The sequence below is a fragment of the Lolium rigidum genome, chromosome 7 (genome assembly GCF_022539505.1).
Source record: "Lolium rigidum isolate FL_2022 chromosome 7, APGP_CSIRO_Lrig_0.1, whole genome shotgun sequence".
NCBI classification, from domain to species: Eukaryota; Viridiplantae; Streptophyta; class Magnoliopsida; order Poales; family Poaceae; genus Lolium; species Lolium rigidum.
The window spans coordinates 77,577,600-77,649,688 of record NC_061514.1 but is presented as its reverse complement, the minus strand read 5'-3'; the positions used below and the strand labels follow the sequence as shown (position 1 = coordinate 77,649,688).

At 44.0% G+C, this 72,089-nt stretch overlaps 2 protein-coding genes, 2 long non-coding RNA genes and 1 pseudogene across 6 annotated transcripts; 3 read left to right on the top strand and 2 right to left on the bottom strand.

Annotated features, from left to right (window-relative positions):
• Positions 1-16,754: 16,754 nt before the first annotated feature.
• On the top strand, positions 16,755-19,487 carry LOC124678216 (protein disulfide isomerase pTAC5, chloroplastic-like). Its single transcript, XM_047214134.1, has 6 exons — positions 16,755-17,330; positions 17,643-17,738; positions 17,840-17,929; positions 18,377-18,602; positions 19,010-19,047; positions 19,152-19,487. Exons 1-6 carry the CDS (start codon positions 16,770-16,772, stop codon positions 19,251-19,253), a joined length of 1,113 nt encoding a protein of 370 aa, XP_047070090.1. The 5' UTR covers positions 16,755-16,769; the 3' UTR covers positions 19,254-19,487.
• Positions 19,488-21,520: 2,033 nt separating this feature from the next.
• LOC124670711 lies at positions 21,521-25,270 on the bottom strand (annotated as a pseudogene).
• A 25,321-nt stretch (positions 25,271-50,591) lies between these two features.
• LOC124677788 lies at positions 50,592-57,537 on the top strand. Its single transcript, XR_006994229.1, has 3 exons — positions 50,592-50,603; positions 51,113-51,204; positions 57,271-57,537. It is a non-coding gene; the product is annotated as an uncharacterized LOC124677788 (long non-coding RNA).
• On the bottom strand, positions 51,424-56,828 carry LOC124677787 (disease resistance protein RPS2-like). Of its 2 annotated transcripts, XM_047213747.1 has the most exons (3): positions 56,758-56,828; positions 55,802-56,661; positions 51,424-53,917 (listed from the first exon to the last, which is right to left on the bottom strand). In XM_047213747.1, the coding sequence occupies exons 2-3, from the start codon at positions 56,432-56,434 to the stop codon at positions 51,701-51,703; spliced, it is 2,850 nt and encodes a 949-aa protein (XP_047069703.1). In that variant the 5' UTR covers positions 56,435-56,661; positions 56,758-56,828; the 3' UTR covers positions 51,424-51,700. The 2 variants fall into 2 exon arrangements, with proteins under 2 accessions (XP_047069703.1, XP_047069701.1); XM_047213745.1 differs by having other exon boundaries at positions 55,802-56,768.
• Positions 57,538-63,104: 5,567 nt separating the features above from the next.
• Positions 63,105-65,350, top strand: LOC124677756. Of its 2 annotated transcripts, XR_006994221.1 has the most exons (6): positions 63,105-63,222; positions 64,083-64,153; positions 64,241-64,323; positions 64,556-64,624; positions 64,707-64,780; positions 64,860-65,350. It is a non-coding gene; the product is annotated as an uncharacterized LOC124677756 (long non-coding RNA). The 2 variants fall into 2 exon arrangements; XR_006994220.1 differs by lacking the exon at positions 63,105-63,222 and having other exon boundaries at positions 63,460-64,153; positions 64,860-65,349.
• The last annotated feature ends 6,739 nt before the right edge of the window (positions 65,351-72,089 follow it).

The window sequence follows — 72,089 nt, the reverse complement described above, 5'->3', positions numbered from 1 at the left end:
CAAAAGCCGATGCAAAATAATTTCCATGCTTTTAGCAACTTGCAACAGTTATCGACTTCTCATGCATCGGCAACCCTAGAAGTTCATATGCTGATTAACAACATGATGAGTTAAGTTAATCAATATGAAACACCCAATGTTAGAAATTTTAGTAGCATGCAAGGTATTGTTTCATCGTTTTATTCATCGGTAGATTGTTCACAATATATGGTTTTACCTTTATACATGCCGATGGATAGGGAAATTGGACATGCTACTACTAGGTATTTGGCCAATTAGGGCATGCCTAATGCACTGCCCTAGAGGTGCTGCTTCACACCTTTAGTTAGGTTTGGGTGGTCCAAAGTAGGTTCGGATGAGGAGGCAGCCTCCTCTTGAAGAAGTGGGATCTTCAGTCCTAAAAGCATGCTTTTTAGAGAAACAAAAAGATACATAGTGTCATATTTGTGGGGTCTCTTCTCTCTTTTTACTAAAGTTGTAGCTTCCATTGGAAAGATAAAATTCACCATGTTGCTTCTTACAACTTTTTTACATGGAGCAGCTAGTTGTGTATGCCACCATTGCTCATGCCCTTACCCTGAATCATCATATGCTGCACCTTATGTTACTAACTTTTCAGCACCATATGCAACTAGATATATCCACAATTCGGCTCCACACCTCCACAATGGTTATAGACGAATAAGTGGAAATTCAATAGAACCTCAGGTGCCTTCATCTAGTGCTGCAGCGTATGGAACCAATTGTTATAGGGGAAAACTTGCAGCTGAGTTCAAGAAGCTTAATGGTCTTCACCAAGAACTAGAAGACAATCCATGTGATCTTGCAACAATACATGCTGATGAATCATACAAGAAGAAACGTGAAGAAGAGCATCAAGCATGCTATATCAGGTTTTGTCCTTCACAACTACATAGTTCCGGCAACACTTTATTGCCGAAAGAGAAAAAAACCATCAGAGGGAAACGATGTCTAGCTGAGGTTAACACCGATAAGGTCATTACATTTGATGATTTATCGGAGGAACAACATCAAGGCTATGAAGTACTAAAAAATAAGCGCAAGAAGGCGTTTTATGCACTTGAAAAGAATCTTAAGGAGGAGCATGAAGTGTACGAGAAAAAACTTGAAGATGAAGATCTACAGGTGCTCCATGCAAAGATTAAGAAGAATCCTCAGGATAATGTTACTCTGGTTGAAGAAACCAAATCCACTCCTCCACGCAGCAATCAAGTTGAACCCTCTGAAACATCAAAGCAAGAAAAAGAACCTATGCATAGTAATAAGATCAATGAAGAAAATAGAGATGGTTCTGCTAGTATGGTTATTTCGGTTATTGAAAAGGCCGAATCAAAAAGTACATATGCTCAATCCATTGAATCAAAAGATGCAAGCTTCGTTGAGCAAGAGCATGGTGAATGTGAAACAGCCATGCTTGATTTTTCTGTATATAAGGGAACTTACATGCTTCCCTATGAATTTCGTGCCAAAGAAACCAATGATCATAAAAAGCATCAAAATATAGCCAAATGATGTTCGATTGATAAAGAGCATCAAAGTGAGGAGGCACGAGATCTAGAAGAACAAGAATAGATGGCGTTGGAGAATCATCCAAATGTGGGGAAATATATTGTTTAGGTTATGCAACCATCATACTCGCCCAACATATTCAAAGAGGTATATCCAGCAAATAATTTACTTATTTTCTAGTTTGGTCAAAACTATATTGTTGATGCATCTATTAGCAAGATTTTCATAAGGAACTTTGAAAGACCAATTGTGAAAGGTAATTTATTTGTTAGCAATAAAGTTTGTACACATCATATCGGTCAACATGTTGTACCATTTAGAAAGACCGATAGTGAAAAATTATTACGGCCAAGCCTTTCCACATTGTTTCATTTAAATTCTGTATCTACTTGGGCAGCTTTTCTTACTTCATACTTGGCATACATTTGGTCTCAAGTGAGACATGTGTGTTATAACTATTTTGGTTTCATAAATTTAAGGCCAAGGTTAGTGTCTTGGGAGAAAGCCGATGATAGTATAACAACGTTTTAGAAACGCATCGGCAAAAGAGTTTGAAAAAAGATACATAGCTGAATGGGGTGGTGTAAAATCTGAACCATTCGGTTGCTTTCCAAAACCGTTCTCACATCAAGATCGGCTGGAAGATAAAAGGTGTACTTTCAGTTTGAGCATGTGTGATCATATCTTTGATGTATTGATGAAGAGTGATTATATTAAAATTCTTGATCACAATGTTGAGCCACTATTACAAGGACAAATCTATTGTAAGCTGCATGATTCGTTTGAGCACCGTACTCAGAATTGCATCATGTTCCATCAAATAGTACAATCGGCCTCTAATAAAGGATGGTTGAAATTTGTTGAATCGCAAACATATGGCCAATCTATTTTGATTGGTCTTGATGGCAAAAACTTATTGCATCGGTTACCTCTAGTCGATTCATATGATGATGAGAAGGTACGTACTAAAGATAATGGGATCACACTTTCAATTAAAGAAATCATTCAAGAGAATATTGAAGACATTCTTGAAGCTGGGTGTTCCATTGAAGCTACACCAAGGACATCAAGCAACGGGGGGCAACAACAAAATTCAAAGGTTTGATGGATGCAAAACGAAACAGGACAAAGGCCATGATAAGCACAAGGATAAGAAAAGTGAAGTCACTTTTGCAGAGTTATTGAAGAAATACAAGGAGAGTGAAGCAAAAAGTGCTTACCGGCCTAGTATTGCAAAGTCATCAAGATCACCCCCAAGGTGAAAGTCTGAAGACCGGGATTGGCAAATGGAGAAGTTCAATGCAGTAGCTTCGTATCCTCCCTTTGGACCAGCAATGCCAATGTCATGAATACCTCCTTATGTTGATTGTTATCCATATCCATCATGGGATAGGTATGACCCAAAGGCACATTATCCGTCTTACTATAGATTATCTAACCCAAATTATGCAGCTCTAAGAAGATCATCATTTGATCGACAATCACATGTCAAAGACTGTTTCAATAAAAAGGAATCGGTTAGAAGCTCAAGGAAGAAGAAGAAGGTGGTCAAGTAAGTTTATCAAGTGAAAAAAGGATAACCGTAAGCATGATGTTTCAGATTCGATCTCAAATAATAAAGAGCCGCTCAATTTGATCATGGCTACTGAAGGCAAAGAGATGAAGCAAGTAATTGTTGAAGCTCGATGTGCCAAATCTGAACAAGTAAAGTTGAAAGTGCTCAAGGCCAAGGAAGAAACGCCACCGTGCAAAACTAAATTAGAGCGGGGATGCCTGCTCGGCTTAACAAGTTGGTGATATCTACGCACACTTCTATTCTTGTAGACAGTGTTGTGCCTCCAAGTGCAGAGGTTTGTAGAACAGCAGCAAGTTTCCCTTAAGTGGATCACCCAAGGTTTATCGAACTCAGGGAGGTAGAGGTCAAAGATATCCCTCTCAAGCAACCCTGCAATTACGATACGAGAAGTCTCTTGTGTCCCCAACACACGCAATACACTTGTCAGTTGTATAGGTGCACTAGTTCGGCGAAGAGATAGTGAAATAAAAGTAATATGGATGATTATGAGTAGTAATTACAATCTGAAATAAAAATGGCAGCAGGCAAACATATAGCAGAGCTGGTTGTAAACTGTGTTTCAATGCTTGGAAACAAGGCCTAGGGATCATACTTTCACTAGTGGACACTCTCAGCAATGATACCATAATTGAATACATAGATATTATCACTTCACTATACTACTTGAATCACTCTCCGGTTTGATAATAAACACAAATTCATTGCGTAGGTCTGCTAAGCATTCGTTAAAGTTCACATTCCCAATCTATGGACACCCCACGCTATCACTTTGACAAAGATGGTACTAACTAGTCACCACAATTCATAAGTATTTCTATAAATTAAGCATAAGAAACAAACATGGTGTGCACACTGTCACCTTCACACCTTTGGACAAGGTGTCCATGGAGATCACATAATAAAACCACTTGAGTAGCACAATAGCTGAAGCATAACATCTACTTATTCAACTAGATTACAAAGCTCATGATCACATAATGATCATACATGGAGACATAGATAGACCACTGATGTCTACGGGTGCTTCTATTCTTGTAGACAATGTTGGGCCTCCAAGAGCAGAGGTTTGTAGAACAGCAGCAAGTTTCCCTTAAGTGGATCACCCAAGGTTTATCGAACTCGGGGAGGAAGAGGTCAAAGATATCCCTCTCAAGCAACCCTGCAATCACGATACAAGAAGTCTCTTGTGTCCCCAACACACCTAATACACTTGTCGGATGTATAGGTGCACTAGTTCGAGCGAAGAGATAGTGAAATACAAGTAGTATGGATGTATATGAGTGGTAATAGTAATCTGAATAAATTATGGCAGCGAGTAAACATGCAACGAACAATAAATAAACGGAGTTTCAGTGTTTGGAAACAAGGCCTAGGGATCATACTTTCACTAGTGGACACTCTCAACATTGATCACATAATAAAACCACTCTACACTCTCTTGTTGGATGATGAACACCACTAATTGCGTAGGGCTACAAGAGCACCTCAATGCCGGAGTTAACAAGCTCCACAACATTCGATGTTCATATTTAAATAACCTTAGAGTGCATGATAGATCATTGCAATTACACCAAGTACTAACATAGCATGCACACTTGTCACCATCACACTATGAAGGAGGAATAGATCACATCAATACTATCATAGCAATAATTAACTTCATAATCTACAAGAGATTACAATCATAACCTACGCCAAGTACTACATGATGCACACACTGTCACCATTACACCATGGAGGAGGAATAGATTACTTTAATAACATCACTAGAGTAACACATCGATCAATTGTGATACAAAACTCATATGAATCTCAATCATGTAAGGCAGCTCATGAGATCATTGTATTGAAGTACATAGGAGAGAGATTAACCACATAGATACCGGTACAGCCCTTAGCCTCGATGGAGAACTACTCTCCCAATGGGAGACAGCAGCGATGATGAAGATGGCGGTGGTGTCGATGGAGATGCCTTCCGGGGGCACTTCCCCGTCCCGGCGGCGTGCCGAAATAGAGACTCCTGTCCCCCAGATCTTGGCTTCGCGATAGCGGCGGCTCTGGAAGGTTTCTCGTACCGTGGCTTTTTTCGTCTCGAAGATTTAGGTCAGGGACCTTTAAATAGGCGAAGAGGCGGAGTCGGAAGGCTGATGGGGCCACCACACAGTAGGGGGCGCGGCTCAGGCCCTGGCCGCGCCGCCCTATCATCTGGGCCCACCAGGGCTCCCCTCTGGTGGCTCTCGGGTGTTCTGGAAGCTTCGTGGAAAAAAAGGATGCTGGGCGTTGATTTCGTCCGATTCCGAGAATATTTCCTTACTAGGATTTCTGAAACCAAAAATAGCGGAAAACGAGGAACTGGCCCTTCGGCATCTCGTCAATAGGTTAGTTCGGGAAAATGCATAAATATGACATATAATGTGTATAAAACATGTGAGTATCATCATAAAAGTAGCATGGAACATAAGAAATTATAGATACGTTTGAGACGTATCAAGCATCCCCAAGCTTAGTTCCTGCTCGCCCTCGAGTAGGTAAACGATAACAAGGATAATTTATGAAGTGACATGTTATCATAATCTTGATCATACTATTGTAAAGCATATGAGATGAATGCAGCGATTCAAAGCAATGGTAAAGACAATGAGTAAACAAATGAACCATATAACAAAGACTTTTCATGAATAGTACTTTCAAGACAAACATCAATAAGACTTGCATAAGAGTTAACTCGTAAAGCAATACATTCATAGTAAAGGCATTGAAGCAACACAAAGGAAGATATAAGTTTCAGCGGTTGCTTTCAACTTCAACATATATATCTCATGGATAATTGTCAACACAAAGCAATATAACAAGTGCAATAGGTAAACATGTAAGAATCAATGCACACAGTTGACACAAGTGTTTGCTTCTAAGATAGAAAGAATAGGTAAACTGACTCAACAATAAAGTAAAAGAATGGCCCTTCGCAGAGGGAAACAGGGATCAAATCATGTGCTAGAGCTTTTTAAGTTTTGAAATCATATAGAGAGCATACAAATAAAATTTTGAGAGGTGTTTGTTATTGTCAACAAATGGTAATGGGTACTCTAACTACCTTATCAACCAGACTTTCAAGAGCGGCTCCCATGAAGGACGTTATCTCTACCAGCAAGGTAGATCATCCCTCTTCTCTTTTGTTAACACATGTATTTTAGTTTCATTATTTATGGATGACACTCCTCCCAACCTTTTGCTTACACAAGCCATGGCTAACCGAATCCTCGGGTGCCTTCCAACATTCACATACCATGAAGGAGTGTCTATTTGCAAAATTAAGTTGCTTACTGATGAATCAGGGCAAAACATGTGAAGAGAATTATTAATGAAAGTTAATTAATTGAGTCTGGGAATCCCATTGCCAGCTCTTTTTGCAAAATTATTGGATAAGCGGATGAAGCCACTAGTCCATTGTGAAAGTCTGTCAAAAGTAAATGACAAGATCGAAAGATAAAACACCACATACTTCCTCATGAGCTATAAAACATTGACACAAATAAGAGATAATAGCTTTTGAATTATTTAAAGGTAGCACATGAAGTATTTGCTTGGAATGGCAGAGAAATACCATGTGGTAGGTAGGTATGGTGGACACAAATGGCATAGTTTTTGGCTCAAGGATTTGGATGCACGAGAAGAATTCCTCTCAATACAAGGCTAGGCTAGCAAGGTTGTTTGAAGCAAACTCAAGTATAAAACGGTGCAGCAAGACTCACATATGAACATATTGTAACTATTATAAGACTTTACATCGTCTTCCTTGTTGTTCAAACACCTTAACCATAAAATATCTAGACTCTAGAGAAACTGATCATGCAAACCAAATTTTAACAAGCTCTATGTAGTTCTTCATTAATGGGTATAAGGTACATGATGCAAGAGCTTAAACATGATCTATATGAGCACAACAATTGCCAAGTATCAAATTATTCAAGACATTATACCAATTACCACATGCGGCATTTTCCGTTTCCAACCATATAGCCATGAATGAAATAGTTCAACTTTCGCAATGAACATTAAAGATAAAGCTAAGAACATATTTGTTCATACGAAACAGCGGAGAGTGTCTCTCTCCCACACAAGCATAATGGATCATATTTTATTCAAACAAAAACGAGAACAAAAACATACAGACGCTCCAAGTAAAGCACATAAGATGTGACTGAATAAAAATATAGTTTCAAGAGAAATGACCTGATAAATTATCGATGAAGAAGGGGATGCCTTGGGCATCCCCAAGATTAGATGCTTGAGTCTTCTTGAAATATGCAGGGATGATCCACGGGGGCATCCCCAAGCTTAGACTCTTCACTCTTCTTGATCATAGTATATCATCCTCCTCTCTTGACCCTTGAAAACTTCCTCCACACCAAACTCGAAACAAACTCATTAGAGGGTTAGTGCATAATCAAAAATTTCACATGTTCAGAGGTGACACAATCATTTTTAACACTTCTGGACATTGCACAAAGCTACTGAAAGTTAATGGAACAAAGAAATCTATCCAACACAGCAAAAGAGGCAATGCGAAATAAAAGGCAGAATCTGTCAAAACAGAACAGTCCGTAAAGACGAATTTTAAAGAGGCACCAGACTTGCTCAAATGAAAATTCCCAAATTGTATGAAAGTTGCATACATATCTGAGGATCACGCACGTAAATTGGCAGATTTTTCTGAGTTACCTACAGAGAGGTAGATCGAAATTCGTGACAGCAAGAAATCTGTTTCTGCGCAGTAATCCAAATCTAGTATTGACTTTACTATCAAAGACTTTACTTGGCACAACAATGCAATAAAATAAAGATAAGGAGAGGTTGCTACAGTAGTAACAACTTCCAAGACTCAAATATAAAACAAAATTGTTGTAGTAAAAAAAAGGCATGGGTTATCTCCCAAGAAGTGCTTTCTTTATAGCCATTAAGATGGGCTCAGCAGTTTTAATGATGCACTCGCAAGAAATAAGAGTTGAAGCAAAAGAGAGCATCAAGAAGCAAATTCAAAACAAATTTAAGCCTAACATGCTTCCTATGCATAGAAATCTTGTAAATAAATAAATTCATGAAGCATGATGCAACAAGCATAGAAAGATAAAACAAGTGTAACTTCAAAAATTTCAGCATATAGAGAGGTATTTTTGTAACATGAAAACTTCTACAACCATATTTTCCTCTCTCATAATAATATTCAGTAGCATCATGAGCAAACTCAACAATATAACTATCACATAAAACATTCTTATCATGAGTCTCATGCATAAAATTATTACTACTCCCAACATAAGCATAATCAGTTTTATTAGTTGTAGTGGGAGCAAATTCAACAAAGTAGCTATCATTATTATTCTCATCATCAAATATAGGAGGCATATTGTAATCATAATTAGATTTATCCTCCATAGTAGGTGGCAACAAAAGACCACTATCATTATAATCATCATATATGGAAGGCATATCATAATCAACATAAACTTTCTCCTCGATACCCGGAGGGCTAAAGAGATCATTTTCATCAAAACCGACCTCCCCAAGCTTAGAATTTTCCATATCATTAGCAACAATGGTGTTCAAAGCGTTCATACTAATATCATTGCTACTAGCATGCAAATAAGGTTCCATAGGTTTTTAATTTTCGCATTAAACCATTCATGTCTTTACTCAGGAAATAGTACAAAAAGCTCACAGATGTTTTCCATTATGCCTAACTAGTGTAAACAAGAAACAAAAAGATGCAATTGCAGGATCTAAAGGAAATAGCTTCGAGCACACACACAACGGCGCCAGAAAAGTACTTTACCTGGGACCGGAGTATGAGTGCCTTTTACCTTTCCTCCCCGGCAACGGCGCCGGAAAAGTGCTTGATGTCTACGGGTGCTTCTATTCTTGTAGACAAGTGTTGGGCCTCCAAGAGCGAGAGGTTTGTAGAACAGCGAGCAAGTTTCCCTTAAGTGGATCACCCAAGGTTTATCGAACTCGGGGAGGAAGAGGTCAAAGATATGCCTCTCAAGCAACCCCGCAATCACGATACAAGAAGTCTCTTGTGTCCCCAACACACCTAATACACTTGTCGGATGTATAGGTGCACTAGTTCGGCGAAGAGATAGTGAAATACAAGTAGTATGGATGTATATGAGTGGTAATAGCAATCTGAATAAATTATGGCAGCGAGTAAACATGCAACGAACAGTAAATAAACGGAGTTTCAGTGTTTGGAAACAAGGCCTAGGGATCATACTTTCACTAGTGGACACTCTCAACATTGATCACATAATAAAACCACTCTACACTCTCTTGTTGGATGATGAACACCACTAATTGCGTAGGGCTACAAGAGCACCTCAATGCCGGAGTTAACAAGCTCCACAACATTCGATGTTCATATTTAAATAACCTTAGAGTGCATGATAGATCATTGCAATTATACCAAGTACTAACATAGCATGCACACTGTCACCAACACACTATGAAGGAGGAATAGATCACATCAATACTATCATAGCAAGAATTAACTTCATAATCTACAAGAGATTACAATCATAACCTACGCCAAGTACTACATGATGCACACACTGTCACCATTACACCATGGAGGAGGAATAGAGTACTTTAATAACATCACTAGAGTAACACATAGATGAATTGTGATACAAAACTCATATGAATCTCAATCATGTAAGGCAGCTCACGAGATCATTGTATTGAAGTACATAGGAGAGAGATTAACCACATAGCTACCGGTACAGCCCTTAGCCTCGATGGAGAACTACTCCCTCCTCATGGGAGACAGCAGCGATGATGAAGATGGTGGTGGTGTCGATGGAGATGCCTTCCGGGGCACTTCCCGTCCCGGCGGCGTGCCGGAACGGAGACTCCTGTCCCCCGGATCTTGGCTTCGCGATGGCGGCGGCTCTGGAAGGTTTCTCGTACCGTGGCTTTTTTCGTCTCGAAGATTTAGGTCAGGGACCTTTAAATTGGCGAAGAGGCGGAGTCGGAAGGCTGACGGGGCCACCACACAGTAGGGGGGTGCGGCCCAGGCCCTGGCCGCGCCGCCCTATCATCTGGGCCCACCAGGGCTCCCCTCTGGTGGCTCTCGGGTGTTCTGGAAGCTTCGTGGAAAAATAGGATGCTGGGTGTTGATTTCGTCCGATTCCGAGAATATTTCCTTACTAGGATTTACGAAACCAAAAACAGCAGAAAACGACAAATGGCCCTTCGGCATCTCGTCAATAGGTTAGTTCCGGAAAACGCATAAATATGACATATAATGTGTATAAAACATGTGAGTATCATCATAAAAGTAGCATGGAACATAAGAAATTATAGATACGTTTGAGACGTATCAACCACATAGCTACCGGTAAAGCCCTCAGCCTCGGGTGATAACTACTCACTCCTCATCATGAGAGTCAGCAATGGCGATGGAGATGGCGGTGGAGTCGATGGAGATGGCTCCGAGGGCAATTCCCCGTCCCGGCAGGGTGCCGGAACATAGACTTCTGTCCCCCGAATCTTGTCTGTGACAGCGGTGGAGCTACGGAACTTTTCATGGATGGAGGCCGATATGATTGATTTAGGGTTCTTGCATCGGTATGCTTCTTATAGGCGAAAGGGCGAGGTCGGTGGAGGCCAGGGGGCCCACACCACCCCTAGGCAAGGGCCAAGGCCAGGCCGCGGCTAAGTGTGGTCTGGCCACCCTGCGCCACTTCTTCGACCCCCCTATGGGCTCTGTCTTCGTTACGGATAAATATTGACTTCGGATTTTGTTTCGTCCAATTCCGAGAATATTTCCTGTACAACTTTCTGAAATACAAAATAACAGAAAACATGAAACTAACACTGTGGCATCTTGTCAATATGTTAGTTCCGGAAAATGTATAAAAGTGCAACAAAATGTAAGCAAAACATATATAAATTGGTGTAAAACAAGTATGGAGCATAAAAAATTATAGATACGTTTACAATGTATCAGTTGGCAAGAGAGAAAACTGAAACAGCTTAATGCCGAGAAGCTGAAAAGGAAGAACATATCATGGGTCCCTAAGGAAGAACCTCAAGGAAAGGAGGACGTGCAAGTTCTTGTTGCAAGAATAGCAACAAGGATGAAGGAAGAAAAGATCGAGGCTGGCAAACGGTCAAGCAATAATTTTTTATCATATAATAAGAGGTTTCGGGTCAGCACATCATACATATTATTCAGCTATGCCATTTATGCCTAGAGTAGAGGCCAACACACAAGCAAAGCATCACACTTAGAGTAGCCTAGGCAGCGCCTCCAAAAAGGGGACGACGTGTCGTGCCGCCGCTGCCTAATCCGGTAAACCAGACTTAGGGTTTCCCCTGGCAGAGGGGAAGAAACAATCGGCCATTTACCACGCCTCCAAAGAGGAAGTGGCACCCGCAGGCGTCACCGCAGTCAGCACCAGAGGACTCCAAGCAGGGATTTTCACCCCGGCCGTTTCCCTGGCAAGATAGAGAAGAGCAAGTTATATGTTGCAAACTTGGACCACCGCGGTAGAATGAGAAGCGCCAGTGAATAAGATTGTTGAGCACCACTGCAGCGGCCACCGCTCGCCTGAACCGAGACCGTGATGGTCAGATCGGGACAAGAAGGCACACCGCCGCTGCCGGAGCAACAGCTCCATCCACCACCGGCACTTGAGGACGGCCACCATGACGACCCGCACATCGGACACAGAGCAGCGCCCAAGGCGTGACCACACGCATCCATGGAGGAGACGCAGCCACAGCCCAGACCGAGCTTGCCTCGGCCCAGATCTGGCCCGTGCAGGCCGGCCGCTGCTGCACTGCACCGCATGCTCGCACTTTGGACCCGTAGCTACCAGCCCTCACAGCAACGTCACCTCGCCAGCTCGACGTCCACCGCCTTCGCACACAGCCGCCCACCGACGCCTCTTCGCTCGCAGACGCGCCGCAGGAGTGTGCCCCAACGCCCTCCGCCTTTGACGGTCGGGCACCGCCACCACCGCCGGCGTCGGCGGCGACTGGTGGGGTGCTGGTGGGGGAGGTGGTTCGGCTAGGGTTTGGGAGGCCTCCGGAATCGCCCGAGCGAGGCGACCCGGAAGGGTCTTTTTCCGGAGCAATGGGAAACTATCTCCTCATGATAAACTTTGACTAGAAATAAAACAAGCATGCCATATTTTTTCACAGTGACACACTTTCGGGGATATTTTAAACTTTCAATTATCTTTCCATCTGTACACCAATTCAGGATCATGAATCAATAAACCAAATTACAAATTTCAGTGCAAAATACGAAATCTAATCGTGAACACGCAGGCAAAAGGATGCAAGGGAAACCCATCGTTCGAATTAAAAACAGGGAGAGCATAGTGTAGGAAGGTTTTAACACCTAGAGGTGAGAATATTTTGTGCAAAGTATCTGATCTTATAAGTCCAATAACGGGGCAATGGGACGAGCAACTTGTCATGGATACTTTTTCGGCTAATGAGGCTCGATTGATCTTGAATATGCATTTAAGAGAATGAGCTGTTGATTTTCTGGCATGGCATTATGACCTGAGAGGAATACATTCAGTAAGGAGTGCTTATATAAGTTGCAGATGGAGCTACAGATGAATGCTTCAGGGACTAGCCACTTGAACCAAAAGTCGAACTGATGGAAAGGCTAGGCAAGAGAAGACAAGTCAACACGTGTAGAGAGGCAAAGAGAAAGTGCCGGGACCAGGCAAGAGAAGACAAGTCAACACGTGTAGAGAGGCAAAGAGGCAGTGCCGGGACCACACGCCACACGGCAAGAGGCTGCGGGGGAATTTAGAATAAATTGTGAAAGTCAGGATTTGAACTCGAGACCTAGGGCTCTGATACCATGTTAAGCTTCATGCACTAGCCACTTGAACCAAAAAGTCCGAACTGATGGAAAGGACTAGGCAATCTACTTTATACACGTCAACACCCCCTCTCACGTGTGACGGGAAGACGAAAAGACAAGTCAACACATGTAGAGAGGCAAAGAGGCAGCGCCGGGACCACACGCCACACGGCAAGAGGCTGCGAGAAGGGGGAGATAATTTTTAGAATAAATTGGGAAAGCCATGATTTGAACTCGAGACCTGTTTGATACCATATTAAACTTCATGCACTAGCCACTTGAACCAAAAATCCGAACTGATGGAAAGGCCTAGGCAATCTACTTTATACACGTCAACACAAATAAAATAAAGCACTTCTGGTGGAGGTGTGCACATAATTCTCTAGCTACAAGAGAATCTAATCAGACGTGGTGTTCAAATTGAAGATCCTAAGTGCCTCTTTTGCAACCGTTCGTACGAGGACGATTTGTCAGATGTAGAGAAGTTAAACCGATGTGGCGTGATTTGGGTTATGAAAAAAATATTAGGCTGAAGATAGAAAGTGTGGGGAGCATAGAGGAAGCAATGGATGAGATTTGGAAGCTGTCTAATGAGCAAAAAATGCAGAGTGTTACAATATGGTGGCTATGGTGGAGGGAACGAAATAGAGTAAGAGAAGGAGAAATGCCCTTGGAGATTGTTCACCGAGTGAAATATATATCAGTTGAATTTGTTAGCCGTTGTAGGAAAGAAACATATATTGCTAAACTTGAAGGAAAATGGCATCCTCCACCTGATGGTGTAATAAAATTTAGGAAAATTTAACGTGGATGGGGCTTTTGTGGAGGGCCAAGCACAAGACGGATGGGGAGTGGTAGCAAGGGCATCAGATGGTGTTGTTGTTGCGACTAGAGCAGGGTGTTCTGCGGCAATTCATAATGCGTTTACAGCTGAATTGAGAAGAATGGAAGAAGCTTTTAACTTTGCGGCTGAGTTGGGTGTGATCAGGGAAATCTTTAAAACGGATGCGCAGCTCCTAGCGATGGCACTATCCAGCAGAAAGGCAGACTTTTCCCAATTTTGCTGGTACGAATCTGCAGAAAGGGATCCAGCCAACACTTGACCGAGCCGTTCCTGGCATTACTTGTACGTTTGTATCACTTCCTGATGACTGGTTCAATGAGGGAAGAAACACTAAAACTTAGACAGTAATTAAAACTGTCCATGATGCAATCAGGTCAGGTTATTTTCCGTGCGCTATAGCGTTGCATGCATTGTTACATCGTAGCCAGTGAACACGTGGGATATGCGACGTGTAGACGGTTCAGCAACCAACGATAGAGAGAGCAGTTAACATCCAACTAGATTACGAGAGGGCCGAGTCGCCGCACCTACGTTGCGTAGGTGCTTGCTATAACGAAGGTAGGATCGTGAGATTTTGTCCACGCATGTTACTTCAGCGGCCCGGCGCCGGTAGTACATTACTGACACCGATCCGACGTGTGTTGTTTTTTCGGATAATCGCATTATGTACTCGTGTTCTACCAAAGGAAGATGCTTAGATGCATGCATTTACACAGGTCCGCACGGCATGCGGCAAATATTCAGCAGCAAAAGTAAGCCAAGCTATGTCAATGTTCCATTTTAATTTGCACCTCGAGTAAGATAAGTGAAACCAAATGAATCTTAATCAGCAAACAGGGGCTATATAGTAGTACTAGCAGTAGTAGTGTAATTAGTGTGACTTTGAATGTGCAACTAGGACTTCATTCAAATAAATTCATTTTAATATGTAAAGGGATCACTAGCTAGATAGTTGTGCTCCCGGGTGAAAACCATCTTAGGCTAGCCATAGTGCTAGTATCATAGCTAGTATCATGCATATTGGTCTCACAAAAATGCTGATGTGGCAGCTAATTAAGGATGAGAGAGGAGATTAGAGTAACATAGATAGATATTGTATCATAGCGCATGTCACGAGAAAACTTAATGTCAAACAAATCTTGTGCACAAATTTGCATTGAGATTCTAGAAAGCAATAAATATAGCATGACTATGATACTACTTCATGATACTAACCACTATGTAGATAGTACCATACACAAGTATCACATGCATGATACTACATGATATTTAGCACTATGGCCAGCCTTAACACATTTAATCTTTCAAAAGATCATTACGCTTCCAAGTGAAAACCATACACCAGTCTTCGACTGGGCGGCACAACGCATCGGTGGTGTCTCCCTTCTTGAAGGCACCACCTTGCAAGTTATGGGTCTACAAGCAACTCGAGATGTGATTGTGGGATGGATGCCTGTGTGAGGACCCAATATCCATGCATCCAACACTTCCTCATCTGGGCAGCCCTTTTGACCCCCCCCCCCCCCCAACTCCCTCGTGATTGCTATACATCCTTCTCCTAACCCTCTGTTCTCCAACTTCTGAACCCATGATGGGTGAATCGATATTATGATTCCTCCCTCTAGTAACATAACATGTGGGTGTCGTCCAAAGACTAATGCTTTCTCGACCGGAGATGGCCAACCTTGAAGTTTATGTTGCCGCTCCTTTCTTGTGTAATCGTGCTTCCTCCTCCGCGTCAGTCCCTATGCTTACTTCGGACATATTATAAATAATAAAAATCATGGTAAAAGTTTTAACTTGTTGATCAATGAAATGTAAGGGAACCTTATATTTTGGGATGGAAGGAGTAGATGAAAGAGCAATCTTTCTTGGATAGCTTCCCCTGGTAGGTGTGGACTTCAGCCATTAAGTTGTGCATCTTGCTTAGTCCTTGTGTTGCTTGTTTTGTTTGATATCCTGTGAGCTCATTTTTAACATCTTTTATGTGTGAGCCGATTGGGTTTTACTGATATAGAATTGGGCATTCTCGCCTTTTGTCTGAACAAAAAGTTGACTGAAAAAGAGCTGAAGTTAGGACATGTGGGTTGAAAGGAGAGATTTTTAAGGTATTTTTATGGCAAATCTACGATTGAAAGTTTTTACTGCCCATGTGCAGAGTTTCATCTAAACATTCAAGTGGAAATATGGATGAGTGTGATTTTAACGACTCCCTTAGTCTAATGAAAGTTGAAACTCGTCGGTTTTGACCGTAGATGGGTTCACATATCATATGTTAAACCGATTTGATTTGAAAATTTGCAAAAAAAAAAAGTTCAATTATTGACAAAGAGCTGAAAGATTTAGGGGTTGAAATTTATTAATTTTGACAATGGAAAGTTCAAAGGTTGATCTAATTTGATTAGAACGTCTGTAAAAAGAATTAATAATATAGATTCTTGTTGAACGCGAGTTTTAAACTTCTCTTTTGTTGGGTCATTAAAACTGTTGATTATTGTGCAGTTTTTTCTTCTATATGGTTGGATCTTGGGAGTCGTTACTTCATCGTCGACCAACAGTTCAGATTTTTTTAGTTCAAAGTTTTCCTTTCTCGGATTTCTTTTTCATAATGGATGAGCAAAACAGAAGGAAGCAGAGACGTTACTGAATGCAGAAAAAAAAACAAAAGGAAACCAATCTCTAGATGGGCCTGCTTCAGTAAGATTCTTAGGGAAGCAGACTTATGCGCTCATAACGTTGGGCTGATCGGGCCATAAGCCCATAATACGCTCGGCCCGCGCGTGATGAATGCCGGTACCACATTTGCGGCTGCGGTACCGTGCCAGCGCGCCGGAAATATCGACGGCCGAAGCCGAGAGATATCCACTGGCCACTGGCCAGAGTCCACTGCCAATCTCCTCTCTTGCCCAGCTTCCACCTCCACGACCACCGCCATGATCATCACCACCGCCGCCTTCCCGTTCGTCGCCTCCTTCCACCGCCCGCGCCTCAGGCCCTGCCCGCGGCGCGCCGTCTTCCTCCTCGTCCGGTCGGCCTCATCGCCGTCGTCTTCGTGGGAGGAGCGCGAGGAAACGCGGTGGCTCCGCGAGGAGCAGCGCTGGCTGCGGGAGGAGCAGAGGTGGCTCCGCGAGGAGTCCCGGTGGCGTGCCGAGCGCGAGGCCCTCCTCTCCGAGATCACCGCGCTCCACCTGCGCCTCCGCGCGCTCGAGCCGCTCGCGGACGCCACCGCTCCGGTGCCTCCGCCAAAGCCCAAGCCCAAGCCCGCGGCGCCTGTGGCTCCGCCTCCGCCGCCTGCACCCGCTGCGCGCGTTACTCTGCCTCCGCCCAAGCCCGCGGCGCGCGTGCCTCCTCCTCCTCCGCCGCCGGCGAAGGTGGTCGAGGTGAGGAAGGAGGTGATTTTCGAGGAGAAGGCGAAACCCATGGCGGGGAGCAGCGGCGGCAAGAGGAGGGCGCTGAGGGTAGGGAGCGAAGGGGAGGAAGTGCGCCTCATGCAGGTGAGCCTCGTCGCGCACCTCTCGTTCTGGCTAGGATTCGCCATGCATGACCTCTTGTGTTTGGGCCCAAAGTGAAAACGTCTACACGGTTCAACAGTGTACATATATCAGATTATCAGTACATGCTAACTGCTATGCTGGCAATGCCCTGTTCCAAACAGATTTGTTTCCCTGCAATATGCTGATGCTCTACACTGTCAAGAAATTGGCTATTGTTTAACGATCATATAGTATTAGTCACTAGTCAGTTACGTTTCAGTGCTCCAGTTCAATATAAGTAAGAGTTAGTATCACCGTACTTCGTTCGTGCAGGAAGCATTGGAGAAGCTTGGCTTTTACTCGGGCGAGGAAGACACGGAGTTCTCCAGCTTCTCAACCGGCACAGAACGAGCCGTGAAGACCTGGCAGGTCAATGCGAGACACCACCATTTCATTCCTCGATCGAACGGGCATAGTTCTTGTACTTTCATATTCAGTAAAAGGTGTACAATGCGTACTTCCTAGTGCAGGCATCGATAGGGACTGCTGAGGATGGATTGATGACATCGGAGCTACTCGAGAGATTGTTCACAGGACATATTGGGGAGGATGTGCAAAAGGTACGTTTAGCTCATTGTATTCCCCCTATAACAGTAACAACATTGCTAGTTCATGAAATGTGCTGAGTTATACTGGTTGCTACTCTTTCATAAAGCTTGAGATGGCGATGCTGTTACTACATCTTGGTAAAAGTCATCTTCCTATTCAATTGAGAATCTGTGCATTTACCCAAAACTTCAAAACGGCATTGGTCTGTTCTTGACGTCCTTAGTATTAAAGAGGGAAACTATTTGTCAAGTAGTACAAAATAGTAGAACTGTCTTTTCTGCAAGATGATGTTCACCCATTTCTTCATTTCTGCAAAGAGTTGCATCCAAATGTACTAGGCCTCCAATCACGTTGCAAATACACACTTCAGAAACAAACAGTATTTCATCACTGTGGATTTCACACATTGACACCCGAATGGTACACACCTGAGATTATATACGCCATTTTTCTTGTAGGTAGGCATAAACGGAGCACTGGTTCAAGCTGTAACTAAAGCTGCAGAGATTCCACAAGCTGTGGTAAAAGAAGACTTCAACAAACACAGAGTATATCTTCTTGGTGAAAACAGGTGGGAAGATCCCTCCAGGCTGACCAATAGGAACAAGCCAATCAGTGGTGCTACTACTGCGTCAACAAAGCAGTGCATTACCTGTCGAGGCGAAGGCCACCTCTTCTGCCTAGGTACTGAAGTCACTGCTTCGTGCACTTATGTGTATATGAGTACATTTTTGGCTGCCATGTCACTATCAGGGAGAAGATACAGTGTATACTCTAATATCTTCAAAACCATGGTATAAAAATATCATCAAGTTAGATTTTGTGTGTATAACTTCTCTTTTCAAAGTGGCAAGCAGATAAACTTAATCGGGGGAGGTGGCATTCTAGCTAGATAGAATTTACCAGAATTTTTTCCAGTGTATCTCACTCCAGATTGGTATGCATGTCCGGCCCCCAATGTACCATAAGTCGCTGCCAATGACTTATCTAATATTACTATCAATCGTCTGCAATGCATGCATTATAGATAATCTGCAGAACTTAATCTCCCATGTTGTGACTACTGATATGATCCTTGTTCCTTCCTGCAGAATGTGATGGAACAGGTGAGCCCAACATTGAACCACAGGTAATAAAGCTAGAGTTCAGGTTGCAGAAATGCAATACATTGTTATTGAAACCTTGTCTTCTCTTCTCTAACATGCATTTAATGACTAACTTCTTAAAATGCAGTTCTTGGAGTGGATTGGCGAAGATACAAAGTGCGCATACTGTGAGGGCCTTGGCTACACTATATGTGATGCGTGTGAAGGGAATAAAACAGTGAAAAGTTGAGCAAAAGACTTGTGAGCAACACTTATTTGCGAACATCTACATCAGTTCATACAGATGCTAGCTAACTACTCCAGTTTCATTGGAATACTTTTGGAATATATATTCACATTGTCGGCGTTAATAACTTGTCAAATTATCATCCCTACAGAAAATAGATGCATAGAGAGTAGGCAGTACATTTATTATGTACAACAAGAGATGAAAAAATAATGAAGGAAGTGATTGCTTTGTAAATTGGCAAGCCTTTTAATATTTTCAGGAGAAGGTGTTTACATCTTTCAGAGAGTATGTGATCTTATGCAAGGCTATGTTGGTTGGTGGTCTTTCCTACTTGGAACATCTACCTTTTCACAACGTCTGACACTGGCGAAGCTAGCATAAAAGGATTGGGTTCAAGTGAACCCAATGGATTTGTACTAATCTGAACTAAATTGCTATATGCCTTCATTTATCATTTAGTTAGAGATCATAGTTTTGTAGAGATGAACCCAATGCTTTATTTTGCTAGCTTCGCCAACGTGAATTGGTTTGCTCCTATGCAGTTTACATTGAAGCATGCATTAAAACTACTAGCTCCTTTACTCTGTACAAATCATCAAGTTGCTGCCATGGAAATGGAAAATAATTTTGCATCGTTCAATTGAATTTTTAGAATAAAAAACACTGCATTTCTTTCTATTTTTCATTAGCATAAGTGCATATAAACGTACATCCTTTTCTCCCAGCTTAGGGATGAACATTGCTTGCGAAGTATGACCAACAATGAGAAAATTACTGGGAACATATGTTGATTCCTGATGAGAGGATTTTGCTAAGACGAGATAGAACATTCGTCATACTTATGGAGTTAACCAAGTTATTACTGCTAAAAAGTCTATCTTTTTCTAAGAATATTCTTCAAGAAAATATCTAAATAAATGCATTGTTTGACTGTAGTGTACAAGACAGAAAAATACCCCTTCCAGATAAGAAATAGCAGGCCAGCTATTTATCAGAGCATTGACCAATCCAAATGATTTTCCCTTTTAGATGCACTTCACGAGCCATTCTAGTGAAGCTATGAGATTCTAAATCGTTATAACCAAAGTACAAAATAAATCATCATGAAAAGCATCTAGAAAAGGTACCTGTACAAACTAGAAATGTTCAAAGGATTTTTTTTGAAGCAACCGGCAGGAGTACTGCCTTTTCATTAAGTAAGAGGGAAAACCCGATCAAACTGTACAAGAGAGGGCATATTTAGATTACGGTGGGAATATGCCCGAGAAAACCACCAAGAGAAACAAAACTGAAAAAATAGTCCGGTTCAGCCGGGATAGCCGGCCCGAAGCCGTTGATAGCTCTATCCCGCTGTAGGATGTCTTCCCTGGCGATATCTGCCACCTCCAGGTAGGTGAACCGACGTCCAGTGAAGATATGTCGGTTCCGTTCCTTCCACGCACTCCAGAGCACGTATAAGAAGCGGCCGCTGATGCGTTTCTGGTCCTTCTTAGGCTTTCCGTCGATCATGGCATCCCACCACTCGGATATGGAGTGGTAGTCGAGGTGAAGGTCGGCGCTATCATCATTGTCCCAGGATTTCACCAGATTCCATATGGCTGCAGTCTAGGGGCAGTCTTTGCACAGGTGGTCAGTCGTCTTAGGCTCACGGAGACATAAAGGACATAGGGGATCATGGGACCAACCCCTGGTGGCAAGCACATCCGAGGTGAGAAGCTTTCCATGAAGGGCAAACCAGCCAAACAGCTTACACTTGGGTTCAGCGTGGGCATCCCAGATCTTCATGGCGTCGAATCTAGCAGGACCACCGGATAATTGAGCATTGTAAGCGGAGTGTAGGTCGCATCGGAAGTGAGGGTCTATGAGATGGAGTCCGGCTGCTCAGGGATGAGGGAAATTGATTGAATAGTATCCCATACCTCCATGTATTGCGCCAGCTGGATAGGCGAGCTAATATGAGCGGATCTAGTTGTTGTCGCTCATCTCTTTAGCAACCGTGCGATTTTTCCGGGAGGTAATTTTGAAAGGTCAAGCGCCCAAAGAGAGAGGGGGCATTTTTTACTTCAAATAAATTCCCATCAGCGAACCATTTTTTCTGATCTCGTGACATCTGTCAACCCCTCCACTGCAACAAAGAGGTGCATGCCATGCCATGCTCCATTCTCGCGCCAACTCTAAGGTTTGGCTCAAATCTTGAGAAGCATATCCTATACAAGTGGGTTGATATAGTGCTTGGAACTGGCTATGAAGAGATTGTACAAGTGATAAGATGCAAAATCCCAGAACTTTATTGTACTATCATTTATATAAACAAATTGTATCATACATAAATGAATGCCAGCAATTTACAGAGTATTATATACATGCATGTAATACCAACAATGTACAGAAGCTATGCCTTCACATGTACAGATCTGAAACAACTTAAGTAGAGACCTCTTATTCGTGTGAAAATAGAAAGAAGCTGCCTGCATGCAATACAGAAGCCATTGAAACTGGGTTTCTTTCATATTGGAATGAAGTACTTGCTCTCCAGACGTGTCTCCTCCACCCCGTTTTCCCACTGAAGATTCCTCCACCAATCAGACGAACCACATATTTGCTTTAATTTCTCATAGTTATGCATGCTTCTCAACGGGATGCTTCTCAGATTTGGGCAGTCCTCCACCCGAAGGGTCTCAAGACATGGGAAAGCTCTTGGTCTACAAATAGTCCTCAGCTTCTTAAGTTCCGTCAATACCATCAATCTCAACTTTGGGAAGTCATTGTGCCCTTTGTCATTCGACTCAATCCATGAAGTCTCTACAACAGTATGGTCTTCTTGTTTATGTGAAGCGTGCTCTTGCATTTCCATTTGTGCTCCATACTGCTCCTCATCTTCAACAATTTCGAGCATGCCATCACAATGAGATATGACAAGCCTCTCAAGCATTTGAAGTTTTCGGACCCATGTGATGTTCAACAACTTCGGGCACTGTGAAATGACCAACTTGCGGATGTACTGAAAGTTATGTGGCATTGGTGCAACAACGACATTTTCCAACGAGGGGAGAACCGAGAGGGTCAGGAACTGCAGGTGTGAAGTTGTAAGGTCAGCATCAGCAACCACTGTATTCAGGTCATAGCATGATTCAACATACAGCTCCTCAAGATGCTCCATGTGGTTGAGGTCAGAGATTTTGATTAAGTGCATCTCTGCACAATACTTCAAGTTTAAGCGATGTGTTGACTTTGCCAAAGGACGGGGCATGTTCAATTTTTTTAGCACATCCTCAGCATAAATAGTGATTCCGAGGAACAATAGTTCCCTCAGGGAATCCAGATTCAGGTCATCGACATCACGGATTCCATAGTGGCTGCGGAAGAGATTGAGCACTCTCAACTTGTGTAACTTTGAGCAGTTGTTCAGGGTATCTTCAAGTGCAACAGTCACACTCAGATCCAAATGCCTCAACTCTTTCAGTAACCATAGGCGCTCAGGTAACCTCATAATGTGTGTGTGAGACAAATTCAGATGCTCCAATGCAACCAACGCATCACATTCTGGAAGCGATGTTATCGCAGTATGAGAAAGATCGAGCACTTTCAAGGACGACATAGTTCTGAAAAATCCATAGCTCATCTTGTTCAAATTTGGATTGTTCTGGATCAATAATGTGGTGACGTTTTTGCACTTGGGCGAGAAATTAAGCTCGGTGATGTTATTAGACATGATGGAGATCCTTGTAGCTTCTTTCCACTCTCCAGCTGAAGGAGCATTATCCAAGGCCATCCCTGGTTTAGCTAGAAACTTTGTATCTGACTTGTTAACCAACCAAAGCCCCGAGATGCCTGATTATGTGGTGCATTTTAACCTTTGATGACATTGAGCCACTGGCCTGCAGCAAGCAGGCTGAAATAAGACTGCGAATTATCTGATAACCCTTCTCACAATCATTTAATAGCAAACCTTCAGCTAACCAATAATCAATAAGTTGCTCTTTACTAATGGATCCATACTCTGGAAAAAGAGTGCAGTATAGGAAACACTGTTGTTGAGTGGGTGTGAGCCTATCAAAGCTGTATTTCAACCGAGCAAACATTTCATTCACACCATCAATATTGTCCATATTGGTAGCAATTGCATCTGCAGCAGATTTCCACTCTCCCTCTTCCAAGCCTGCCACAGCGGTCCCAATGACATTGAGCGCAAGTGGTAGGCCTCCACAACTTCGGGCTATTGCCATGGCATGGTCTCTGACATTCTGGGAACCTGCTTCAACTGCTGCACTAGCCTCCTTACTCAGCTTGCTCAAGAATAGTTCCCATGAAGCATCGTCATCCAAAATCTGCATCTTAATCAAACTCCTCTGTGCATTCATCTGGAAGCATACTTCTCGGTAACGTGACGTGAGGATCAGCTTGCTCTGGCTGTTGGTATCTGGAGTTGGGATGCCAACATCCTCCAGTTGGAATTTCTTCCTTACATCATCAAGCAGGACTACAAACCTTTTCCTGGCCAGTGCCTTTACCAAGAATTTAGCCCGTTTGCCAACTGGCTCTGCTTCATTCCATGGCAAATTGAGTCTTTCTGAGATAGTCTGTTGTATCTCCACTGTGTTCAGTGTCTCTGAATTGGATACTTCAATAAAGATAACAACCTGGCACAGGAAAGTTGAAAAATGGGAACATGAATTACAGTTGGAAGGTAATTTAAAATTATGGCTAAAATTTAACCAGAAAAAAATGACAAGATAGTAGTGGAGAAAGCATGTGCCAAAAAAGAGATGCAAATATGTTTAAAATTAGGTACTCCCTCTGATCCATATTACTTGTTGCTAAAATGGATATATCTATAACTAAAATGTGTCTAGATACATCTATATTAGCGTCAAGTAATACGAATCAGAGGGAGTACACGAAAAAAGAAGCACTAAAAAATTAAGCAGCTGCATTTTATGTACACTTGGTCTATGCAAAATATGCTTGAAAGAGTAAACGTTTTAAGAAGTTTGTGAAAAATAGGAAAACAACACACACTAATTGGACTTGCAATCAAAACAAAGAATTTTTTATGTATATTCTATGTTTAACTATGAAGTTGTCGAATTCTCATGCTGGACTAGTACCTGCAAACAACAGTTAGTTAACTATGTGTGCATGCGAGAGCCATGTAAATTTTCTTATGCCTCTATTTCAGCGTTACTTCAGACTTCAGTGCACTGTATAGCTGTTCTACATTGAAACTTTCTCGAATGCATGGCAGCGCCAAAAAAGTTGCTCTACATAAATTTTTCTTTGAATGTGGTTCCAAATTCAACATACTTACAAACTTAAATAGCAACGCTAATGTACAGATGAACTTGTATATTCAGGCATCAATTGCAGTAATTTAGAAAGCATCATACCTGATAGTCATGGATCTTTTTGTCAAGATGATTATTGAAGACGTGGAGGAGTGTGGTCTTACCAACACCTCCTTGGCCCCACACACCAATTATGTTCGATTCACCCTTCTCAAACAGGTTGTGGAGCTGGCTCCGCATGGTCTCCAAACCAAACGTTTTGATTTGAGGCAAGGGATCGACAATCCTCGGCAGGGGCTTGAACCCAAATTCCTTGAACCGCCTCCCTTCCTCGATAAGTTTATTCGCCTCCTCAAGCGCGTCAACAACACGCCGGCCAACCGACGTACGCCGATGAGCATGGATGGTGCACTGGCAGAGGCAAGAATACTTCATCAGCTGACCATACTCCTCATCGATATCCTCCAGCTGCAGCTCGTCGACACGCTTCAGCCAGACCTGCACCTGAGGGTCGCAGATGTTCAGCTTGTCCATCTCCGCGGTGACCCGTGCTCTCACCGTCGTCTCGACGGCCTGCAGCAGCTCCTTGGCCCTGTCGAGATCGCCCCAGTTGGATTTGAGGCGAAGGAACGAGGCGACCTCTCGGGCCGCTGCGTCGAGCATGCCGGTGCCATCGAGGCACTCGCACAGGGGCTGCAGGCACGAACCTGCCGCGCTGATCGCGTCGGTCATCGGGGACAGCAACGTTGAAGTAGCAGAAAGGCGGGGCAGGCATAAATGGAATACACAAATGCGGGAAAGTGTCAAGGCTTATAAGGAGCAACGCAATGCAATGCAAGGGAGAGAAGTCACGCGGTTTCCTGGTCAAATTGTGCTGCACGGCGAGGGTGTATTGAGAAGCCTCAGCCAGGGTACTGCCTGACGGTGACTGCATGTTTGAAGAAAATATGCACGCGCAGTTGGGTGCTGGGAGCTAGGAAGAAGTCAACATTCGAGAAGGAAAACTTGTGGAGCTCATGCTCTTGGAGCTGAAGCAGAGTGCGGGGGGGCAAACCGGCAAAGACCTGTCACCGCGATCCTGTTTCCAGGTCGTTTCCTGAGAAGAGAAACAATGGGCGCAGGCTAAGCAATGGCTGCTGCGCCCACGGCGAAACTAATGATATGGAAGAGTCAAATGATCGAACAGGTTGCGTGCGACGACGAACCGCCCCTTGGCTTCTCCACCCGCAGGGTTCTGGAACGGCCGGTAGCAGACATTGTGAGATTTTCGGCCGGCGGTGAAGCTTGGCTTTTTCTTGGAAGTTGGAATCTGGTGGTTGGGCGTCGGATTTGCGCGGCGTCCAGCGGATAGGAATTTGGAGGTGGACGATGATAGTTGTCGCCGTGCGGAGAACTAGCCGACAGGGGATGCTAGTCAGCCTTTTTTTTATTGGATCTCTCTAATGCTCAGTTTACTGAGAATTAAGTTAACTCTCACTGTATTTGGATGTTGGAAAATTAGTCTGAAATTAGCTATCTGGAATTTCTGGCCCGCTTTCACGTGTTTGCCCTTCCACAAGTGCCCCATGGCCACTCTCAATTCCGACCTCCCAGCCTCGGAAAGGCATGGAAAGGGCAAGTCTCTCGTACCAGTTCATCTTTCCCGATAGAACGTGTTGGGCCGCCTCGCTCGATTGCCCCTAACATGTAGAGTCACCCGCCGCCATCGGCGAGGGATGTAAGAGCTCATGTCTAGCCATCTTCGTTACCTTCCTGGCCTCCTCACCCTCTTCCTAGCTTCCATGGCGGCTGCGCCCTTGAGCCCCACCCTAACCCTAGCTCCATGGAAGCAGTGCCATCAACGCCAGCAATAGGTCGAGCGCCAGCATGGAACGATGGCGGGGGATCAGAGGCGGGATACGAACGGCGGGAGGGGATCGGAGGCCACTCCCCTGGCCATGCCAAGCCCCTCTCCCTGCCCTACTTTCCCATTTTTTCTCCTTCTTCCAAAACATTCAATTCCATGGGTTGTACCTTCCAAACATGAATTAGAATTGGACACTAGCCTCTGATTCCAACAGAAAATTCCAAATGCACCCAAATAATAGAATTAAAATTGGAAGCCATTTTCTTTCCATTGTGGATTTAGAATTCCTTTTTCAACTCAATTCTAGGCCAGTTTCCGACATCCAAACGCAGCGACATCAGCTTGTTTTGTTAAGTTGTCTTCTTTTATTTTGTTGAGTTGCTGGGTTGTCTTTTGTTGGGCCCGAAAAATATTACACCAAAAATACTACAAATATTGTGCGTGTGGGCGAATCGAACCTCAGGTCCAGCGTTCCTAACTTGGACTCTACGAGAATTGTCTAATCTTGTAAACCGGATAAACTATTGGTCCGACTGATGAACCACGAACCAAGAGGCCTACTGGTTCGGAGACAGTCTGGATTTTCAAACTATAGTTTGTGTACTTACCAAGATTTGAGCAAACCATCGGAAACACCCACAAGTGAAACGAAATTTAATATAGTGACAGAAAAAGTGTGTAACATAATTAGAATTAAAATTTAGGTACCCAAGAACAAGCCACAGCACAAAAAAATAAACTATGTGAATAAAATTTTACTACATGTGAGAACCAACCTGAGGTTGGATGGTTGTATCCCTAGCCCACCAGAGTTCAAATCCCAGGTTTGACATCTGTTTGTCTTATAAAAGGCGGAATATTCATTCAGTGGGAGGCGACGTTCCCGTCGACAGCGAGGCGTTTGTGGTGACTTCGTCAATTCCAAGATCCAATCCGCCGGCTCAATCTTCCGGATGTGCTCATAGGGGTAGGATGTGCGTGTGTGCGTTCATATGGATGAGTGTATGCCCGTGTATGTGAGCGTCTGCGTTTGTACTGTGTTTCTCAAAAAAAAATTTACTACATGTAATAAATCACGAGTGGTATAAAACTATGGACAATATGGAACAAAAGTTAAGTTACCTAGAGAGAAAATACAAATGCTTGAAAAGGAAAAAAAACAAAATTTGCACCATAATTATGTAGCGAAAATACTTGAACACAACATGAATAAAAAAACTAGGAACAAAGTGCACACACATATTTTCCCTTTTCCTGGAATAAGATGAACAAATCTTACGATACCACAAAACAAACCATGAATTTAAATAAGACAAATTTGAATGACATTTTAGTTCCCGAGTGAATGTACAAGGACGTCGCCTAGAGGGGGGGTGAATAGGCGGGTTGTAAAAATTTCTACTTGAGAGCTAAATAAGGGGGAATAAAACTACTTAATGTTTACTTGTTTAACTCATAGCCTATCAACTAGGATTTGCCTATGTGCACCAACAACCTATGCTAAGCATGATGAGCAACAAGGTGATAACAAGCTAGATATGGAACAACAAGCATAAGCTATCACAATGTAAAACGCATAGGTAAAGGAGCTCGGGTTGAGAAGTAGCCGATGCACGAGAAGACGATGATATATACCGAAGTTCACACCCTTGGATGCTACGTCTCTGTTGGAGCAGTGTGGTGGCACAAGGCACTCCAATAAGCCGCTAGGGCTACCGTATTCTCCTCGAGCCTTTCCACCAAAGGGAAAACCTCGATCCACTAAGGGACCATTGAGGGTGGTCACTGAACCCCGTACAAGCTTGGGGCAAACACCCAAGTATCAAGCTTGAGGCAACTCCACAACACCGGAGGCTCTCAAGTACAAGGCCACAAAGGCTACAACACACCACACACAGCAACAAGGCCACGAAGGCTCCAACGCGCCACAACCGGCTCCAAGACCACAAAGGCTACCACACTCCACAAAGACAACAACGCCACAAAGGCTACCATGTCACAAAGGCGACAAGGCCACAAAGGCAACAACGCCACAAAGGCTACCACGCCACAAAGACGACAAGGCCACGAAGGCAACAACACCACTAAGGGGAACAAGCCCTCTACGAGACCGAAACCCCGGAGAGAACCCAAACCGATGCACATAATGCAATGGCTAAGAACACCACTAAGATGCCCAAGTTCTTCTCTCCCAAATTCCAACAAAGCTACAAAAGCTATTGGGGAATAAGGGAGGAAGAACAAAATAGGAGGAGGAACACCAAATTACTCCAAGATCTAGATCTTGCAAGATCCCCTCACTAGAAGGGGGATTCACTTGGTGGAGGACTAGATCTAGATCTCCTCTCTCCTTTCCTCCAAAAAGATGCAAGGAATAGTGGGAGGGGGGTCAAGAGGATGATAAAGCTCTTCAAGGTTAACAATGGAGGAGAGAGAATAGATGAGAAGAACTAGTGTGGACGGAGGTGGGAGAGAGGTATATATAGGAGGCCCATAAATATGACTCTTGGGGCTCAAAAAGGTCAGATTCGCGTCCGGAGCGGTATTACCGCTTGTCGAAGTGGTACTACCGTTCGCCCACAAAACTGTACAGAAATATGCAAAAAGATGGCCCAAACCGATAGTACCGCTGACCGGGGCGGTACCGCTTGGTGCAAAAAACCAGACCAAATCTAAAACATGAGAGAGAGGAAAGTAGTGCATGCGTGTGGTGGGGCAAGCTGCAGGGTGCAGCGACATCATGCTGCGCAGCGCGTGCGTGTGAACGGGCAGCAAAAGCGGCAGAAGCGCAGCAGCGCATGCACTGGCGGAGCTTCTCAAGGGCAAAACCGGGCCATGGCCCGCCCTTCCCAGGTGAGAAAAGGAAGTTCATACCTATGTCTGTATGTGTGGCGCGCTCTAAACTAGGCCCCAGTACACACGAGAACATACCATTAGTTGGTTCCCATTCAATCGTTGACTCGTCGCTTCGATGTTCCTGCTCGTCACGGCCGCATCCATGGCGCTAACTAGGCTGAGTGGCGGAGATAGCAGCTGAACTGCCGGGCGAGCGACGACCATCCAGCAGCGAGTAGTGTTGGCCGGACGAGGGTGCCCGCTGACTATGCCCCATCCCCAAATCCCCAAGGGCCAAGTCCCAGCAAACACACACCATAAGATGGCGACAAGGCGGCCAGATAATTAGCAGCGGCGACCCGGTGGCTCAATTCACATTATTTTATCTCATCTAGTTCTCTCTATTCTTCGATTTCTTTTACTGCAATTGCAAGGCCAGAGCTTGGCAGCTCCTCCAGTTCTCCCTAGGCGCACCACACCAGTAGCTGCTGCATTCCCCCCCCCCCAACGCATGGCGCAGTTAGAAATATTTGTGCTCTGATTTAGTTTAGCCCGCCCAAGATTTTATTTGAAGCTCCGCCACTGAGCGCATGCAGCGCGGTGGGGCCTGATAGCGTGCAAGACACACGTCCGTTGGGAACCCCAAGAGGAAGGTGTGATGCGTACATCAGCAAGTTTTCCCTCAGTAAGAAACCAAGGTTATCGAACCAGTAGGAGTCAAGGAAGCACGTGAAGGTTGTTGGTGGCGGAGTGTAGTGCGGCGCAACACCAGGGATTCCGACGCCAACGTGGAACCTGCACAACACAATCAAAGTACTTTGCCCCAACGTAACGAGTGAGGTTGTCAATCTCACCGGCTTGCTGTAACAAAGGATTAGATGTATAGTGTGGATGATGATGTTTGTTTGCGAAGAACAGTAAAGAACAATTGCAGTAGATTGTATTTCAGATGTAAAGAATGGACCGGGGTCCACAGTTCACTAGTGGCGTCTCCCCCCATAAGATAAATGGCATGTTGGGTGAACAAATTATAGTTGGGCAATTGACAAATAAAGAAGGCATAACAATGCACATACATATATCATAATGAGAACTATGAGATTTAATCAGGTCATTACGACAAAGTACATAGACCGCTATCCAGCATGCATCTATGCCTAAAAAGTACACCTTCAGGTTATCATCCGAACCCCTTCCAGTATTAAGTTGCAAACAACAGACAATTGCATTAAGTATGGTGCGTAATATAATCAACACAAATATCCTTAGACAAAGCATTGATGTTTTATCCCTAGTGGCAACAGCACATCCACAACCTTAGAACTTTCTGTCACATCGTCCTGATTCAATGGAGGCATGAACCCACTATCGAGCATAAATACTCCCTCTTGGAGTCACAAGTATCAACTTGGCCAGAGCCTCTACTAGCAACGGAGCATGCAAGAACATAAACAACATATATAGATTGATAATCAACTTGACATAGTATCCAATATTCATCGGATCCCAACAAACACAACATGTAGCATTACAAATAGATGATCTTGATCATGATAGGCAGCTCACAAGATCTAACATGATAGCACAATGAGGAGAAGACAACAATCTAACTACTGCTATGGATCCATAGTCCAGGGGTGAACTCCTCACACATCGATCCGGAGGCGATCATGGCGATGAAGAGCCCTCCGGGAGATTATTCCCCTCTCCGGCAGGGTGCCGGAGGCGATCACCTGAATCCCCCGAGATGGGATTGGCGGCGGCGGCGTCTCTGGAAGGTTTTTCGTATCGTGGCTCTCGGTACTGGGGTTTTCGCGACGAAGGCTTTAAGTAGGCGGAAGGGCAGAGTCGGGGGCGTCACGAGGGGCCCACACACTAGGGCGGCGCGGGCCCTAGCCTGGCCGCGCCGCCTTAGTGTGTCGCCACCTCGTGGCCCCACTTCGTTTCTCCCTCGGTCTTCTGGAAGCTTCGTGGAAAAATAAGACCCTGGGCGTTGATTTCGTCCAATTCCGAGAATATTTCCTTTGTAGGATTTCTGAAACCAAAAACATCAGAAAACAGACAATCGGCTCTTCGGCATCTCGTCAATAGGTTAGTGCCGGAAAATGCATAATAATGACATATAATGTATATAAAACATGTGAGTATCATCATAAAAGTAGCATGGAACATAAGAAATTATAGATACGTTTGAGACGTATGAAGCATCCCCAAGCTTAGTTCCTACTCGCCCTCGAGTAGGTAAACGATAACAAGGATAATTTCTGAAGTGGCATGCTATCATAATCTTGATCAATACTATTGTAAAGCATATGAGATGAATGCAGCGATTCGAAGCAATGGTGAAGACAATGAGTAAACAACTGAATCATATATCAAAGACTTTTCATGAATAATACTTTCAAGACAAGCATCAATAAGACTTGCATAAGAGTTACTCATAAAGCAATAAATTCTTAGTAGAAAGCTTTGAAGCAACACAAAGGAAGATATAAGTTTCAGCAGTTGCTTTCAACTTCAACATATTTATCTCATGGATAATTGTCAACACAAAGTAATATAACAAGTGCAATAGGTAGACATGTAGGAATCAATGCACATAGTTCACACAAGTGTTTGCTTCTAAGATAGAAAGAAGTAGGTAAACTGACTCAACAATAAAGTAGAAAAATGGCCCTTCGCAGAGGGAAGCATGGATTACTATATTTGTGCTAGAGCTTTTCATTTTGAAAACATAGAAACAATTTTGTCAACGGTAGTAATGAATCATATGTGTTATGTATAAGATATCCTATAAGTTGCAAGCCTCATGCATAGATTACCAATAGTGCTCGCACCTTGTCCTAATTAGCTTGGATTAACATGGATTATCATTGCATAACATATGTTTCAACCAAGTGTCACAAAGGGGTACCTCTATGCCGCATGTACAAAGGTCTAAGGAGAAAGCTCGCATTGGATTTCTCGCTTTTTGATTATTCTCAACTTAGACATCCATACCGGGACAACATAGACAACAGATAATGGACTCCTCTTTAATGCATAAGCATTCAACAACAGATAATATTCTCATAAGAGATTGAGGATTAATTGTTCAAACTGAAACTTCCACCATGGATCATGGCTTTAGTTAGCGGCCCAATGTTCTTCTCTAACAATATGCATACTCAAACCATTCGATCATGAAAATCTCCCTTACTTCAGACAAGACGAACATGCATAGCAACTCACATGATATTCAACAAAGGTGTAATAGTTGATAGCGTCCCCAGAAACATGGTTACCGCTCAACAAGCAACTTATTAAGAAATAAGATACATAGCTACATATTCTTCACCACAATAATTTTTAAAGCTATTTTGCCATGAGCTATATATTGCAAAGACAAAGGATAGAATTTTAAAGGTAGCACTCAAGTAATGTACTTTGGAATGGCAGAGAAATACCATATAGTAGGTAGGTATGGTGGACACAAATGGCATAGTTTTTGGCTCAAGAATTTGGATGCACGAGAAGAATTCCTCTCAATACAAGGCTAGGCTAGCAAGGTTGTTTGAAGCAAACTCAAGTATAAAATGGTGCAGCAAAGCTTACATATGAACATATTGCAAGCATTATAAGACTTTACATCGTCTCCTTGTTGTTCAAACACCTCAACGAGAAAATATCTAGACTCTAGAGAAACTAATCATGCAAACCAGATTTTAACAAGCTCTATGTAGTTCTTCATTAATAGGTGCAAAGTACATGATGCAAGAGCTTAAACATGATCTATATGAGCACAACAATTGCCAAGTATCAAATTATTCAAGACATTATACCATTTACCACATGCAACATTTTCTGTTTCCAACCATATAACAATGAACGAAGCAGTTTCAACCTTCGCCATGAACATTAAGAATAAAGCTAAGAACATATGTGTTTATACGAAACAGCGGAGTGTGTCTCTCTCCCAAACAAGAAATGCTAGGATCCGATTTTATTCAAACAAAAACAAAAATAAAAAACAAACAGACGCTCCAAGTAAAGCACATAAGATGTGACGGAATAAAAATATAGTTTCACTAGAGGTGACCTGATAAGTTATCGATGAAGAAGAGATGCCTTGGGCATCCCCAAGCTTAGATGCTTGATTCTTCTTAAAATATGCGGGGATGAACCACGGGGGCATCCCCAAGCTTAGACTTTTCACTCTTCTTGATCATATTGTATCATCCTCCTCTCTTGACCCTTGAAAACTTCCTCCACACCAAACTCAAAACAAACTCATTAGAGGGTTAGTGCATAATTGAAAATTCATATATTCAGAGGTGACATAATCATTCTTAACACTTCTGGACATTGCACAAAGCTACTGGAAGTTAATGGAACAAAGAAATCCATCAAACATAGCAAAACAGGCAATGCGAAATAAAAGGCAGAATCTGTCAAAACAGAACAGTCCGTAAAGACGAATTTTTCAGGGGCACTTAACTTGCTCAGATGAAAATGCCCAAATTGAATGAAAGTTGCGTACATATCTGAGGATCACGCAAGTAAATTGGCAGATTTTTCTAAATTTTCTACAGCAGGGGCGGCTCAATTTCGTGACACCAATAAATCTATTTCTGCGCAGTAATCCAAATCTAGTATTGACTTTACTATCAAAGACTTTACTTGGCACAACAATGCAATAAAATAAAGATAAGGAGAGGTTTCTACAGTAGTAACAACTTCCAAGACTCAAATATAAAATAAAAGTGCAGAAGTAAAATAATGGGTTGTCTCCCATAAGCGCTTTTCTTTAACGCCTTTCAGCTAGGCGCGGAAAGTGTGAATCAAGTATTGTCAAGAGATGAAGCATCAACATCATAATTTGTTCTAATAATAGAATCATAAGGTAACTTCATTCTCTTTCTAGGGAAGTGTTCCATACCTTTCTTAAGAGGAAATTGATATTTAATATTACCTTCCTTCATATCAATGGTAGCACCAACAGTTCGAAGAAAAGGTCTTCCCAATATAATGGGACAAGATGCATTGCATTCAATATCCAAGACAACAAAATCAACGGGGATAAGGTTATTGTTAACCATAATACGAACATTATCAATCCTCCCCAAAGGTTTTTTTATAGCATTATCAGCAAGATTAACATCCAAATAATAATTTTTCAATGGTGGTAAGTCAAGCATATTATAGATTTTCTTAGGCATAACAGAAATACTTGCACGAAGATCACATAAAGCATTACAATCAAAATCATTGACCCTCATCTTAATGATAGGCTCCCAACCATCTTCTAACTTCCTAGGAATAGAAGTTTCAAGTTTTAGTTTCTCTTCTCTAGCTTTTATGAGAGCATTTGTAATATGTTTTGTAAAGGCCAAATTTATAGCACTAGCATTGGGACTTTTAGCAAGTTTTTGTAAGAACTTTATAACTTCAGAGATGTGACAATCATCAAAATCTAAACCATTATGATCTACAGAAATGGGATCATTGTCCCCAATATTTTGAAAATTTTCAGCAGTTTTATCACAAGCAGCTTCAGCAGTTTTAGCAGTTTCAGCCAGTTTTGCACGCTTTGCACAAGGAGTAGAAACATTGCCAACACCAATTATTTTACCATTGATAGTAGGAGGTGTAGCAACATGTGAAGCATTAACATTACTAGTGGTGGTAATAGTCCAAACTTTAGCTACATTATTCTCTTTAGCTAGTTTTTCGTTTTCTTCTCTTTCCCACCTAGCATGCAATTCAGCCATCAGTCTAATATTTTCATTAATTCGAACTTGGATGGCGTTTGCTGTAGTAATAATTTTATTATCATTATCCTTATTAGGCATAACTTTCAATTTTAAAAGATCAACATCAGAGGCAAGTCTATCAACCTTAGAAGCAAGAATATCAATTTTATCAAGCTTTTCTTCAACAGATTTGTTAAAAGCAGCTTGTGTACTAATAAATTCTTTAAGCATGGCTTCAAAACTAGGGGCTACACTCCTATTATTGTTGTAAGAATTCCCATAAGAATTACCATAACTATTACCATTATTAGGAGGATATGGCCTATAGTTGTTACCAGAATTATTCCTATAAGCATTGTTGTTGAAATTATTACTTTTAATGAAGTTCACATCAACATGTTCTTCTTGGGCAACCAATGAAGCTAAAGGAACATTATTGCGATCAACATTAGATCTACCATTCACAAGCATAGACATTATAGCATCAATCTTATCACTCAAGGAGGAGGTTTTTCAACAGAATTTACCTTCTTACCTTGCGGAGCTCTTTCCGTGTGCCATTCAGAGTAATTTATCATCATATCATCAAGAAGCTTTGTTGCCGCCCCCAAAGTGATGGACATAAAGGTACCTCCAGCAGCTGAACCCAATAGGTTCCGCGAAGAAAAATTCAGTCCTGCATAAAAGGTTTGGATGATCATCCAAGTAGTCAGTCCATGGGTAGGGCAATTCTTCACCAAAGATTTCATTCTCTCCCATGCTTGATCGAGCAACATGTTCATTATCTAATTGCTTAAAATTCATTATGCTACTTTTCAAAGATATAATTTTAGCGGGAGGATAATATCTACCAATAAAAGCATCCTTACATTTAGTCCATGAATCAATACTATTTCTAGGCAGAGATAGCAACCAATCTTTAGCTCTTCCTCTTAAGGAGAAAGGAAACAATTTTAATTTTATAATGTCACCATCTACATCCTTATACTTTTGCATTTCACATAGTTCAACAAAATTATTAAGATGGTCAGCGAGCATCATCGAACTAACACCGGAAAATTGCTCTCTCATAACAAGATTTAGTAAAGCGAGGTTTAATTTCAAAGAATTCTCGCTGTAGTAGCGGGTGGAGCAATAGGTGTGCATAGGAAATCATTATTATTTGTGCTAGTGAAGTCACACAACTTAGTATTTTCAGGAGTATTCATTTTAGCAGTAGTAAATAAAGCATACTAAATAAAGTAAATGCAAGTAACTAATTTTTTGTGTTTTTAATATGGAGAACAAGACAGTAAATAAAGTAAAACTAGCAACTATTTTTTTTGTATTTTTGATATAGAGAGCAAACAAAGCAGTAAATAAAATAAAGTAAAGCAAGACAAAAACAAAGTAAAGAGATTGGATGTGGGAGACTCCCCTTCCAGCGTGTCTTGATCTCCCCGGCAACGGCGCCAGAAAAAGAGTTGTTGACGTGGGAGTTGAAAATCTTTGTGGTGTAACTTTTCTTCGTTCCCCGGCAACGGCGCCAGAAGAAGAGCTTGATAGCGTGCAAGACACACGTCCGTTGGGAACCCCAAGAGGAAGGTGTGATGCGTACATCAGCAAGTTTTCCCTCAGTAAGAAACCAAGGTTATCGAACCAGTAGGAGTCAAGGAAGCACGTGAAGGTTTGTTGGTGGCGGAGTGTAGTGCGGCGCGACACCAGGGATTCCGGCGCCAACGTGGAACCTGCACAACAAAATCAAAGTACTTTGCCCCAACGTAACAGTGAGGTTGTCAATCTCACCGGCTTGCTGTAAACAAAGGATTAGATGTATAGTGTGGATGATGATGTTTGTTTGCGAAAAACAGTAAAGAATAATTGCAGTAGATTGTATTTCAGATGTAAAGAATGGACCGGGGTCCACAGTTCACTAGTGGTGTCTCGCCCATAAGATAAATGACATGTTGGGTGAACAAATTACAGTTGTGCAATTGACAAATAAAGAAGGCATAACAATGCACATACATATATCATGATGAGTACTATGAGATTTAATCAGGGCATTACGACAAAGTACATAGACCGCTATCCAGCATGCATCTATGCCTAAAAAGTCCACCTTCAGGTTATCATCCGAACCCCTTCTAGTATTAAGTTGCAAACAACATACAATTGCATTAAGTATGGTGCGTAATGTAATCAACACAAATATCCTTAGACAAAGCATTGATGTTTTATCCCTAATGGCAACAAGACATCCACAACCTTAGAACTTTACATCCATCGTCCCAGATTCAATGGAGGCATGAACCCACTATCGAGCATAAATACTCCCTCTTGGAGTCACAAATATCAACTTGGCCAGAGCCTCTACTAGCAACGGAGAGCATGCAAGAACATAAACAACATATATAGATTGATAATCAACTTGACATAGTATTCAATATTCATCGGATCCCAACAAACATAACATGTAGCATTACAAATAGATGATCTTGATCATGATAGGTGGCTCACAAGATCTAACATGATAGCACAATGAGGAGAAGACAACCATCTAGCTACTGCTATGGACCCATAGTACATGGGTGAACTACTCACACATCGATCCGGAGCCGATCATGGCGATGAAGAGCCCTCCGGGAGATGATTCCCCTCTCCGGCAGGGTGCCGGAGGCGATCTCCTGAATCCCCCGAGATGGGATTGGCCGCGGCGACGTCTCTGGAAGGTTTTTTGTATCGTGGCTATCGGTACTGGGGTTTTCGCGACGAAGGCTTTAAGTAGGCGGAAGGGCAGAGTCGGGGGCGTCACGAGGGGCCCACACACTAGGGTGGCGCGGGCCCTAGCCTGGCCGCGCCGCCTTAGTGTGTCGCCACCTCGTGGCCCCACTTCGTTTCTCCCTCGGTCTTCTGGAAGCTTCGTGGAAAAATAAGACCCTGGGCGTTGATTTCGTCCAATTCCGAGAATATTTTCTTTGTAGGATTTCTAAAACCAAAAACAGCAGAAAACAACAACTGGCTCTTCGGCATCTCGTCAATAGGTTAATGCCGGAAAATGCATAATAATGACATATAATGTATATAAAACATGTGAGTATCATCATAAAAGTAGCATGGAACATAAGAAATTATAGATACGTTTGAGACGTATCAGGGCCACGCTCGGGTCAACACCCAGGCTCTCCCGCGCGGGAGCGTCGAGCGGTGGAGCGCAGCCCCGCTGCCGAGCGAGCGACAACGGGCGGCTAGGCCGACCGGGTGGCGGCCCAGTGCGAGCGAGGTTGCGCCGGCCTGCAACGGGAGCAGGAGGCGCAACGCGGGGTGCCCGGAGTGTAGGGCGTGGCCCAGTTCGGGCTGGAGGAGAGAGGAAGGGCCCAGCCGGTAGTACCGGCTCGGTACCGGTTGGGTACCATATGGGCCGGCCGGTACTACCGGCCCAGTACCGGATTGGTACCGGTTCGAGTCCAGTATGCAAAATTGGCTGAGCGGAAATTGGGCCGGTACCGCTCGCGGTAGTACCGCCCGGCCCAACAAGATTTTCTCTCATTTTCTTTTTCTCTGCAACACGGAAAACGCAATAACTCGAGATAGGAAACTCCGATTGAGGTGAAACCAATTTTGCTGGAAAGAGGACGACGAGAGCTACCTCCACATAAAGTGAAAACATTGAAAAAAGTGGATGATGATTTTCTTATGGTCATAGAGGTGTAACCTCTCAATATGGTAAATCGGGAAAATAATCACCCTCAAGCATGCAACATGTGATGCATTCGGAATCCGTTTCCGATGAGCTAGAGCTTGTCATGAGAATGGACACAAGCTCTAAAACATATCATGGATAAGAACCAAGAACAACCAAGAAGCACGATGCAATGCATGCAAGGTTTGAGCTCTCACCGAAGATGCGACCCACTATCCTATCGAGCACAAACCTTGTCCTCGCGCGTTCCACTCGAGTTGACAAGCTCCGTCTTCACCCCCTTCATCATTGTACATGACACCATCTTCTTCCAACATACACGCCAACGTCTTCATCCATCTTCTACACACGCCACTGTCTTCATCCATCTTCTATGCCATCTTCATCCCTCTTCATCTTCTACACCGTCTTCGTCTCTCTCCGATACCGTTTCATCCGTATTCTTCATCGTACTCGATCTTCTTTATCTCGCAACCTTGAAACCAACATATGGTTATGGACATGTCCTAAGATTGATTATCAATACAACCGTTAGTCCATAGGGATTATCATCAATTACCAAAACCACACATGGGGGCTTCATGTTCTTTCAATATCCCCCAATTTGGTAATTGATGACAATCTCTTTGAGAGGGTTTTAAATAAGGAATTTAGCGATCAACCCAAGTTGAATATTTAGAACAAACTCCCCCATAATATATGCATGTGTGAATGAACTTGAATTTCATTACATATATCGGCAACTAAAGCCTAGCGGAGTATCCTCTAAATATTCAACCATGCAAAGCAACAAATGCAAGCATGAGAGGCAAAAGCTTATGAACCAAACAAAAGCAATTCCCTCAAACCCTCCAAACTTCTCCCCCATTGGCATCGATTGCCGAAATGGACGAAAGGTACAGAAGGCCAATATAGTGAGAGTTCCTCCATAAGGTGTGCATTTCTCATAATGTGAGTGAAATCAAATGCACGTATTCAATGACGAATACCGGGAGGGAATCCAATTATATTGAGGATCAAAGATTGCAAGAGGATAAGAAGGTGAGAAAGCTTCGACAAATGAAGCAAGCAATCCAATGAACCATCGAACCAAATGAAAGATATTATGATAAGATCAAGAAGGATGCTCCAAGCAATATGTGGAATCTCCCCAAGGTTTGTGCACAAGATAAACATTTTGCATTGAAGAGTAAGGTGCACAATCATGGTATCATCACTACCAAAAGATCACTCAAAGAAAAAGATACCTAGTGAAATAAGGATTTATGATAGCCACACATGAGTATTTGAAATAGAACGAGAAAGCTCCCCAAGATACATGCACATGTTAAAATATTAAATTTGAATACAATATGCATAACATGGAATCCTCACTCCCTCATTTTCATTTAAAAACAAACATTTGCAAGAGATCATAGAAGAGATTAAGTATCACTTGGCATAACAAATGGTTGAGCATCAAGTAAGATGCAATATAAGATAAGACTCAACCAAATGGATGTGTGGGAGGCATGCCAAAGCATATTATTAGACTAATGCAAGAATGAACCTTGAGCATCACCATAGTCTTCAATGAATGAGATTGCTAAGCATAGCCATACAACACACGAGATTCACTTAAGATATAAAATGAGAACCAAAAAGAAAACACAAGCTTAGTAAGAAGCAAATAAAATCAAAGCTTGTGCCATAGTCAAATATGAGTGTGTGAAGATGCAAATAGAAAGAAATGAGCACCCATATCAAATTCTTTGTGGAGCCACCAAAGAGACAAACGATAATAGATAGAATGGACTCCAACAAAGAGGGATATCAAAAAGATATGTACCATCTCTCATGTATAAAAGTTTCTCTAAGTGAACAGCATCACGAATATATTTATCCACAAAGAAACATGCACACACAAGATAGGTACAAAAGAAATAGAGCAAGATATCCAATGATGAAGTAATACAATATACCAATGAGATATTTGCTTTGTAGCACGGCCAAAGGCTCAAATTTATCTCATTGTACATTGAACAACTTCAACCATAAACATATCAAAGACATCACAAGAATCACCAAGAGAAGGAGATAGTTGAGATGTTTTGAGAAAGGTAAACAAGTATCACAAAATTAAATACCAAATGGAAGAATCAAATTTTGCAAATTTATCTTTATTGCGCATGTGAGCATATTGAGGAGAGGATATGCAATTCAATTGTGAGGTTGACATATTTGGGATTAGGTGAATCATAAATATGATTTTTATATTCCCCAAAATATGCTCTCATATCAACATACTCATATTTGCAACAAAGTGGTTTCATTTAAAAGCTTTGCAAGATCGTAATATTTTCAAGCAACAACTCATGCCAAAGCCCATGGTTGGATACAAGATAAGCATGCATGAGGTAGATAGATACTTGTTACCCGGAAGCGATGGTGTGATGTAGTAGATATGAGTTTGTCATAACATCATAGCCCGCCTCCAATAGTCCCGCCTCCAATAGTCATTGTCCTCCACTTCTTCTTCATGAGTGAGACGAGCATCCAAAGCACCCTAAATGTACCTAAGACAAAGCTCAAGCACACAATGGTCCCCAAACTAATTGGGTCCAAGTAGTTAGTCAAACTACAACATATAGGACAAACTTCACGTAAATATATGCATATAGATATGAATTTGAATTTCATGCACATCTTAGCCGATTTAGGATTATGGTGGAGTTTTTCCTATGCATTAGATCAACGAAAGCAAATCATGCCATACGATATACATAAAGTAAATATGCATGCAAGACTTTCAAGAACCAAATGAAGATATGACTCCGTCGATTAATTACTCCTCTAGAGCCTCCGTCGATTAACCTCACCTCAGTTCAACAGATCCAGCTACTGGATCTCTACTACGAGACGAGAAAACCAAAATCAGAAATCGTGGGGAGATCTATGAAAAATAATCAGAAAATTACGGGGAGCAAAATAACAACAACGATGGAGAAGACAATCCACTCCATTGGTGACCACCACTCCTGATGACAGGGTCAACGATAAACAACAACAACAACAACAAGAAAATTAATCGCATCAACAATGGCCCCAACAAACAACCCAACAAGAAACTTAGCCTAACAAAATGAGGATAAAATGTTAAACTTGGACAAACCCAGGCAAACGAGCATCTTCATGCACAAACTAATCCAATGACAACAGAGTCTAATGAGCCATGGTTTGTGTAGTCTAAAAGTATGCTTTGTCTTCTCCGAAAGTATAAACGTAAAGACTAATTTGTTGCATTCTCTCGTACAGTATTTTAACGCCGTTTATTAAACCGACAAAACATCAACGTGTAGTCAAAATTAATTACTCCTCTCTTTCTTGATTAGTATTGATGGAATACAATTGATTGAAAGGAATATATGAACTAAGATTTACACAAATTGGACTGTTGAAAGCATTTACACTATGTATACATGTGATCGCGGTGCCACTCAGATGGTATGAATAAAACAATCTCGCATGAAGACCAATTTATCGATCTCAACACGACCGGACATTTCAAGCAAACCAACGTATGCACTAGGTAATCCCTTGTCCTTGTCCTTGACTAGAGCCTCGTCCCTCCTCTCGGACACCAACGCGCCGTCGAGCGTGGTGGAACACCATTCGGCCCAACAGATAACCCAACAATAAACTTAGGCCAAGAAACGAAGATAACAAAAAGTAGAACAAACCTAGACAAACACGAACCTTGAATTCTTAATGCACAAAATAATCCGACGACAACGGAGTCTACTCAGAACTAGCAAATCCAAAATAGCGAGCCATTAAATAACCAAACACCACAGAGGCCCAAGCAGAAAATGATAATATGATGAAAACAACACAATCTGGACAAACACGAATGTTAAAGCAAGTTAAAATCTAAAGGTAAAGCTGTCTATTAAGCCCTAATATAATTTTTAGTCTACTGGGAATTAGCAAATCTCATAAAAGTGATGTATAAGGAACAAAAAAAATGTAGAGGAGAATACTACAAATAAAACCGAGTGAGAGAAACATATATAAAAGAAAAAAACTAGAAACGTAAAAATCCAAACAAAATCCTATCTAAAAGCAACGCAAGAAATGAACAACCGGGTCAAGAAAAAAAGGACGCAACGTTAAAACAGAAAAAATGCCAGAACCACATCGATCGGAAAATAGATAAATAGAAACCAGCGGTAGTAACCAAACAAGAGCAAATCATCAGCGTGCTGGCAATTCTGACTTGCTCGTGTACCTCCACTCGTGGGATGGAGTCCCGTCTCCAGCATATTTATTTCATTTTTAGCTCATCTATTTTACAGATGGGCCGGCCCTTTAGCGAAACGAGCAACGAATCCGGCCTAGTAAAGAAGGCCCAACCCTCAAAAAAAAGTAAAGAAGGCCCACGCGATGAATGAAAATAAACAAGAGTCCAAACAAACACGAATCCTAAAGCAGACCGAAAATCGGACGGTTTAGAAGTTTACTGAGTTCTAAGCTAATTCCCAGAATTAGCAAATCATGTTAGCCGTTGTTTAATCCAAATGATTTGATAGCACGGCAATATAAAAACGCAATAACAGTATATTATAGCATATGAAATTCTAAAAACAAAACACATAAATTAGTTGTAGAAGTTGTTTGGTTAAACCGTAAGAAAACGCAGAAAATCCTCTTTCTAGAAGTCCTATAAGATTGTAATATAGGAAAGCAATCCATAAGAATTTTAGGGCTTGTTTGATTCAAAGTATTTATAAAGAAATCTTATAGGTTTTTTATCCATATTCTATAGACCTCGTTTTATTTAAAGGATTGAACCCTTCATAATTTCTACGTATTGCTTTCCCATAGTACAATTCTATACGATTTCTAACAAGAGGTTAGACCTTTTGAAAAAAATTCTATGTATCTGTGACAATTATGATATGCACTCAATCTCTACAAAAAAATTCTATGGCTTTCCTACCTACCATCAAACAACTAGTTGTATTAATTCTCATATGTTTCTTTCCCATAGGATTCAAGAGGACATGCCATAGAAATCCTCAATTTTTCCTATTCCTCCAATTTCCTATCGTGTGAATCAGACAAGCCCTTAGAGGATACCATCTTCTAAATCAAATGATCTCTATACAAAATTTTAGAATGATCTAGATATATCCGTATCTAGACAAAAGTGAGACGTCTATTTTTACTTTTAAAGGAAGTGAGATGCGAAAAAAGTGCCTTTGACACATGAGCACCAGCCTGATCTTTAAAAATTATATTTTTTGAATTTTAAAAAAGTTGAAATTAAATATTCACATACATATAAACATTTCGAAGGTACGGCAGTAATTTTGGAGAAAGATATGTTCTATTTTGATCTGTACAAAAAGACAAATTTCTGACAAATATCTACCCTATACGTAGCCACAAATTTATTTGTTTCCTGTAGCTTAAAATACAATGCATTTTTTACCAACACTTCGCACGAGTATTCAGAACTTGTGTTTCTATTCGTGGAATAAATGTGACGATTTTTAAACACAAATATTATTTTTTAAATCTATACCTAATAATAAAGGAGCTAAGGTTTCTGCCAAAATTTTCGTCCAACTTTTTTTTGGACCGTTTTGCCCTCCCACCAAATCGCATATTACGCACCAATGCCATGTAACCGTTTCTTTCTCATCTTCTCTCCCAGACAAACGACGCCCAGCTTCGCATGATGTGGGCCGGGTGAATGGCCCAATTTCTGACCAGGGAACGCACGGAATCGATCAATTTGTTTCGGTCTCGCTTCCTCGCGTCATCTTATTCTTTTTGTTAGTCCCACCTCGGTTCTACAGAGGAAATAACATCGGTTTATATACCATGCAAATTGGCTGGTTATCAGCAAGGTGTCTACAAATAACTTCCCCATCGATCCCCAATGGGAGAGAAGTGGAGCGAAATGCGGAGCTCCGAAATTTGCCCGAAATTGACTGAAATTCAGACTTGGCTGTACGGCACCAGGCAGAGGGATTTGGCGGTGTGGCGAGCAAGATTAAGGTGTGCGCGCGCGTACGTGAGTTGAACGAGAGAGGAGGAGGGCCGGCCGAGTGCGACGAGGAGCTCGGCTCGGCGACGGGGCCGGTCGGGTGCGACGAGGATGAGGAGCTCGGCGCTATGGCCTATTATGATGGGGCGGCGACGGCCTGCACGCGAGCGGAGCCGGCGAGGCTGGGCCATAACTCGACGAGGGGGAAGCAGTGAGGGAAAGAGCGAGCTCTGTTGGGATAGCGAAGCTGCAGCCGGCGGACGCCTGAAGACTAGGCAGAGAGCGAGAGCGGCCGGGGCTCCAAATGGGGAATTCCCCATATCTGGAGACGCAGAAGGTAGTCACAACTTTATCTCCTCGGTCATTTTTTTAGAGATCTCATCGGTCCTTTTTTTCACAAAGACCCTGCTTTCAGATTGCATTTTTGCAAAGCTTTGCTAGCAGAGCGACAAAATCAGAAAAGGAAAAAACGGTACGAGAGCATCTCCACTCGACGTCCCCTAAATGCGGCGGATTGAGCGTTTGGGGACGTGTTTTGTTCGTGCCGCGTTTGGGGGACGTCGCTCCCCAGTCGCATTCTCCGAACAAAATTCCGGAAATTTTGAACTTTGCGAGATTCGATTAGATTCGTCCAAACTTACATAGATTCGAACGAAATTTGACTAAATTTAAACTAAACCTAATCTAGAAGTACTTGCGGCGGCCAGAGGCGTCGTAGTACTGCTGGAAGTTGTACATCTCGTCGGTGACGACCTCCTGCTTGACGCGCTCGTCGACGGGCTCGTCCTTCACCAAGCCGCTTGATCCTGCCTCGCCGTCGTCGGTGAGGTCCACGAGCGGCTTGCCGGAGTCGCGGATGGACATGGCGATCGCCATGTCCGGGTCGCCCCTCCGAGCGTCCCTTGTCGTTCACGGACGCCAAGCACGCCGCCCGCAGCCCTGGGCAGTCCTCGGGGTCGTCGCTGCTGGCGATGAGCTGCTGCTGCCGCTCGTACTCCGCCAACAGCGCCACCTGCGCCGCTTCCTCCGGCTCCTCCGGCTCCTCCTTCACCTCCGGCTTCGGGATGAGGAGGGCGCCGCCGCGCCTCTCTTGCTACCGCCGGCTGCCGCTGCCGCCACGCCTCGTGTTGATGGGCATCGCCGGCTACTCCTTCACCTCGCGTTTGGGGACGATGTAGGGCGCCGAGCGGTACGACGAGGACGGCGTCGATCGCGCCGGTCCTGAGGAAGAAGAGTTCGAGGAGGACGAGTACGTCGTCCTCCTCGGCTGCCATTGCGGTGGTCCTCCTCGAGGAGACGGTGGCGGTGACGACGGCGTCTCCAACCTTGGAGCGCCGTTGCGGATGTCGCGGATGGCGTTCTCGAGGGTGCGCCCCGGAACGCCCCAGAATAGGGCGCGGCCGTCCTTGTTCCAGCTGTTGGGCCCGCCGACGAGCCCGTCGGTGCTGTACATCTCGATGTCGTACTTCGTCTTGAAGTACGTCTTCCACCAGGCGTCGTTGTTGTTGGCCGCCCACGTCGGATCCAACCGCTCCTCGGCGGTGAGTTGAGCCCGCCGGGCCTTGATGCCGTCCCTCCATTGGTCCGTGCCTGACTTCGGCGGCGGCGGGACGCCAATGACGTTCACGGCCATCTTCCAGCCGCCGCGGCTTGGCAGCCGCATGTCCGGCGGGACTAGATATCGGGCGTGGTAAAACGCCCACGCCTCCGCCACGGTTAAGCTGCCGCGGATGAAGCCGTTCGCCGCGGCGATCTTGCGGGAGGACGAGCTCGACATTTTTGGAGCAGCGAGGAGAAGATCTGGAAGGGGGGAGGCGGCGGCGACGAGAAGGTTTGGGAGCGGTGAGAAATTGGGGGACGAACTGCAGGGCGTCTTAATGTACAGCGGCGGCAGCGGGTGGTTGCACGCAATAACGCCGGCGCGGACGGCCACGCGGCCATGCACGACGAGACGCGTCCTGCGTCGCCTGGGAAAACAGGGACGCCATTAACGTCGCTTGACCAAAGGTAGGCGACGGGGTTTTAGCCTTCCGAGCCGCTGACGCGTCGGGCCCGCGTCGCTTCGCCTCGCTTTTCGTTGTGTCCGGCGTGCCCGGAGCGTCCCTTGTGGGACGGGGACGGGCTCGGGGCGCCGGACACCGTATCGGGACGCGCCGGACAAAATTGGGCTTTGGGGGACGCGGCTGGAACCGTTTTTTGGTCCGGCCCCCAAATTGTTTTGGGGGACGCTTTGGGGGACGCGACTGGAGATGCTCTGAGCCCTGCTAAATAGACGTGTGCGTTACCAAAGCTAGGAAGTACCGTAGGATTTATGTGAAAAGCATGGGGCTGTAGAGATCACAAAATCTATTTTACCACATCTCAGTTAAACCCATACAGAATATAAACGGTAAGAAAGAAATTCTAGGTTGCGGCCGAGTTTGCTATATCGGTTCTGGTACAATGAGAACCACATGGTCTTATCTTTTCTAGATCTTAAGAGTTTGTTGTGTCGCCGGACAGTCCGTGTTAGACTCCTTTAATCGTCACCTGCTGCGCATCCATTCCGTCAGAACCGGTACGAGAACTGGTACGAGAGGGAGAAACATAGAGAGTGGGGTGCGTGGAGGGCTGACCGCCGCGGATCTTGGATGGAAGGTATGCTTAGCCCTCCAGGCCGTCGTTGATACTCCACGAGCTATGCAAGCGCTGCCATCGACTCCATCTTTGTTGATATCACTGTTGGTCCGAGACCACATCAAGGAGTTATCCCTATTTTCTCTTGTTCTCGGGATGATTCAGGTTTGAATGATATGATTTGGGGTATTTTTATCGCACCCATCTTACTCCGGCTCCCGCCCCCGCTTCCGTTTTCTCTTTCGTTGAGCGGCAAAATCCTGAAACAGAGGCACAGATGTGATCAGCCAGCTCCAACCCCCTGTGCTCTACTATTTCTATTTCTTTCCTCTGTTATTTGGTTGAATGATTGTTGTTTGTCGACGATGAGAAAAATAGACAATGGCGTCTTATTTTCATGCAGCCAGTCCCTACTTTTATATTGTGGAGATCGAGTCTATATATATCTAGATATATCTCTTTTTAGGTAATTCTATTCAATAGGAGGAAGTACTAATTTAAGTATGGCCCACACCATCATTAGCAGTATCCACTGCGGCGAAGGGCTTGCAATATAATCTTATTAGCTATGGTTTGCTACTGTTGTACGAGAACTTGTTTCTCCCGATGCAACGCACGGGCACTTTTGCTAGTCTATACAGGAGCTAAGGTTTCTGCCAAAATTTTCGTCCAACAAATTTTTGGACCGTTTTGCCCTCCCACCAAATCGCATAATACTGCAGCTTGCCATCCACCGGTTCGTTGCTCTTGCCCATCCCACCAACCTCACGCAGCGGCTCCAAGCGGTGCTCGCAATCGCCTCCGCGCCCCGCCCCCGCCTGGTCCACCCGCCCGTGGAAACCAGCGCCACGCGCCTCCAGCTCGCAGTTGACCCTACACCGCCGCCAGACCTGCACGAATCTACCTCCGCCCGCACATCGCGTGCCCGCAAGCCCCACGCTGCCCGCCAGCTTCATCCCGCACAGCAACCAGCCAACCACGCCCACCTCTGCGCAAGAATTCGGCAGAGAAAAGGGAAACCGGCGTCTCCGCACCGCCGGGTCTGGCGAAGGGAATCGAGTTGAAGCGGCAGGGAATCATGTGCGTCGTGTGCTCTACTAGCGGCGCCGGGGAAAGAACTGGAGAACTTTCTCTTCCTCTGTCCCTCCCAGCCAATCCGCGCAGCTCTGTCTCCATAGTCGCGGGCGCAGTCCTAGCCGGACGCGCTCTGGGCGCGCCCCTCTCTCCGTGGCCGACAAGGCTTCCGTGCTCCAAGAGCGTCTCTCCGCCGTTCAGGGCTCGCTCGGTCACGCACAATCCAAGGCCACGCCCGAGGCCGGCGCAAGGATGAGGCTAACATGCATCGCGACCCTGTACTTCCTGGCTTCCTGCTATGCCGGGAACGGGTAAAACGGCGCAAGGATGATGCTAACATTGGGTTCATCGCTCTAAATAGGGCCATCGCTGGGCTTTTTTGGTCAAAATATTGCGGTGCTGGCTCATCGCACATACAATCTGCTTGTGTCAATAGTCCCACATCGCTACCATATACGAATTTCCACCAGTTTATATGCCTCAATTTTCTGGTTATAACAAGCTGATTTGGAACAAAAAAAGAACATCAGCAAATATGGAGCGCAAGAATTGAATGCTGCCTGTGGGCCGGGGTTGAAGGGACGGAATTAAACGAAGAAAGGATCCCATCAGGAGAATTTGCGAAAGGAGGAAATTAAAGAGGAAGGAGATTAAAGGAGGAAATTGCAAGCTGATGGGTATGACGAAGAATTTGGGAAAAAGAGTTTCTGCACGAAGATCCCGGTGCGACCATGGTGGCAGGAGAAGAATTGGCGAGGAGAGAACTAGCATCGGCGGAGGCGGCTTGTGCGGCCGGCCGGCTTCGGGCGGAGGGGGATCGATCCCCCTTTCCTCTCGATCGGATATGGCCGAAGAGTCATGGGCGCCTGCAGCGCGCGCACGAGTCCGATGGCGGCGCTGATTTCTCTGTGCGCCGCTCCGCATCTCCCGCCTCCAACCGAGCTCTCCCTTGCCGCCATCCTCTAGACCTACTATTTTTTTACAGCAAATTATGAAAATAGTAGATTAAATAGAAACAAATCTAAGTTAATAATAAAAACAAATGATTAGATTAATTAGAAATATAATAATAATAAAGTAAAAAATAATATTAAGTCAAAATCTAAATTGTTTTAAAAGAGGAGCATCTCTCCCGCACCTCGGTTCAATAAACTCAAAGGGCAGCTTCCTGTTCTGGAGTTCAAGGTCGTTGACTACCTACCTTCAGCGTTGCAGCTATGCTGCTTTTCCTTCTGTCGGTTGATCATGGAGGCGAGGGGGGGAGAAAGGAGGACAACTTGCGTCCATATGGTGGTGTGGAATGAGATGGAGTTGGCTTTGCTGGCCAATCCCCTTATCAAGCGCGACCATTGACCTTCTGGTCGCCAACATATCGTCTTCGTCCTCTCGTTCAGCCATGGTGGCGAGGGTGAGGACGATGTTGGTCCGGATCTTACAAATGGTGTCGAGGGATCCCGGAGTCCCCGAAAATTGTGACTTTTGCACTGAATCTGAAACAACGACAAGTGGCCGCCCCTATCTTAGGCCACAAGCTTGGCCTAGCTACGCTCAAGTATTGTCATCTCGAGTTGGTTTGTCCGACATGCGAGGTTCTTCTTCAGCACTGGTATTGTGGAGTCTGTTGTCTCCATGCCCCAAGTGCCCTCACCCCCCGCATTTGGAACGACTGCACCTAGCAGCACATCACAAGGATTTGATCGTGTTTCACGGACCGACGCGATTTCTTTTGGGGTACAATTCTTGAAAAACAAGGACATGTGTATACATATTCGTAATCCGCTTAGGGCCGTTCTATAAAATTGTACCATCTGCCTTTTTAATATAGGTTCTACAAGTCTGCGGTCGGTGCAGTGAGAGCGTCCCAAGTTAATCTTTTTAGAATTAACATATTTCATCGTTGATTGTGTTCGAATGTTTTTCTCCGGTGCAACGCACGGGCACTTTTGCTATATTTTTAAAACTGGGAGCAGTGGTGCTCACGCGTATTTGTTTGAGGGAGATTCTTAACAGTCCTACAGAATTCTTTAAAAATTATTTGAATCAAACAGGCCTTAACGTGGGCTGTCGGCTCTCGACATGGGCTGCCAGGATTTAGCGGGCCAAAAGTTTCCCTGACTGTTTCGCCTAGTGCATGGCTGCTTGCCTTCTCCTCCCCACTCCGCTTTCTTCCGGTTCCGGACCCGGAGGGCGGACGCGGGGATGGGGAGAGCGAGAGAGACGAAGCGCGCAACTGCCGTATCCTCGCGGTGAGTGTGCGAGTAGTCGCCTCTTCTGATTCCTTCTGATCTACTTACTAGCAGTCACAAATGTTCAACGTTGTTGCCGAGTTGCCCTTCCGCGCGGGCACCGGAAGTAGCAAAGCATGCCTGCCTGTTCAGCAAACTGCTGCTCAGTGCAAGCCCAAGCGGTGACCCCTCCGTGGTAAAATAGGGCCTGGAGCAGATATCTAATCGAGCATCGAGGGTTGTGGTTTCTAGGATGTTCTCATGGAAGATTTTCATCACACATGACTGCTGTCCACTGTGTCCGCAAGCTGTTCGACGATATGCATGAACGACGCCTTGTATATTCAGAATGGACGGAAGTTATCCATTGTATATATAGGATATGATCTCGCACGCTTTGAGTTTATCGTATGCATATGGCAGTCGCTGTCTCTTCATGGCAGGCAGAATTCTCTTTTACCCTTCCTTCGACTGTGTGTTCGAAGGAATAGGTTGCATCTGGAAACTGACATTCTTATTGTTTCTTTCAGGAGGCGTTGGGTGGGAGATTAAGTAAGTAGAAATGCACAGTTGGAGCCCTATTGCAGGCTACAAACATTACCATTGAAGGAAAGTCAATCAGGTATGCACTAACTGCACTAGTATTTGGGTGGAGCATTTAAAAGATATGCTCTGTGAATACAAGCTGTGCTGAACATATGCTTTATGCGGTTGGGTTCCATCTAGAGTACACAGAATAAAAATTGGCTTGTACAGTAGCCACATATTTATGAACCTGAACATATAAATGTAATTAATCAATGGAATTGATTCATTGGTATTTTTACATCATAAACATAGTATATACAGATAGGCTTGTACACAAGCCTCTTATATGAATCTCAGCATATCAATGTCTTTAATGAATGCATACATTGGTATCTACATCATAAACATAATATGGTTCAGACATGCTGATACAGAAGCCACTTATTTTATGAATCTGAACAAAGAAAAACCATGAATAAAAAAACATTGACTGGTATTTACATCATCATAAACACAATACATCAGTAACGTGTGCTGTACCATCATGCCGCAGTGAGAAATATAGTTTAAATAGTATCATACTTGTGCTATTATTTGTCTTGGATGGGAATGAAATACTTGCTCTCCATTATGTCTTTGACGCTCCATTCTAGCCTTTCCCACCACTCATACGATCCAAAAATCCTTTTTAGTCTCGGGCAGTCACTTGTTTGACCCAATGGGATTGTTCTCAGATTCAGGCAGTCCTCCACCCTAATACTTTCAAGACAAGGAAATTCTCTTGGTATGCATATCCTTCTCAGCTTTGGTAGGTCAGTCAGAACCAGTGATCTCAGTTTTGGGAAGTTTACATGATGCTCTATTCCATTGATCCGGCCACTCTTGGTCATATTCTGGTAAAATTTGTTATATTCATCCCATGCGTCGTCTACCATACCATGTATCTCTTGTTCTTCAGAGAAACCATTTTTTTTCCTGAAATTCTGAACACTGCCATGTTCAATTCCTGAACTCTTGCTTTCCAGCTCGCCAATTGTTTCTTGAACAACTTGGTCTAATTCATGACAGTGACATATAGAAAGCTTCTCAAGTGCCTCCAGCTGCAGAACCCAGGTGACATCGTGCAACTTTTGGCAGTGAGAGATTGTAATTTCTAGGAGATTCCGGAAGTGATGAGGCGAAGATCCAATAATAATGGTTTGGAGAGCAGGAAGTTCAGCAAGGGTGAGAACTTGCAGACAAGAAGCCTTTTGGTTGTCAGAGTCTGCAATAAGCTTTTCCAAGTCATGACATGATTCAACGTAGAGCTCTCCAAGTTGCACCATATGGGTGAAGTCTGATATTTGGATCGACTTCATTTGTTCACAGTGTTTGAGGCTAAGGCACTGTGTCGACTTTGCGAGAGGGTGTGTCTTGGTCAATTTCTTTAGCACTTCTTCTGCATAAATTGTGATTCCAAGGAACTCCAGTTTCTTTAAGGTATCAATGTTCAGATCATTGACATCACGAATCCCGTAGTTGCTTCGGAAGAGGTTTAGCACTCTTAGCTTGTGTAGCTTGGAACAGTTATCAAATGTGTCCGTAAGGGCCTTGGTAACACTTAAATCTAGATGTGTTAGTTCTTTGAGCACCCAAAACTCTTTTGGAAGGCTCTCAATGCTTGTGTGGGACAAATTGAGGTACTTCAGCTTGGTCAATGTCTTACAGTCTGGAAGAGTTGTGATGCCGGTGTGTGAAAGATCAAGAACCCTTAAAGAAGGCATGAATTCAAAGAATGTTGGGCACAACCTTTCCAATTTAGGATTGTTCTGAACTAGCAAAGTTACAAGATTCTTGCACTCTGGTGGGATACAAAGGTCCTCTATGTCACTAAACATGAGTGATATCCTTCTTGCTGTTTTCCACTCTCTGTGTGATGGAGCCTCCTCCAAACTCATTCCAGCCTTCACAATAATATTTTCCTGCCCAGCAAGGGAAAATCCCAGATGACGAATTATGTGGTGCATTTTCACCTCTGAGGAGTCAGACTTGCGATGTTCCAACAAGCATGCAGACAACAGGCTACGGATTATGCGATGGCCTTTCTTGGGGTCCTGAGGTATCAACCCGTCTGCCATCCAGTACTCCACAAGCTTATCTTTGTTGATTGAGCCATATTCTGGGAAAAGGGTGCAGTACAAGAAGCACTGCTGCTGTGTTTCTATCAACTTATCGTAACTGTACTTCAATATATTGAACATTGCAGGGACTCCATCCAAGTCCTTTAGGTCATCCTTGGTCGCTTCCACTGCCAAGCTCCAATCCTTGGGCTCTGTTAGTCCTGCCACGGCTCTCCCTATCACTTTGAGTGCAAGTGGCAGACCACCACAGGTTTTGACAATTGCTTCAGCATGCTCTTGTACCACATTATTGGTGGCAGGAGAGTCAAGTGCCATAACAGCTTTAGTGCTCAAATTGCTTCGGAAGAGCTCCCATGCTGACTCCTTCCCTAGGTACTCCATCTTGATCAAACTCTGTTGTACTCCCATTTGATAACAAACATTTTCATAGCGTGAAGTAAGAATTAACTTGCTTTTGCTTTGAGAATCTGGGGTTGGGATTCCGACATAAACTAAATCGAATTGTTCCCTAACATCATCCAGCAAAATAATAAATTTCTTTCTGCTCAGTGCTTTCGCTATGGATCTGGCACGAGTTGTTTCTGCCTCTGCGTCATTCCACAACAAACCAAGGCGGTCTGTAATCGTCCGCTGGATGGCTTCTATATTTAGAGTTCCGGAGTTGGACACCTCAATCATGATTACCACCTAGCAAAGTCAAGTTGGATCGATAGAAATATTAGGACCCAGTTAAATAATATTAGGAATATTTAGGAATAGTAAGTTGTGGAATAATGGAGTTAATCTTCTGACCTGTGGTTAATCAAGTGTAAGAAATTAATCATTCCTATGAGGGCCAAACGAAAATATTGAATTAACGGGTTACCTAATACCATGCCTATGCTCTAGCTCCTGTTCACATAGCGAGACAATGCTCGCTCTTATTTTCTTTTGTCATTGTTGGACAGATGTAAAAGCCTGCTTATTAAGAAAATTCTTGGGGAGTAATAACGTGTGCAAGGGAGATTTTGTGCTTGCGTTGATTCAAATATGTCAGAGCAAGGGCAGAAGTTCTGTCCTCTGTTTAATCGATAGTAACTTCAGAAACATGCATACTCAAGCTGCGTCCAGCAAGTTAGAATGTATTGTGATCTTGTGACTCTGTGACATCAGATAATATACACTTATTCAAATGTCTGGTAAAGAAGAACGTAGTTAAGTATGTAGTTCTGGAGAAGAGCCGTTAATTTCTTTTATGCTTTGTATATTTTGAGTGCTAGCTCAGTGGTAAGGCTTGCGAGTGCGCAGCCAGCCCACCCGGGTTCGAGTGCCAAGGGGACCGAATTAAACGGAGTGTTATCTAACGCGTATAAATCCGCTGCTGGAGAGGTCTCATCATCTATCTAACAACGTAGAGCCAAGGGAGGGAATCTTCCCCGTTGGTCAACGTTTTTATTTTGTTGTATAAATTCAATGTTTTGGAAACATGCGTTCAACTTTAAACTACAGTGGTACTTATCTTCATCTAATTAATGCCTCTTTAAACAAAAGATTGATACTACCATTTGCTTTGAGGAAAACCAGATAATTTTCCAAAAAAAAAACACATACTTAGAGTCTTAGAGAAACGAGAATAAGTTATTATATTGGTTGTGAAATTTATGATATAAATTTAAGCCTGGAACTTGGATCTCTAAACTCCACTGGTTTTCGACCCGTCAAAAAAACACCACGGGCTTTCTATCTGAACTAAATTGGATCCAGCTGAACTGGGAATCATTGGACATGGAAATCCTCAAATGAACTAGAAGTGGGATGTTGTTGGGATCCCGCTTACATCCCTACACGGACATCAACAGAACATTAGGTCATTGGATAACTTTGGACCTTGCAGTTGGATAGTCCAGTATCCAGTTGACTTCTGTTGCAGGTGCGTTGCCCCGCTCACATCGCTTAACGGCCACCACCACACGCATCGGCCGTCGGCTCCCCTTCTTGCGTCAGATGATGGATTGGAGCCATCTCGATCTGGCCGTGTCGTCACTGCACAGCAGTTTCTGCTCCACAACATCGTTGTTGGCCAGCGTTCTAGACTCACCATTCCTTCCACACAGGTGCCTAGCTTGCCCGTCTCGTGTCTGCCACCGGCTCCCTTCTTGCGTCGTCCACCACATGCGTCGGTGGTGCCAGCTTTGGGCCGCTCCCACACACTACCATTGTTTCACATGCAGACACTACAATTCCTAATATCCATTTTGGGCCTTGGATGTCTAATATCACGACAGCTTGGATATGATGGATTTGGATAACACAAAGCTAAACGTGGACTGGAGATGGAATTGCATTGTTCTTTTGAGTGATCAGATGCACACACTTCTAGCTTGCTTTGTACACTTGAAGTTTGGATCAAAAATATATTAAATGGAAGGGTTTTATTTACATTTATTCAAATCTAATGGAAAGAATTAGTACTCAAATGCGTATAATAACTTCTGTTACTAATTTCATTTAAGTTTCTCTTGTAGAATCATATAATCATAAACAAAAAAATCATATATGCAAAATAACTAGTTTCCTATCAGAGATACACACCTGGTCATCACTGCCACATTCTTTGAGTTCATTGTTGAAGGTATTGAGAAGTGTTGTCTTCCCTACCCCTCCTGGACCCCAAACTCCAATGATGCCCACATTGCTGCTGTCAAAATATTCCCGGAGGTCCTTCAAGACAGTCTCCATGCCAAAGGCTTCTATCCTTGGTCGATCCTCGACCAAGTCTGGCAAAGGCTTGGACCCAAATTCCTTAAATTGGTTCCCTTCCTCAATTAGCTCCCCAAGATCCTCGAGAGTCTTCAGAACACGCTTGCCAATACGATACCGTTTTCTAAGGATTAGAGAATAATTGCAGAAGCAAGAGTATTGCATGAGTCGATCACACTCTTGGTCAATATCATCAATTAAGACGAGGACTCCATCGACCTTTCTCAGCCATAATTCTACCAGAGGATGACACTTCTTGTTCTGGTTGGTCTCGTGGATCACTTCTTCTTGGACCACCTTCTCTAAAGCTTGGAGGTATTCATTGGCTTTAGTAAGGGCTCTCCGATTGCGCTTGATGCAAAAGAAAGAAGAGAACTGTCTTGCAGTAGCTGCTGGTAGCCCTGTGTTATTGATGAAGCCACACACAGGCTGCAAAGGTGCACAAATCATGTTAGGATCAGCCATGGTGGCGTTGCGCAAGGAATTATGTGGATATCAGGATATGTCTCAGTAGTTGAAGCAACGAGAGATCAAGATGATTTGTAGCATAATCTAAAACTCGCGTTGCTTGCAAAAGAGGATGTACTGTGGAAAAGGAGCCTCCGGTGGAGCTTCCTGCAATTTACACAGTGGCTTGGATCGGACCAGATTACCCGAGCACACGGTCTTTCGTGGAAGGTACATGATGGATGCTTTGTCAAATAATTGCAGCTGTAAGGTATCAAGTCACTGTTGTTCATAGCATTATTTTTGGAGGCAAACATTAAAACATGCCAGAATAACAATACCTTAGGTCAACAGAAGATGATATTTTTCTCATCCGACAGAAAAGTTGTGTACACGCATCATTCATGCTGCTTGATAAAAAAAAAGCGCCTAAGATAGATGTAGACAATATTTTGTTTTTTCTAACACTATAAACATCAAAGTATAAAAGACAATTTTATATTAGAGGGTACATATGCTCACATGGATTCCCTGATTCCTTTTCATATGATTCAGCTAATCATTCATACGGCTGCTAAGATTGCAAGACAACAAGTATTACCAATAAAATATCATCACCCTAAATTGATCAGTTGGTACTATTCCTAGTAGATGTATTTGCTTAGTGATCAAGGTACACATTTTTTCTTATCTTTATAGGCACATTACTCAAATTTGACTTGACTAGAACAGTATTAGGAAATAAGGACTATGTATAAGCAATTGGTTTCTTATACACTAGTGACAACTGTCAATAACTCTCTTCATAGTTGAACATTATACCATACTCTTATGTTCTCTTTATTGTATCCTAGCTAGGAGTTAAAAACATATCAGGCATATCTCCTGCGGCAATGAGGTCCACAAGGAAGTTCCTGAACTGCCCGCTAGCAGATGACAATAATGACTGCTGATTCGGATACAGGTCATGAGGTTTATCCATTGGTAAATGTATTTTCATTTGTGACTTCTAGAAGGTTTGTACAAAGTATCATCTGATTCAGATACACCATACACGTGGTCTTACCATTATTCATACCTTCTGTAGTGGATAACGCAATCAAAGTCAGAATTTTAGCTTATTAATTATCGTTTGTGTTTTTATTTCCATCTTATATCGTTAAGTAATTCTTAGTTTCTGACGTTATTCTGGATGGTAGTGCTGGTGATAAGTCAAAGGCACAACCGCACAAGCTATTGTATGCTGTTGTATCAGTACAACAGCCCTGATCCGTGGTTGGATGCTGACCTGGTGGTCCATACGGATATGGGATCTTAAAGCTGTTTTTTAATTTGAATCTGGTGGTTGAGCTTGAGGGTCGGATAGTTTGCCCTGCGGCTAAGGGTTGAAAATTTGTAGAGGATGATAATAAATTCGCAACTAATCAGCCGCGGACGGCCGTGTCCAGGCGGGCAGAGCAATCGGTTTCAGGGTTGAATAAAACAGAGGTTGATGTGCCATGGCGAAGAGGGAGCAGGAGCGCACGCGAGGTTGATGAGGAAAAATATTATGTAACCATTTTTGGTTCTGTAATTATCTAGGTGTCCATGGAATCAGAAAATATATGAATCCAACTAGATTGATGGAATTTGGGCTGGACCTTAGCTAGGCGTGTTTCTTTCTGGCAAGCTCGGAGACTGCATATATATTATACAACTATTGCACATACACCGGTACACGTACACGACGGGAGTTTGGATCGGAGTCTGATGTGAGCTGTTTTTACCCTTCAAATTCGCACCTGTAGCAGATAGGTCTTTAAATTCGCACCTGTAGCATATAGGTAGACCGGCAATCAGCATGGAGACGAAATCCCAAAGGTCTCGGGGGCATAACCTTCTCCGTGATTGGTTTTGGTATATAGTTTTTCTCTTCTTTGTTCCCAAGAAAATTTTGTTCCTCTGTTTTCATCTTGTTCCATGCATGTTGCCTCCCTGCCACAAGTTTTTCGTCTAAGCGCTTGCAAATTAAACAGTTGTTTAGCTGGTCGTGTTTGCCTTCGTTGCTGAGTTTTTTTTTTTTTTTTTGACAACGTACGCCCGAAGGCATACGTTACTTGTATTCATACGGTAAGGAAATACAAACCAGAGCAGTACAAATACGAGTAAAACAGAGAGGATACAGGCCAACCAGGTGGCACCACCTAGCTACAGAGAAGAATCCAGAGAACGCTAGTCCTCCGTCTTCACCGCATCCGTCGCCGCTGCACCGCACACCCGACCACCGTCGCCGGAGGGAGGACACCGCACGGAGAGGCAGCATCCCTGGAACATAAGAGGCCGCTAGCTAGCCCACAGGCTTTGAAGAACCGCAATCGCCACCAGCTCCAGGAAGCTGGATCTTGACACGAAAAACTCATCGGCGGGAGACTCGCTCCCAACCTTCTTCAGCTCCGGATCCATGGCAACCGCCACGCCGCCGCACAGGCGACAGCCGGATCCCTCCACCTTCTTCCACGAACTGGCCCAGCCGCCAGATCCTCCCTTCCTCCACACACCTACCTCGGCAGCTCCGCGCCGTCGTTGGAGGAGACGACGCCGCGACGACCGAAGAGCTCGAGGACGGCATCTCCACCACGCACGCCCCGCATCGTCGCCATGCCGGCCGCGCGGGAGAACTTCCACAGATCCGCCGCCACCGCAACGAACGGAGACGGGAGAGGGCCGGATCCGAGAAGACCAAAACACCGGACCCATCGACGCCGCCCCCTCGCAGACGCCGCCGCCGGCAACGAACCCTACCCTATTTACAGCCGAACGCACGGACCCGGGGTTCCCCCACCCTTCCGCCGCCGCAGCGGACTGAGAAGGGGAGGGGAACCCACGCCGGCGCCGGAGAAAACGGGGAGAAAAGCGCGGTCGCCCTCTCAGTCGCCTCTCTCCTCTGTAGCACCAAAGGGAGAGGATAAGATCGAAACAAGTGTTTTTTCTTCGTTGCTGAGTTGGGTAGCCCTTCCTACACGATATCTACTCCCTTGAGCTCACCGGCCTCGGCGACCCGCCCGGGCTGAGCGCCCTGGCGTTCAACGTGACCCTGCACGTGAGGAACGAGCGGTTGCTGGCGGCGGAGAACCGGTTCAGCCATGGGCAGGTGGTGGTGTCCTACGACGGCGTCGTGATAGGGGAGGGGCTTGTGGCGGGCATCAGCGCCGGCACGGGGAGCACGGCGGAGCACACACTGGCGTTTGTTTTCGCTCGTATACTAAATCGGTTAATAGGTAAGTTTTTTTTAGACAGATGATTTGAAATGAGTCCGATTTTAAATTAAGGAAGCCATCAACCGGCCAGAAGTTACACCATAAGTTATAACACACAACTGAAATAAAAAACTAACAACAAAAGAAGTTACAACAGAACTTGAGGATCCAAAGGGGAGGGGATCTTGCGGCGACGCCTCCAAGAAGGTGCATGGCACACGAATGCGTCATCATCATCGGCAGAGGCCGAGGTCGGTCTCTGCAAAGCTTTCACCCAGACCCCGAACCACCACCCCCGAGCTCGGGTTAGGTCCAGACCAGAAACACATCTTCCAATGGCATTGGGATAGGCACACCGGTCGAAACTACGACCAGACGCCGACCTAGCAAAGCCCTCCAAGGCGCTAGGCGAGCCATCAGTTATCGAAGCAAGGCTGTGTATAAGCAGCCAGGCCGACGAGGTGCGAGGGCTGAGACACCAGCGAGAGATCAAAGGGTGATCCACAAGACACTACAAGAGAAGCTTACCTGAAGCGGGGCCAACAAGATTAGCAGGTTGAGGCGGAGGTACGGAATCCATCAATTCGACGCGATGGATCCACCTTGGGACGCCTTCAACAAGGGAACGACACCTGAAAGGTGACGCAATAGCTGGCTGGCCAACCCAGCCAGACCCGGAGCCAGACGTCGCTTGACGCTGGATCGGCGGCACCACGACGGCCGCAACATCCCCAGCACGTCAAACCCTGCCCTAGCGCAACTACAACGGTCGAAGGGAGAATGTGCTACCTACCCCGGCGAGCACGAGCCAGCCTAGGGACCCAATCCCAAGAAGGCGGCGAGGACGTTGCCCACCGCAACGCCGCAGTCATGAACCCTGTGAAAAAACGAGAGAGTCATCAACACAAACGAGGCATAAAGGTCGCTAGATCCGTTACAGATCGAGCACGAACAAGCGGAGATTCATGCAGCACGGTGGTGCAGGCGTTCTACCAACCAAACCACAACCACCACGTCCGTGGGCCTCACCGCCCACCACGACAGGAGGGACATCCGACCGGCCCAGATCTGGCCGAAATCCTAGAGCTGCGCCCACAGCTACCGGCGGCCAGAACAGCGCACGAGGCTCCGCCGCCGCCAACCCTAGCCGCCGGGCACAGCAGGAGCAGCGCCGGCCAAGCCGGAGCCACCACGCCGCACCGCTGTGAGACCCAGGCCCGCCCCGACGGGGCCGCGGAGCGCGCGGGGGAGGGCGACCAGAGGAGCAGCGACACCGCGTCCGCCCACCGCGGCCCGAGGTGCAGCGGCCAGCGCCGCCACCGAAGCTCCTCACCGCCACTAGGCCGAGATCCGCCCCGTCGGGCCTCCTAACGCGCGGAGAAGGGGAGAATCCGCCGCCATCGGCACCGCGCTGGCTTTACCCGGCGGCGGTGGGGGAGGGAGGGAGGCGGGGGACTGGCGCGGGGGAGGGTGGGCGCCCGGTTGCCTTGGGGAGGGGGGGGGGGGGGGAGGGAGGCGGGGGACTGGCGCGGGGGAGGGTGGGCGCCCGGTTGCCTTGGGGAGGGGGGGGGGGGGGGGGGGCGGGCGACGGGAGTCTTTTCTAGATTTCTCTTACGTTAATAGGTAAGTTGAATCGGCTTATGTGCATAATAACTCGACTAGGTATATTAAATTGGCTAAATACACATATTTGCTCGCCTATATCAAATCAGATAAATATGCATACCTAATCGTCGAAACAAATACTCTAGGCATATTAAACCGATTAATTAGTCTTACCAAATTGCATAGAATTGAAATGATCCCTGGGATTGTGGCTAGCTCTAGCCAAGGAGGAGTAGGCTGCAGTCATGTTGTTATCCTAGTAGGTTGTTCGACTCTACTAGCAACCTTTTTGTCTACATTCTAGCTAGGCCATATCTCACGTATATATGTTTCAAAAAAAATTAGTTAGATAAATTTGCAGCATTCGCTACTAGTCTCTCATATGTATTATATTATGCTTCCTAGGTTAGTTGTATCTTTGCACTGTTCACACAGTCTGTTAGACATAGAGACGCAACATTTGTTTAAAAAGTTTTTTAATAAATCTATTAGGGTTGATGTTCGATTGTTTTATGTAGTTTTCAAGTTTAATTTAGACTTATCAAGTGGTTTTCCGACCAGCCTACCAGTTTTTTATAGAGAAATTACCATATCTTTTTCAAAAACAATTACCATAATTTTAGATTGGTTACAAAGACAAAGTTGAAATCGCTTTCGAAAAAAATACCATATTATTTGCAAAGACCCGAAGAGTTACATGATTTATGAATATAATTACGAGGTTTGACTTGCATGTTCTCAGTTTTGAAGTTCTTCAGATAAGATGTGGACACAGTTGCTGGATTTTCCGACACTACTTACCGAATTGTTTATAAACGGCTACCTTAACAAAGTTCCTAAAAAAAATTAAAAGACATTGACTATGACTAGATAAGAGAGGTATTTCTTGGATCTTGTGAGAGACCAAAAAAGTTTCATAAAAAATACTAGTCTTGTTATTTGACCTAATAAATCATGCATGCAAACCGGTCAATTTCATACTACCTCCATACATCTTTATTACAGAGCTTGAGTGTGGTAGGACAATACGTTATAAGAAAGAAACTAGGCAGAGAAAACATTCTAACGAATTACTATTACACCCATCCTAGCTTTATTGTACATCGCATGTAACATGCCCAACACCACCGCACACCGATTGCCACACTTAAGTAATTTTTTTCTCACACCGCTCATTGGATCAGGGAGGAGAATCAGACAAGCGACCCCTACGGATAGAATCTTCCAACATAAAATGATTTATTTTGATAGCACGCAGCTTATAAGTAAATTGTACTAGTTCCGGTTACTTTGCTAACACGGCTTATATTTTTAAGCAGAGCGGTACAATACAAAACCGCAACAACATGATAAAGTATAACACAAACTGCAGATGTTGGAAATCTTTTTGACATAATATAAATTTCCATGTAAGGATTTCCAAATTAAATAACAAAGGGGAAACTGAGAGATTTGAACTGCATTTCAGCGAACATGGGCGAAAAACAAAAGTTGGTCGTGATGGGGCCCGGGGTATTTGCCTACCTGGGCCGGCTGCACGCCCACACTTGCTCGCCCAAACACGGCGCGGAGGCAGCCGCCTACGAGCGCGCGGCGCCGGGTAGCATTCCTCCGTCGCCCCACCCGCCCCGCATCGACTGGACCTTCTCCCTCCCCGCTGCTCTCCTGCTCCACGCCGGCCGGCTTCCCTTCTCCGGGAACTAGTCCTAGCCGCGCCTACACAACTTGGTCTCGTCCGCCCCGCCCGCCACCACCACGCGCGCGCGCGCCCGCCTGCCTGCGCCGGTACTCCGAGCGGCCACCAGCGGCGGCGCCTCTCCAAGCCCTGGACCGCCGCGCAGCCCCCCAATCCCTAATCTACCCGCGGCGGTTTCTCCTGCGCCGGTACTCCGAATAGCCCTAGACGCGGCGCCTCCCCGAGACCCCGGCCGCAGCGGTCCAAGGCTGAAGGTCCTCACCGCAGAGGTACGCCGTTCTCACCCAATCGCAGGTTTCGAGGTAAGCCTCTCTCTCTACAGCGACGATTGGATCGTAATTGGATGCTTCAGTGTTTGATTTGATCGATTGCGTTGGGCGTTTGAGTTGGCGCTTGGCCCGTAGCTCAAGTGCAGAAGTAACTGCTTGCCATAGTTCGTAACTTTGTGCACGCACTCCCAGTACGTATTTTCCTCCATCGTAAAAACTAAACAAGGTACAGCTCAATGTAGTTTGTTCCATATCCATTTCAGAATCTGAATGTTAAGATCTACTAGTATAAGGTAGAATCTGGATGTTACAGATTCGCATGCTGAAACCCAATCATCTGGTGCCTCTGTCAGTAATGAACTCTAGCATGGTAGAGGATAGGAGGTTCGCTAAAATGCTAGAAAAACACCTTGGATAACATGTGGAAGTAGTTCTAAAAAATGCAGCAGACAATTGCTGATGGAAAGGTATTCACAGTTGATCTGAAGAAAAAGCCACAAAACTCGAGTTGTTTTTGGCTTCAAAAGTTAACTCCGCTTTTCCCCGTACAGATTTTGCCAACGGATCTATCAATAACTTGTGTGTTTGAACTGTACATGGAATCATTTGTAATGTATCTTGTCATGTGTGTATGGTGGGCGCTTATGGTCAGATCAGTTGTGGGGTTAAAGGTTGTTTCCTAAATGTTTCATACAATTAAGTATACAACTGAGCCAAGATGGCAGTAAAAGAAAAGAAAATCAGTTTTCTATCTCTGAATTGTGTGTAAACAAAGCAAAATCATCTTACCATTTATCTATATCAGCATTACTGATTTTATATCTCAAATCCTCATGCTGTACTCACAGATGTAGTTTCAGGTCTAGTGGTACTGGTAACCATCACGTTCACTCAGTCTGAAGAGTTATCTTGTTCCGTAGGCTAGCTTGAGGTTTGCATCCTCTACCATTTTTATCATTTGTTTACATTCTTGGATTAATATTCCCACAACTGAGTGTATGTCATATTCTCATGACAGCGAGTGATTGTTTGTCACATAGAAAGTCCCAGCGACTCTTTGAGGCCCCATTGCTAGATCACTATTTGTGAACTGGAGTTGAGGTATGTACATTAAACATTTTCCTTGAGTTTATATCTGTAAAGGTTCTTGTTAACTTATTTACTTTTTTTAGTGTGAATGTTGGAGTGTAGTGTTCTCTCTCTAAATTAGGTGTAAACAAAGTAAATTTATCTTACCATTTATATTATATGTATCAGCATTACTAATTTTATATTGTAATTATTGTTTTGACAAGATGTCTGGCTGATTTAGTTATTTCAAATGTACGAGCAGGTTTTGTCCTAACCATCACGCACAGTAAGTCGCAAGAGTTATCTTGTGTCTGTGACTTGCTTACTTGAGGTTTGCTTCTTCTACCCTCTTTATCAATTTCTTACATTCTTGGATAAAATTTCTCCCAACTAATTTCATGTCATATTCTCAGGAGTGATTGTTTGTGATATAGCAAGTCCGGGTGGCTCTCTGCCGCTAGATCACTATTTGCCAATTAGAGTTGAGGTATGTACATCCAACACTTTCTTTGGATTTATAAATTTAAGGTTCTTGTTAACTTATTTACATTTTTGTCAATGTGAAGGTTGGAATATAGTGAAAATCAAACTCACGTTTTGCCTAGTTCTCTTGAACGGAGGTTAAACATGAGAATGGAACTCCTCAATTTATGCTATTTCAAGAAATTATCAAGAATGGTTCATTGAGTGTGAAAATCGAACTCCCGATTTTTATTTCAAGCAAGTTATCAAGAATGGTTGGAGACCATGTTATTTGCTAAATGATTGATATGCCATATACCATGAGAATGGAAATATTGGTTGTCTCAAGCAAGTAAGGAAGAATGGTAGGCGATCATGTTCTTTGGAGATATTCGATGGAAATGGAACTCTTTTTTATCACCATACCGGTGTGAAGTCAGTGTTTTCAAGTCAATACGGCAACAAGTTTTAGTGCATTCCAAATGGGTAAATGGAGTAACTTGCTTGTAATTTTTATTTTTGTGGTGTAAACATATAATGTGTTATAATTTAATTAGCATCGTGTGCTTTGAGGAACAAAATTGTAGTTTTATTTAAGTTTGCATATAGTCCTTGAAGAATTAGCAATCAATATTTGTGCCAATCATCCAAAAAACGGAGGGATCATTGGCGTGACATGCATGGCTCCACGGATGTGAGAGTTTAATTGGCATGTTTCTGTCATTTTATCTCTATAGCGGCTTTGTGAGTTTGCATTAGGCTTCTTATCAAGTTAGTTGTCGTCTCATGGGGCAATGCGTAATTGCCTAATGTTAATGTCTGTGTACTTGATGTCATGGCGGGAGTGGCCTCCGTTGTGTTTTTGTTTCTTGGTGGCATGACCTGTCAATTGGCGATGATGACATATTATCATGTGTGGTGTGGTGGGTCGCAAGGCGCGTGGCTAAGTATGTTTGTGCACGTTGGTGAGGCTTATTCTTGATGTGTGGCAGATTTGCTCGTTCACCTCTTCTCATCGGTGTGACACATGGTTAAATCCGTAGTATTCTTAATGGGCTGTGGTGAATTATTTAACTCTATTTTAAAATAGTTAAAGTCACAAATAATTAACTATTGTTAGTTCTTTATATTTTTTTATTGATTATAATTAAATGAGACTGACAATCGTGTTCTTCGACGAAATATCTATCTATTACACCAAAAAAGCGTACTATCAAGCACTAAAATATGTAGAAGAGGCTCCAAATATGACTGTTTTCACTATGGTGTGCCGAAACCAAGGCTTGAAATATTTTACATGATGAATAAATATTATATTACTTTGTTATTAAAGATAGAGAATGTTGAATACATGATTTCTAAAACGTCATATGTGCCCTTTGTGGCTCATCTGTTATTGGGTGGCACTGATACGTATCTACTTTGCATCTTATATGGAAGCCAGTACTCTTTCTTATTTAAGCCAAGAAGATACGTACAGTCATGTTTAGACATGAGCGCGTGTAGTGCATAATATTTAGTTGATACTTTGTGTTTCTTTTGTGAAATACACCTTGTGTTAATGTCCATCTTTTGTTGATTTGATTCAATTCGGCTATGAGCAATCAAAAACGCTGCAATTATGCTTTTGTTTATTCGGTGCCACGTACATATGTCGGATGGAATGAGGTGATGGCGCGTACGGCCTTGGTTTTGAACATCAATGGAGTGAGTTGATAATACTATATGGAATGGTTGCATATCTGAAATTTTGATTACTTAGTTCTTATATTTCTTTTGCTAAGTAATTAGTATGATTATCTAACATGTTTTGTTATGTGTATTTGTATATACAGCTGTCAAATGGATTTGGACTTCTTGTCCTCCCTAGGTAAACAGTACTACATTTATATTTTTGATAAATATGATGCAACACTAATTTTAAAACATCCTATATATAACAGGGTTCATTCTTGGCCTTTGGGTGCTCCTATCACCTGGGTGCGTTGAGATAAACCTTAATAGAACTAGCTCTAGTATTTTCTTTCTTTGGGGTAACACAATGACTTATCTGTTGTCTACACAGGTGGAGGCTCGCTCGCTTGAGCAGCCAGGAGGGTCCTCTTAGTGAGCCTCTAGTTGAGCATGGGTCACGCGCTGATTTTACCAAGTGGCTCCCCTCTTGGTTTGTATTTTCTATAGGAGCGCCTTTGTTCTGGATATGGTTTTTCTCAGCTGGCAGCCCAAGCTCGAGACTTGAGGACACATTCATATGGTCTGATGAAAATACATATATGAGCGCCATAGTCCTACTACTGTCTGTTGCCATCAATTTTCTTTGGATACTATGGCTGATTGTTCTTGACTACAGAAAGGTACGTTAACCTTTGGTTTATTGTTATTACTACTTCTAAGAACTGTTAGATAGCTGTACCCACTCATATCTTCTTCTTTTTCTCTAGACTTTGCTGTGTGTTGCTGGAGCCAGCGTGGCATTTTCTAGTCTCGCTATTGTAGCACTTCTTCTCCCGAGCATGATCATCAGAATATATTTTCTCGGATGCTTGTCAATTGGGCTGATGATCATTAGCAACATTTGTAGGATAATGTCACTGGTAAGTATCCTTTGCATGTGTTGCACTGTGTCTACACAGATACACTATTCAGTTAAATGAAGAAAAAATCTATTCCCAAGATGCATTTATTCCAGAAAAAGAACAGATTAAAGATGAGGGTATCGCAATCTTATTGCAGGGGAATCCTCAATTCTCTATCCTCGCTTTAAGTGTGGCTCTAGCTGGGGCAGTGGCTGGGATATGCTGGGTTGTTAAAGCCCTGCTTGTCGATTCCTGGATAGTAGCAGATGGCGATCAGATGATTGGGTTTTGGGCTGTATTCTTCAAGAAGAATTTCTTTTGGAAGGTAGCGTTGCTTTTGTATGTGCATTCAGGCATTCAATTTATCAAAGTTAAATGATGCTAATACAAGTATGTTTCTGCGCTTAGGTTTCTTCCGTGATAGGAAGTGCCTTCCGCGCCCGGGATTTGGTGTGCCTCATCATAATTGGCGGCGGACCTGCGACTGTGCTGCAGGAGATTAGACGTGTGCTGCAGGAGATTGGACAGAGCTGTCTTCGAATACCGCAAAAGGCGGTCAGCTTATTCTCGGGTCAGGTGTGAATCCATAAATATCCAGAACGGAAATAGACTCGCAAGAGAAGGAAACTAATGAGCTTCCTGCAGATGAAACTTACACACCTTTGACAAACGCAACTACACAGTACACACCACACTGAATATGTTTCTTTCCTGCGGTACAGTACGTAGCAGTATAAAACTTGAGTAACGGCGACCACACTGACGTGCCTCACCATGGCATATAACTGTCACGTTGTTGGATGAATAGCGAATCTTTGAACATCCACCAGACTCTGACTGCCGTCTCGCGATGAATTTCCTGTAGTATTTGTACCAGCAGTTCATTTTATCAAGGAGGTTATCAACGTGTGTATCATGTATGAAGTCCTTGATCCGTGCAGGTAGTCGTTCGAACCGCTCATGACGATGAAGTAAAAAAGGCACAGCTCAAACTGGTCTGCTGATGGTTTCGCCGGTTTTTTGGCCAACTTTTTCTTCTTCTTTGAATGAGGCTAAAGGCTTGCCTGCATATTGATATATAGGCGAAGCAAACAGGGTGGGCCTAAGCTATCAAAAAATAAGAAAAGAAACCCATAAAACATCAGCTGATAATTTCTGCAAGATGCTTTGCTCCGGCTAGAATCCACTCATGTCCTTCATCTTTAATTTTCTGCACGGCATTCCTCGGTATTGAAGATTTGTAGTTGGCTGTATCAGACCTCTCCTTCCAAATTTCCAATGAGATCAGCATGATGGCAATCCGGAAACCTTTAGGAGCTGATGTGGGTATTCAGGTGATGGCGCGTCAATATTCAAGCATCGTAGGAGATCCACAACCCATACTAAGCATGCGGTGCGGGCACGAAAGCCAGGAGGCCACAGCCTCACAAATCCTCCTGGAGTAGCGGCACTCGAACAAAATATGCTGCGCCATCTCTAGGCACACTTGCACAGCTGGTAGCTAGGCTGATGAGGCCATCCTCTCCTAGCTAGACGGTTCGAGGTCCAAATGCGATTCTGCACTGCGAGCTAGGCGAAGAAGCGAAATTTTGGAGGGGCCCAAGTCTTCTAGGAGTAGGTAAGTTTTTCGAAGGAGGAAGGGAAAGAGCCTTGGAATTGCGCCTTGTAAGCTGACTTTGTTGAGTATCACCCATCCAGCGAAAGGGCCCATTCAATGGCGAGTCCTGAATTGCCAGGGGAAGTGAATCCTAGAGACAAGTCCCACATGTGGATGAATTGCTCGATGTGGTCTGCGGTGAAGTTATCGATGTCGATGTCGGAGATACATTTCAGACCATCCATAGCATCGTGGACCGAACGGCTCTTGCGTTTGGAGACCGTGAATATCTTAGCTGCAATGTACTTAGGTGAGACACCCTCCAGCTAGGAGGATACCAGAAAGAGGCCTTATGTCCATCCCCAGTGGTGATCATCGTAGCAAACACTGAATAGCTGACAATCTGTCTCATCAGTCGGAGTTGTTGTGACCCACGGCTGGTCTGGGGCCACCCACTAGAACCAAAACAAGAAGGGGCCTAGCAAGCTTGCCAAGGTCAAGGATACCTAGACCACCAAGCTTCTTGGGGCGGGACCTTGGACCAGTTGACCTTGCATCCCCTCCCTATTGACGGACTCCTTGCAAGCCCATAGAATGGTACGACGGATCTTGTCGGAGGTCTTGATGGTTCATTTGTCCACCTTGAAAGCGGTGAGCATGAAGATCGGTAGGAAAGAGACGACCGATTTCACCAGGGCAGAGCACCCAGAGCGGTCTAGGAATATGCCTTTCCAGGGAGCCAAGTGCCGATGTAGGGTTGGAGATCAACCGCCGTAGCCTGCCTAGGGAAAGCGGTAGCCCCAAGTATTTGAGAGGGAACTGGGCAATGGCTACAAAGAAGTTTTGTAAGACGGAGGGGAGGTCGATGTTGGAGCAGCAGATCGGCTCAATTGAAGAAAATGCAATGGTGCGGCCGAAATGGGGCGTGGTGAAATCGGTCACTCATTGCATAGGGATTCCCATCTGTGGGCTCCGCGAGATTGCCCACTCATTGCAAAAGATTCCCTTCTTCAAATACACTAATAATTCTAAAATGAGTTATGCAAATGAGATTTTGTTTGCATATTTGACTTCCTCGCGATGAACTCTTCGAAATGAGTCTAATATTTAATTTTTTTAAATTGATTTCGTAAACTGAATATATAGAGTCCTCTATTGTTTGTGCATGTAGTCCGTATGCCATGTTCATGTAGTCCTGCGAAAAGTACTGTTGGATTTATAGAGTTCTTGTCAAGGCTGGTGCTTTCATAGAACCCCAAGCCAACAATTGCATAACCGTACCATTATGCATATGCTCCTTCCTCTGGCGCTAGCGGGTCGGGCTAGGTTAGCCCCCGAAGATCCATATCGATTGTACCCTTGTACTCATTGAAAGGGTATATAGTGTACCTTGTACATGTTGAAAGGGTATATGGTGTATGTACGTTTCGGTGTATACGTCCGATGGATCGATGTGGTGGTCGTCGTTGGTTGTCACTTTACATTCTCACGTACCTTGATCATCTCGTCGCAACCGCCAGCCCCACCATCTTAGATGTAGATCTGCTCCGGTGAATACTGCTTGTCCGCCCGATCGCGGCAAGGATCCGGCGTCCAACCTTGGCCCGACTCCACCCCTCCCACGGCCGCCATTCATACCTAGGGTTTTGATCCCTCCGTCTTGTTGAAGCCGGTCGATCCCTCACCACCGCCATTTCCACGTACCCCGGTCAATCGTAGCAGGTGTGGCCGGTTACCTCGGTGATCTCCTATCCTTCCCGCTTCTGGTGGATCGTTGGCCATCCTCGCGGTGCGCACGAAAATGATACGGCGGCGAACTTCTGAGTCATCCACCCTCCGCCTCCCCACGATTGCCATATAGGTCGTTCCATTGCAAGGGAGAGCAAGAGGTCGTGCGCACCGCCGCCGAGCCCAACTTCCCGTGGTTGCCCTGATTGCCACCGACGCCCAGAAGAGGTTAGCCCTCCGTGCCACACTGGTATTCTCTTCTTATTCCATGTACTTTATAGGATGTATTTTCGCATTTGTGATTAGGGTTTAATTTGTTGTTCAAATTTTACCAATTTTTGGTATATTTTTTGTTAATCTGCATTACACAATGAATTTCAAGCCGAGTTTTTATGTTGATTAGGTCAGTGATGTTGGTTTTATTTGGACAGATGGACGGCTCTATGGCTTCTGGGATTGACAATGAGAAAGCAACTATGGACGTTGATGACTCTAGATGGGAGGGTTTTGATATTTCATCTTCAGAAGATGAAGATGAAGTACCGTGATGATGATAGCATTTTTGGTGATCCTGTATCTGAGTCTGATAATGTGAGTCACTCACCTTTTTATATTTTATAAGTACAATATGGGAATATCTTGTCCTTGAATTTTGCCTCCTTGTTGCAAATTTTGTAGATGGACATCGATGATGAAGACAACATAAGTGATACAGATGATAAACCTACCTTGGAAAATACGAGTGATGTATATTTTCTTTTATCTTACTTGTCTTCTTCGAGTTGAAGATGAATATACATGTAATTTGATATTTATCTACAAATTGTGCAGGTTGTTGTAATCACAAACAATGAGCTTACCTACTACGGGGATTCTGATTTGGAAGACTTTGCTGATGAAGAGGATGTTCCTGAGCAGTCAAAATCATTAGAAGGGGGGGTTTCACAGCAGTCAAAATCTGAATGCAAAAGTGATGTAAGCTTTTCTTTTGATGTATTGCAATGCATAATCTAGTAGAACAAATCAAAGTGTCAGTAATAATTACGCCATGTTTTTTCATAATTGTTTAGGTGACAGGAAGTTTCCAGCAGGACCATAGTAAGCACGAAAATGATAAGGAGCCATATGATATTGATGCTGAAATGAATAAACAACGAAAGTATGCAGCTGTAAAGGCCATGACCTTTCTTTCCGAAAAGGTTTCCTATTATTTCTACAACAAGTATGCCAAAGAACATGGTTTTAGCATTCGACGCGAGAAGAAAAAGCATGATATTGATGAATTTGGGACACCCACCATTCGGTATAGGCGATTTCTTTGCTCCAGGGCTTGGACATGTGAAAGAAAGTACTTAACCATGGAAGGCCGAAGATATAGGCACCGATCCGAGTCTCGACGCAACTGTGGTGCCCATTTGAGTGTGTCGTGTAAC

What these genes read in the sequence shown, in the direction of transcription:
- LOC124678216 (XM_047214134.1), top strand. Translation starts at nt 16,770, where the DNA reads ATGATCATCACCACCGCCGCCTTCCCGTTCGTCGCCTCCTTCCACCGC. An exon ending in GAGCCGTGAAGACCTGGCAG is followed by an intron (nt 17,739 to 17,839) that starts GTCAATGCGAGA and finishes TTCCTAGTGCAG; the next exon opens with GCATCGATAGGGACTGCTGA. An exon ending in AGCCCAACATTGAACCACAG is followed by an intron (nt 19,048 to 19,151) that starts GTAATAAAGCTA and finishes CTTAAAATGCAG; the next exon opens with TTCTTGGAGTGGATTGGCGA.
- LOC124677787 (XM_047213747.1), bottom strand. Translation starts at nt 56,434, where the DNA reads ATGGCTGATCCTAACATGATTTGTGCACCTTTGCAGCCTGTGTGTGGC. An exon ending in AATGTGGCAGTGATGACCAG is followed by an intron (nt 53,918 to 55,801) that starts GTGTGTATCTCT and finishes TGACTTTGCTAG; the next exon opens with GTGGTAATCATGATTGAGGT.